Below are 72,089 nucleotides of genomic sequence, written 5' to 3'. Positions count from 1 at the left end.
GTCTGACTGGGAATTCAAAGAGTATATTGGGAATACAAATACCCTCATTTCTTGCTACTGCCATATAGTGCCAGTGTCTGACTGGGAATTCAAAGAATATATTGGGGTTACGTGCACCCACAATTTTTACTACTGGTATACAGTGCCATTGTCTGACTGGGAATTCAAAGAGTATATTGGGAATACAAATACCCTCATTTCTTGCTACTGCCATATAGTGCCAGTTTCTGACTGGGAATTCAAAGAATATATTGGGGTTACGTGCACCCACAATTTTTACTACTGGTATACAGTGCCATTGTCTGACTGGGAATTCAAAGAATATATTGGGGTTATAAATACCCTCATTTCTTGCTACTGCCATATAGTGCCAGTTTCTGACTGGTAATTCAAAGAATATATTGGGGTTACGTGCACCCACAATTTTTACTACTGGTATACAGTGCCATTGTCTGACTGGGAATTCAAAGAATATATTGGGAATACAAATACCCTCATTTCTTGCTACTGCCATATAGTGCCAGTGTCTGACTGGGAATTCAAAGAATATATTGGGGTTACGTGCACCCACAATTTTTACTACTGGTATACAGTGCCATTGTCTGACTGGGAATTCAAAGAGTATATTGGGAATACAAATACCCTCATTTCTTGCTACTGCCATATAGTGCCAGTTTCTGACTGGGAATTCAAAGAATATATTGGGGTTACGTGCACCCACAATTTTTACTACTGGTATACAGTGCCAATTTCTAACTAGGAATTCAAAATGCGCAAGGCTCCCGGAAAGGGACGTGGACGAGGCCGTGGGCGAGGTCGGGGGAATGGTTCTGGGGAGCAAGGTAGCAGTGAAGCCACAGGGCGTCCCGTGCCTACTCCTGTGGGGCAGCAAGCATTGCGCCACTCCACAGTGCCAGGGTTGCTTGCCACATTAACTAAACTGCAGGGTACAAACCTTAGTAGGCCCGAGAACCAGGAACAGGTCTTGCAATGGCTGTCAGAGAACGCTTACAGCACATTGTCCAGCAGCCAGTCAGACTCTGCCTCCTCTCCTCCTATTACCCAACAGTCTTGTCTTCCTTCCTCCCAAAATTCCGAAGCTTTACAGAACAATAACCCAAACTGTCCCTGCTCCCCAGAGCTGTTCTCCGCTCCTTTCATTGTCCCTCAACCTGCCTCTCCACGTCACGATTCCACGAACCTAACAGAGGAGCATCTGTATCCAGATGCTCAAACACTAGAGTCTCCTCCATCTCCGTTCGATTTGGTGGTGGATGACCAGCAACCCACCCTCATCGACGATGATGTGACGCAGTTGCCGTCAGGGCATCCAGTTGACCGGCGCATTGTGCGGGAGGAGGAGATGAGACAGGAGTTGGAAGAGGAAGTGGTGGATGATGAGGACACTGACCCGACCTGGACAGGGGGGATGTCAAGCGGGGAAAGTAGTGTGGATGTTGAGGCAGGTGCAGCACCAAAAAGGGTAGCTAGAGGCAGAGGCAGAGGTCAGCAGCTTAGGCGAAGCCAGGCCACACCCGGAATCTCCCAAGATGTTCCAGTTCGTACCCAGCCCCGAAAAACTCCCACCTCGAGGGCACGTTTCTCGAAGGTGTGGAGTTTTTTCAAGGAATGCGCCGAGGACAGATATAGTGTTGTCTGCACAATTTGCCTCTCGAAATTGATTAGGGGCTCTGAGAAGAGCAACCTGTCCACCACTTCAATGCGCCGTCATTTGGAATCCAAGCACTGGAATCAGTGGCAGGCAGCAACGGCAGGACAAAGGCCGACTGCCGTTCACGCCACTGCCACTGCCTCTGCCTCTGCCTCTGCCACTGCCACTGCTGACTGTGCTGGCGATGCACTCCAGAGGACGAGCCAGGACACCACTTCATCTGCCTCCGCCACTTTGTTGACTTCTACCTCATCCTCCCCTGGTCCTGTCTTATCTCCTTCTCCTGCACCATCAAAGGCACCATCAGGCGTTTCTTTACAACAACCCACCATCTCTCAGACATTGGAGCGGCGGCAGAAATACACTGCTAACCACCCACACGCGCAAGCCTTGAACGCCAACATCGCTAAACTGCTGGCCCAGGAGATGTTGGCGTTCCGGCTTGTTGAAACTCCCGCCTTCCTGGACCTGATGGCAACTGCGGCACCTCGCTATGCCGTCCCTAGCCGTCACTACTTCTCCCGGTGTGCCGTCCCCGCCTTGCACCAGCACGTGTCACTCAACATCAGGCGGGCCCTTAGTTCCGCGCTTTGCACAAAGGTCCACTTGACCACCGACGCGTGGACAAGTGCATGCGGACAGGGACGCTACATTTCACTGACGGCACACTGGGTGAATGTAGTTGAGGCTGGGACTGCTTCCCAAACTGGCCCGGTGTACCTCGTCTCCCCGCCTAACATTCCTGGCAGGGACACGAGAAGAACACCCCCCTCCTCCTCCTCCTCCTCTACCGCCTCCTCCTCCGCCACCGCCTCCTCCTCCGCCACCGCCTCCTCCTCCGCTGTTAGATTGACCCCAGCTACGAGTTGGAAACGTTGCAGCACTGGCGTTGGTAGACGTCAGCAGGCTGTGCTGAAGCTGATCAGCTTGGGGGACAGACAGCACACTGCCTCCGAGGTGAGGGATGCCCTCCTCGATGAGACGGCAATATGGTTTGAGCCGCTGCACCTGGGCCCAGGCATGGTCGTTTGTGATAACGGCCGGAACCTGGTAGCAGCTCTGGAGCTTGCCGGACTCCAACATGTTCCATGCCTGGCCCACGTCTTCAACCTAGTGGTGCAACGTTTCCTAAAGAGCTACCCCAATGTTCCAGAGCTACTGGTGAAAGTGCGGCGCATGTGCGCCCACTTTCGCAAGTCGACAGTAGCCGCTGCTAGCTTAAAATCTCTCCAGCAACGCCTGCATGTGCCACAACACCGGCTTTTGTGCGACGTCCCCACACGCTGGAACTCAACGTTTCAGATGTTGAATAGAGTGGTTGAGCAGCAGAGACCTTTGATGGAATACCAGCTACAAAACCCTAGGGTGCCACAAAGTCAGCTGCCTCAGTTTCACATCCATGAGTGGCCATGGATGAGAGACCTTTGTGACATCCTACGGGTCTTTGAGGAGTCCACAAGGAGGGTGAGCTCTGAGGATGCGATGGTGAGCCTTACAATCCCGCTCTTGTGTGTTCTGAGAGAATCCCTGATTGACATCAGGGATAACTCAGATCACACAGAGGAGTTAGGGATAGCATCCGATCCGTCACAGCTGGAGAGTAGGTCCACACATCTGTCCGCTTCACTGCGTTTAATGGAGGAGGAGGAGGAGGAGGAGGAGGAGGAGGAGGAGGAAGAAGAGTTGTCCGATGATGTGATGGTGATACAGGAGGCTTCCGGGCAACTTCGAATCGTCCCATTGTTGCAGCGCGGATGGGTAGACATGGAGGATGAGGAGGAAATGGAGATTGAACTTTCCGGTGGGGCCAGAGGAGTCATGCCAACTAACACTGTGGCAGACATGGCTGAGTTCATGTTGGGGTGCTTTACAACCGACAAGCGTATTGTCAAAATCATGGAGGACAACCAGTACTGGATCTTTGCTATCCTTGACCCCCGGTATAAAAACAACATCTCGTCTTTTATTCCGGTAGAGGGGAGGGCCAATCGCATCAATGCTTGCCACAGGCAATTGGTGCAGAATATGATGGAGATGTTTCCAGCATGTGACGTTGGCGGCAGGGAGGGCAGTTCCTCCAGTAGGCAACCAAGTTCTCACCGGTCCACACAAACGAGGGGCACACTGTCTAAGGTCTGGGACACCTTGATGGCACCCCCTCGCCAAAGTGCCGCCACGGAGGGTCCTAGTGTCACCAGGCGTGAGAAGTATAGGCGCATGTTGCGGGAATACCTTTCCGACCACAGCCCTGTCCTCTCCGACCCCTCTGCGCCCTACACGTATTGGGTGTCGAAGTTGGACCTGTGGCTTGAACTTGCCCTATATGCCTTGGAGGTGCTGTCCTGTCCTGCCGCCAGCGTCCTATCTGAGAGGGTGTTCAGTGCAGCCGGTGGCATCATCACTGACAAGCGCACCCGTCTGTCAGCTGAGAGTGCCGACCGGCTCACTTTGATAAAAATGAACCACCACTGGGTAGAGCCGTCATTTTTGTGCCCACCTGTGTAAAGCACCCCAACATGAAACTCCATGTCTGTACTCAACCTCTCCAATTCCTCCGCATCCTCATACTCATCCACCATAAGCGTTGCACAATTCTGCTAATACTAGGCTCCCTCCACCCTGATTTCCCCCAACTCTGCTGGTTAGAGGCTCCCTCCACCATGAATTTGCCCAAACTGGGCTGTTTAGAGGCTCCCTCCACCATGAATTGGTCCAAACTGGGGTGGTTAGAGGCTCCCTCCACCATGAATTGGTCCAAACTGGGGTGGTTAGAGGCTCCCTCCACCATTAATTGGTCCAAACTGGGCTGGTTAGAGGCTCCCTCCACAATTAATTGGTCCAAACTGGGCTAATTAGAGGCTCCCTCCACCATGAATTGGTCCAAACTGGGTTTTTTAGAGGCTCCCTCCACCATTAATTGGTCCAAACTGGGCTGGTTAGAGGCTCCCTCCACAATTAATTGGTCCAAACTGGGCTAATTAGAGGCTCCCTCCACCATGAATTGGTCCAAACTGGGTTTTTTAGAGGCTCCCTCCACCATTAATTGGTCCAAACTGGGCTGGTTAGAGGCTCCCTCCACAATTAATTGGTCCAAACTGGGCTAATTAGAGGCTCCCTCCACCATGAATTGGTCCAAACTGGGCTGGTTAGAGGCTCCCTCCACAATTAATTGGTCCAAACTGGGCTAATTAGAGGCTCCCTCCACCATTAATTGGTCCAAACTGGGCTGGTTAGAGGCTCCCTCCACCATTAATTGGTCCAAACTGGGCTGGTTAGAGGCTCCCTCCACCATGAATTTGCCCAAACTGGGGTGGTTAGAGGCTCCCTCCACCATTAATTGGTCCAAACTGGGCTGGTTAGAGGCTCCCTCCACAATTAATTGGTCCAAACTGGGCTAATTAGAGGCTCCCTCCACCATGAATTGGTCCAAACTGGGTTTTTTAGAGGCTCCCTCCACCATGAATTTGCCCAAACTGGGCTGTTTAGAGGCTCCCTCCACCATGAATTGGTCCAAACTGGGCTGGTTAGAGGCTCCCTCCACCATGAATTTCCCAAAACTTGGCTGTTTAGAGGCTCCCTCCACCATTAATTGGTCCAAACTGGGCTGGTTAGAGGCTCCCTCCACCATTAATTGGTCCAAACTGGGCTGGTTAGAGGCTCCCTCCACCATTAATTGGTCCAAACTGGGCTGGTTAGAGGCTCCCTCCACCATTAATTGGTCCAAACTGGGCTGTTTAGAGGCTCCCTCCACCATTAATTGGTCCAAACTGGGCTGGTTAGAGGCTCCCTCCACCATGAATTTGCCCAAACTGGGCTGTTTAGAGGCTCCCTCCACCATGAATTGGTCCAAACTGGGCTGGTTAGAGGCTCCCTCCACCATGAATTTCCCAAAACTTGGCTGTTTAGAGGCTCCCTCCACCATTAATTGGTCCAAACTGGGCTGGTTAGAGGCTCCCTCCACCATGAATTGGTCCAAACTGGGGTTTTTAGAGGCTCCCTCCACCATGAATTGGTCCAAACTGGGGTTTTTAGAGTCTCCCTCCACCATGAATTGGTCCAAACTGGGGTTTTTAGAGTCTCCCTCCACCATGAATTGGTCCAAACTGGGGTTTTTAGAGGCTCCCTCCACCATGAATTTGCCCAAACTCTGCTGGTTAGAGGCTCAATCCACCCTGATTTTCAAAACAAATGTTGGTGCCAACCTCAACTTACTACAAGGGCCAAATTCACTGCTGGTGACAAGCTCTCCTCACTGCAAGTGCCAAATACACATGTTTCAAGGTGTTTTCCTACTGTCAGAGAGGTGGTATTGAGTGTGTAAAGTGTGTAGTTGTTAGGCTGTGATGTTGGGGTAATAGAGGGTCTTTGGTGTGTTAGATGCCCCCAGACATGCTTCCCCTGCTGTCCCAGTGTCATTCCAGAGGTGTTGGCATCATTTCCTGGGGTGTCATAGTGGACTTGGTGACCCTCCAGACACGGATTTGGGTTTCCCCCTTAACGAGTATCTGTTCCCCATAGACTATAATGGGGTTCGAAACCCGTTCGAACACACGAACATTGAGCGGCTGTTCGAATCGAATTTCGAACCTCGAACATTTTAGTGTTCGCTCATCTCTAGTGTCTCACTATCTTAAAAAAAATTCAATTCAGGTTCTGATGTTTTCAAATTGCAAAAAATGAACGAAAATTGCTGTGCGAAAACAAGCGATAAAATAAGCCTCAAGATATAGTAGCCTCTCTATGTGAGAAAAGCTTCATAGTGGTCTATAAAATAATCGACTTACCATATTAACAAGTGGATAAAATTAAGACAATTCTGTAGGACACAAACAAATTTGACAATTTTTCTAATTTTTATTATGCTTAGGGTGGTAGATATTTTAGGTAGAAAATTAAAGAGCTTCTTGTCCTTGTCAAAGCTGAATTGAAAGTTAAAGTCTCTGATTGTTCTTGAAGAGAAGAATCTGAGCTTTCTCCTTTGGTTACGGCCTACACTATTACAATAGAGAATAGAGGTGGATATGCTTTATAGCTTTGTTTGTTATACATCGCTTGGGACACAGTTGCATTGTAGTTGCTTTATAGTCACCGCATATGCTGCTAACAGCAAGAAAAGGCTTGAGACGTCCCAGGGACTCCAAACGTCTCAAGCATTCACCAACATGTGGATACCTGCACTGATCTTATTGTTGACAAACAGACTTGTTTCCCAATCTCTGCTCATCAAGGTTACACCCAGACTTATTAAATGATTGGAAACATGGAAATATGCCAAGAGTAGAGATGGTAATAGAGTTATTTTTATGCCATTACAGGGGAGCATTTAGTGATTTTATGTCAATATGTAACACCCTACTGTATCCAATTATACTTCATAATGTTCTGCGATTTGGGGTGAGAGGGTCTCTACATTGTATTTGTCTATAATCTATAGGGAAGGGGTAGACATTACATATAATAAAGACATTTAAAAATAAAGACAGAAACTTTAATAAGACATAATAAAAGGCAGACATTTAAGCATCATAAAATATATAATGAAAAACACAAATATATGTTGAAAATAATACTATATGTATATATTAATTAGTTATTTATTTAAAAATAATAGCTATTTATTTATTTAAATACCATAAAATATATTTAAGCCTTTAAAAAACATAAACATAAATACTGCATTGTATAAAATCTAGATACAACAAAGGGAGAGTAAATTTGACTTTTTTGATGAGTTGGGTTAATTCTTTTTAGCTATAGGCCAAGTACAAGTCAAGAAAAGTTTACAAGTTTTAAGCAAACTTTTAAACTTGTGAGTTCTTTACCTAGAGCGATAATACTGGAAAGGTGTGAAGCAGAGAAATAGCAGCCTCTGGTTGAACTCTGGGATAAAGCAGGCGTGGATCTTGTTGTTTTCTACCTTTCTTAAAAACCACCTTTTTTATTAATCCAAACCTTATAGATGACAATCAGTGTTCAAAGCCATAACTAATACCTGGAGGAAAGGTTTTCTGGCTTGCAGCAAAGTATATATTCTTCTAATCCTCTTTTATCCGAGACTGCTGAGCAGAGGTGCTCACAGTACACAAGATTTCTTAGTAGTAGTATAGAAATTGTATGTATTACTTGTAATATTTATGTTAGTATTAGATTTATTAATAATCTATAATTGTTCACATTTTAGTACAATGTCTTCTACTTATCACTCCATGTATTACTATTAGTAGCAGTAGAAGTATAAAGCTGCAGTAGTAATATTATACTGATTTCATATTTTATTTTTTTTATTATAGGATTATTTCTTAATATTCAAACAATTTATTATTATATTTTTATCAGTACATTATTTCTTACAATTTGATGTTGTGATGCTGGTTTTTACCTGTGCAGGCAGGAAAATGTCAGACCAGTGTACAAAGCTCAGGCATAAAACAACTGGCCGAACACAACTGATATATGCAAGCTAAGAGCTTCTAAACCTTATTAGTCTATGATTATTTAGGTAGCGCATTTACTGTTGTCAATTCAGCTTTTCCTTGCAAGTATAATGACAAATTAACTATCCTGTGCACAAAGAATTTCTCAATAAATTACAGGAATTATCTACGCACAGGCAGCCAGCTACACTATTCTTGCATGTATCTTCTGTGAATAATGACTACTTTGTTTTATATTTACTCTTCACCTAATAAAGAAATTAGAATAAATTTGAGCACATTTTTATCCACTGCTAGGACTTATTCACATCATGCAACTAAAATGGGGTTAAAAAGGATCATAGCCAGGGGCGAAAGGGAGTCTGTCAGGGATGTTCCTTGAGTATTGGGTGCTGGAGAAGCTCCATGCCCTTCTGGTTTGGTAAAATACAGAATTTTTGCCTCATATGCAATTTTTCTGCGTTTTTTTTTATCATTATGTATCAAAGTTTTTTTATTTTTTTAATCATCTTTCAATATATATTTTTTTAAAATTGTTTTAAAAAATCAAAGTAGTACTAGTAAGTATACCTAGCATACCCTTATAGTATCCACAAAAATAGGGTGAGTGTCCACCGCCTTTCTCTTTCCTTGTTCATATTCCCTATAGTATTCTCCATTACACTCATCTGAATAATCTGAGTCTGCCGGGTGAAGTTTTATCTCTTATATATTAATTATTATTATAATTATTATTATATCATATATTTTATTTTTACACACGTTAAAATAATAGAAAATATGGAGAAATATTATTTTGAAAATTAGGCCCCAAGCAACCAATTACAGAGATCTGAAAATCTGGCATCTCTCCACAGCAATTTTTTTAATTTTGCAAGGTTGTTTAAATAATATACTTCTAATGGCTGCAATATTTCCATCACTGTTAATAAGGTTCATTTTTATTTTGGCTTTTTACTGACAGCCAGGTGCTACAACTTATCAAATGTTATGTCACCTGAGTAACTGTATGTAAACTTCAAGCAAAACACAGGAGCGGGCCTGCAGGATGGGTTACATTCCTCACTACAGAGAGATATAAAGCAGAATTATGTCTGCCCGCGGGACTTACGTGATATATTCATGTTATTTTCATGCCAATGATTCTTACAGACCTGTGTGTAAAAATATGTATATATTAAAATTTATAAATAACAATAAAGAAGAAATATTTATCTCTTCCTATTCCCACACTCTAGGCCCAGACGTCAGGGCCAACCATGCCTCACAATGTAATGTAGATTAAACTAGATGTGTAACCATGTTTCATTGTATTGCTCCTTATTATTGGCCATTTCAGTCAGGTTAGGTGCACTGCAGTGTTCTTCAAAGAGATTGATCTTCTACTTCCCACTATTCTAGTTTACTGGTATTTTATACCTCATATTTGTCCACATATATGGACAAGTACCAGTCATGAAAAGACCTTCTGGGGACTTTCGTGAACCCCAACCTATCCGTTGCAAGTGAGAAGACCAGAATTAGCCTTTGGTCATTTGGCCCTCACTATTTTGGAACCTTCTACACATTTACACAGTTTGGGCCTGAACCCATTATTTCAATGGTCACTTAGCAATATTATCTGTACAACCTCAAATCCCAAGAAAAATCAAGTTTTCAATTTTGGGATTTCTGTCTTGAAATTCTGTTCTTCCTGCTAGATATAAACTTGAGGACAATCATGTGACGCTGCCCACCACAGTGGTAGAAAAGTAGTAGAATATCAGCCTTTGCCTGTATCACAGCTGTCTGTAGGTAAATCTGGTATATTGTGGCCACCTACTATGTACTTCAGGTTGATTTACATATCCATATACAGATTATATCTGCATTGCCTGATTATTATTAGTAAAAGGTATGTTTCCACTGGTATTGAAGGCCCCGGCACTATTATTGGTTTGGGTCTAACAGACCCTTTAACACAACCCTCTATAATCTAAGTAAGATCAGTTTTTGTAGTATTTGGTTGACTAGGGCAAAAGCGCACAAAGTGAAATGCATCTAAAAAAGGCTGCGGGAAAAAAATAAAATTTGCTACATTTTTATCCAATCTTTTTTATTATTTTGAGTTTTTGCTGCATTTTTCCTCTAGGTTTTTTCTTTCCCTGTTAAATATATAGGGAAATCCTTGACTACTCTGCACCTTTTTAACGCGTGGATGAGATCAACCATTCACTTTTCTGATACCAATATATAAGCAAAGAATAAACGCTGCATCTATGCAACGGGGGGCCTTAGTCCGAATGTCCATAATTCGTCCTGTAAAGGGGCTTAAATTTTATTAAGAAATGGGCAGCATAAAAACCTAGCTGATATTATAATATAGGCGCTTTGTAGGCTTCTTTAGATTCAAATCTGATCTTAGTAAGGATCTTGATGCAATAGTTAAATCAAGTATACTGTATGTATATATTGTAGATGGTCAATATATTATGTAAGGTTAAATTTTTAACTTTGAAATAAATTCAACTGCAGTCCAAAAAACTCCTGAAATTAGTAAATAAAAAAATTGAATAGGAATAACATCTGAGTGGAATAATATTTACTGCTCAGCAGTGAAAGTGAGGTAAATGTAAGAGAATACTGTAATTACTAATAGAATAGGTTTTACATAAAGTGAGGAATTTTCGAAGCTACTGATATATTTGGCAGCACAGCTCCAGGCAAGGTTTATCCAGTGATCTGTAAAGCAGCGTTATTAATGTTATCTAATCTACCCCACCCACAGCTACCATTAAGACACCCAGACAAACTTCTCAACTTTGTCCCTTCACAGCGAGAACATCATGGCCATAAGATTCTAAGAATCCGCAAATATATATTTAATGACAAGCAAACCTACAATTCTACATTCAGGTTTTAATATATTCAATGAAATATTATGTAGCAATTTTTAAATAAAAGTTTTAAGATTTTTTTTTCTTATAAAATAGCCCTAAGCATAACAAACATTTGTAAATTAGCTCTTTTCATGTCTGTATATGTTGCAAATGTTCTTTTGCTGTAAATTTCATATCTGATCTTTCTTAAAGAATTGCGTCTGTTCTAAATCCAATTTTTTAAAAACTAAATAAACTTACCAAGATTACACAAAAGATTAATATACTGTGTATGAACAAAAATCACAATTTTTGACTAAAATGACCAAAAATGAACATTTTAAACTTATTCTAAAGAAAAGTCTAGAAACGAAAGTCATGACTGACACTTCTGTCTCTAAATGAACAACTCTGAATAAATCCATCCATGACACTGGCCATAGATACAGACTTTGTCAATCAGAAACTTAAAAATATTCTTTCCAATTGTTGTACTATATTGTGCAATGTCTTGACGATAGAAAAATTCCAAGTAAAAGGTGTCACTGGTGACTTTTTGTTTCTATAAGAATAATATTGGGTTAAAACGTCATTGACAATAAGTTATTGATGAAGCCAAGAACAATGAATAATGTTTAAATAAAATTTAGCCTTTGAAGTGGCCGCGCTGTAATTCATGGCTGCAGGCTGCATTCATTTTGTTAAGAACCATTTTTAAAAATAATTCTTTGAAGATTGAAAATATGTAGAAAAAATAATATTAAGAGTGTTGACAGGGATAAAATATAAAGTATAGTCAAGATCTCTGCGTATTATTTTTTTCTATTTTCTGATGTTGATGTTTCTAATTTTGGATAGGGTTCTTGGGGTTATCATGATCTTGAATCATTGGTCATTAACGTGTAGCTTTTTCGTAAAAAAAAATTAAACACAACCATACCAGACCCTAGAGGGTCCATGGAGACATTTTTGTATTTTCTTGATCTGTGCCACATATATAAACACTGTTATGATTTATCCTCACATGGTGCCACCACACAAGACAAGTTGTTACTACAGAACAGACATGGCATATATCTAGATCTGTATCCCCAATGTGCAGTTCTGAATACCTACATGTTAAAATTTTGGTGTGATGTGGTCACCACTAGATGGCGTTACTCTGTTTATGTAAACACTGTGTAGTGGAGACTGGTGGGATATTACATAAGTGGCTGTATGCAGCATAGGTGGTGATTTAGAATTCCATATTGATTCTTTCATAATCCTACATTAAAGAGTAGATGACAGGCACTTTTGTATTTGTTTTTCTGTATTTTTTTTTATTTTTTTATATTTATATACTTGCAGTGCTGATATGCACAGCTTCTGCCTTCTTTGAAAGCAGCATGGTTTTTTTTATAATTGTAGGTTACATTGAGTAGGCGGAGAGAAAACTGAACATAAAATGATAATAATGAGTTATACAAACAAGTTTAAGTGTTACTGTGAAGATAAACACACTGTTTACAATGGAGTGCCCTAGGGCCTACTACTCCACCATCTAAGGTGATGATGGGAGAAGAGCTCAATAGAATGGGTCTTGGAACAGACATAGCACGAGCTGCTCCCAAACAATGGCCACAGTCAACGTTAGCACTTAGTCTATTAGCTGAGCACATATCACTGTCAATAGAGTTAAAGGGGTTGTCTCATCACAAGGATCCTATCTATACTGCTGGTTAATGTGGATGTTAGACTTTTCCTACATACATTGCTTCAGCAAAACTGCTTTGTTTGTCAACTATCTTACTTTATTCAATTCTTTGTGGCCACAGCCCTGACTTAGCTGCTCATGAGTCAAATGATGTATCTGCTGCTCTCAGGGGGAGGGAGGAGGGGCTAAGTGCACAGGAGTGAGCCTGTATATCTAGCTATTCCTGTGTCTACACCACGTGACCTAGCTCCCTGCACTCAGATAGGGGAGAGGAGCTGCTTTCATTTCTTCTGTTCTCCCAGTTATCAGGCTAGCTAATACAATTGTGTTCATTATGGCAGAGACAGGCAGTCTCTGTATGTAACACAGAATGGAGTTGCTGCTGCCTGTACTTCATAGTCCAATATGGGTGGGCGGAGCTACACACAAATTGGTGGTGGAGCTAAACGGCAGGTTGCATGTGAAACCCCGCCCACCAAATGATGCAAGAATCCAGGAAGAAAGAAGATTTTACAGCAGTAAAGACTGATGAGTATGTGAGGTGGAAATACCCCTCTAATGGACTATAGAAATCTATGGTGTCTATATATAATATATATCATTTATTATATTATGTGTGTGTGTAGATATATATGTGTGTGTATATATAGATAAATTGTCTATCACCGTTTGCTGAGCTGGTGAATCTAATCCAAAGGTGCGATACTGTCAGCTGAAGCAGTGTAGTCTAAGCATGTGTTATGGCACTGCCTGCTTCTGTATCTAAGCCTGTTACGTCTTATACTGCCTGATAGACTGGCCAATCATGTGACTCCGGGCAGCTGAGCCACTGTATATAACTACTGATAGATACTAGTATTTAGATACTATCTGCTGATCCACGTATCTAAGCCTATGTAGTGTGGTAACTGTCCGCTAAAACAGTGTTATTGTAATATTGATATGACTCGGTTATTAGGCAAAATTCACTCTTTGGGTTCAGTCATTTTCCAGTGATAGGAAAAGGCCCCACATTGCGGAAACACAGCTTTTTTTGTTGAAGATTTTACTGCGTTTTTTAGTCAAAGCCAGGAGTGGACTGAGGAGAAAGTAGAAGTATAGGATCTTCTTATATATTTCCCATTCCTTTCATAGCCATTCTTGTCTTTAGCCCAAGAAACCCACCAAAATCTGCAACAAAAAAAGCTGCGTTTCTACAACGTGGGGCACACGAGAAAGATTTCACACTTAATGATGGGGCCACACGGTGGCTCAGTGGTCAGCCTTGAAGTGCTGGAGTCCTCGGTTCGAAACCTGCCAAGGGCAAAAAAACATCTGTAAGGAGTTTGTATGTTCTCCCCGTGTTTGCGTGGATTTCCATCCCATACTCCAAAGACATACTGATAGGGAAAAGAAAAAAATAAGTACATTCTAAGTAAGCTCTATGTGGGGCTCACAATCTACATTAAAAAAAAAAAAAAAAAAAAAAAAAGATTTCACACTTAATGTTTTTCATTCCCGTTTAACTGAGGATGAATACTTAGCCCAAACCTGAGTGTAAAAGCCAACACCCGATCATGATGGTCATGGTAGGCCTACATGGAGAGTGAAAAGCGGTTTCAGATAGGAATGTAACTGGTAATCACAAATACATTGCAAATCTTGTAATATTAACACTGAGAACAAAGTCAGTCTGGGCTCCAGTCTCCAGACCTTACAACAGCAGCTGCAGAAGATCTTCTTGGGGTCCTTTGTTTTCTTGGGAATGTCCTAACCCAGATAACCTGGAAGAGTGAGTCAGTCAGTCTGTACCTTGTTGCATAAATCCCTGAGTAATACCTTGTAAGACGGCGGAAGGAATGGTCGCTGCTCAGACGTCTTCTTGAGTCAGTCGCTCCTCGAGACAGTTCCTGTGTCTTGTGTCAATAATTATTCCAGTCATTGGATGAGTCATGCGCAGCCGATAATGGGAACTTATATAGAAATAAATAATGCACATTGAGTTTGTTTGTGTTGCCAGCGATGCACAGAGGTCATTTGGGGGGAAAAAATAATGGAGAAACTGAAAAGCTGCATTCCCCAGAGGTGACACTGCTAGATAAGCAAAGGACCCCATGTATAATAGACTGAATGCTGCCTAATACAATGGAGTTATGCTCCCATCTAGTGGCTAGAACAGGAAGTGCTGTCATTTCATATACAAGGCATCGCAGCTCTCTACAACCCCATAACTTTTTTATTTCTCCGCTCTCAGAGCCACATGAGGTCTTAATGTTTGCAGGACAAATTTTTCTTCATGATGCTATCATTAATTATTCTGTACAATATACTGGAGAGATGGAAAAAATTCAGAATGGGGTGGATTTGAAAAAAAAGTGCATTTGGCGACTTTCTTATGGGCTTTGTTTTTACGGCGTTCACTGTGCAAGCAAAATGACATGTCATCTGTATTTTATGTTTCAGTACGATTCCAACGATACCTAATTTATATGGCTTTATTTACATTTACATTTTAACCACTTAACAAAAATCCAAATCTGTGCCAAAATTTATTTATTTATTTATTTATTTTTTTTGAAAGTCGCCATATTCTGACACCCGTAACTTTTTTATACTTCTGTGTACGGGGATGCACAGGACTCTTTTTTTTGCAGGGCCGGGTGTACTTTTCAGTTCTACCATTTTAGGGAATTGCTATTGCTTTGATCACTTTTTATTCAAATTTTTATCAAAGGTAAAACAGTGAAAAACAACAGTTTTGCACGTTTGACTTTTTTTTCCCATTGCGGCATTTACCGTATAGGGAAAATATTTTTATAGATTTGTAGAGCGGGCATTCTCAGACACAGGGATAATCTAATGTGTAGGTGTTTCACAGTAATTAAGTACTTTTATTTGTGTTTTAGGGAAAGGGAATTTTTAATACTTTTTTTTATATATATATTTTTTCTTTGCATTTATTAGACACCCCCTAAAGGTATTGCATTGTAATCCATTACAAAAAAATCTGGCTTTTCTATTGCAGGCTTTATATAGAGTAGCCTGCAATAGAATGACAGGCTGGAGAGCTTCCACAAGGCTTCTGGTTGTCATAGGAATGGGACGCAAGCCACGAAGCTTGCGCCGGGTGCTCGCGATCACCGGTAAAATGGCAGCACCCAGGTGCCAGTGGTAAAATGGCGCCAGAGGGATTGATGTCCGTGATCAGCATAAAACAGCAGATATCGGGCAGCTATTGTGGCCACCTGACTCCCAAGCGGCCGCCATAGTTAAACATGTGGCATCTGCTGCATTAGTATGGCGGATTTCAAAACGCTCACCAGCCGTGAGCGCCGGTGAGCGTTTTATGCTCTCCGCGACGAAACAATTTTTTTAAAAACCGGACACAGAGTACAGCGTCTCTAGCACTGTACTGTGAGAGCGATGAGGAATGTCCCCCTGCCCTCCTCCTGACAGTACTTGTTCATAGACGAGTACTGGGGGCGCTCCCTGTCACAGTACAGCGATATAGACGCTACTGTGAGGAAGGGCGTTCCTGACTGATGGTCAGAAACAGCCTTCTGACAGTGAAGCGCTACGGTACCGATAGCTCTTCAATCCACTGTCTGCTTTCTAGCGGTGTATTACACCGCATGTGCCCCAGGTGGTGAAAGGTCCTCTTTAAAGACTTTGGATCAAATTGTATTTAGCAAAATCTAAAATCCATAACCTAATAAGAGATGAGTGAATTTTTTTCAAATTTGATTCTGCATCTTTTCATCCGAATTTTCTGATACGATTCAATTTTGCGTTACAAGAGTTCCTTGCCCCATGTGCTAACATGGGCATCAGATATTTTAGGCAAAAATGCAATTCGTTACCACGAAGCGTGAGGAAATCCGGATTTGATGTGAATCGAATATTTCCTGAAATTTGGATCGAATTCCACTTCATGAGTTTCAATTTGCTCGTCTCTACCGATAATATTTCTCGGTTTAAGGAAGGCATACAGGCCATACAGGATGTCTCTTTGTCACTATGACAGGCGAAGGTGTAATGATCATTAGAAAGGTCTCTAGACCATCCCATTATGTCAGAACATGCTGGGAGTTATAGTTATTAGAGGTCTATAGTGTGCCATACATGCTCATGTAGAGGTCTAATCGCAACATCATAGACCAGCGGTCTGTAATATCCCCCCTCCCTTCTCAGGACAGTCAGGACATTGCTGGGAGTTGTAGCTTTACAAAGGCAGGGTGTGCCAGCAGGTCATGACTGCAAGTGCAGGGGAAGGTCCAGATCAGATCAACTGTGAAATACCAGCGCAGTATCTGTGAACCAAATGAGCAGATAGCCTAAAGATTCATTTTTAACATCCATACATATGGTAATAATGGGGCATTATTGGCGAGTGCTGATACATCATGAGATTAACATATAAAAAGTTATCTATTAACTAGTCAATTCTACACTCTTGTATCATCACTAGCACCATCCAAGGCTAGCTATATATATACACTATGTGATCAAAAGTATCCGGACACCTGGCTGAAAATTACTTACAAGTTGGTGGCGCCCTCCATCGGTAATGCTGGAATTCAATATGGTGTTGGCCCACCCTTAGCCTTGATGACAGCTTCCACTCTCACAGGGATATGTTCAATCAGGTGCTGGAAGGTTTCTTGGGGAATGGCAGCCCATTCTTCACGGAGTGCTGCACTGAGGAGAGGTATCGATGTAGGTCGATGAGGCCTGGCACGAAGTCGGCATTCCAAAACATCCCAAAGGTGTTCTATAGAATTCAAGTCAGGACTCTGTGCAGACCAGTCCATTACAGAAATGTTATTGTCGTGTAACCACTCCGCCACAGGCTGTGCAGTATGAACAGGCGCTCGATCGTGTTGTAAGATACAATCGCCATCCCCAAATTGCTCTTCAACAGTGGGAAGCAAGAAGGTGTTTAAAACATCAATGTAGGCCTGTGCTGTGATAGTGCCACGCAAAACAACAAGGGGTGCAAGCCCCCTCCATGAAAAATAGGACCACACCATAACACCACCGTCTCCAAATTTTACTGTTGGCACTACACACACTGGCAGATGACGTTCACGGGGCATACCCACACCCTGCCATCGGATCGCCACATTGTGTACCATGATTCGTCACTCCACACAACGTTTTTCCACTGTTCAATCGTCCAATGTTTACGCTCCTTACACCAAGCGAGGCGTCGTTTGGCATTGACCTGTGTGATGTGTGGCACCCAATCACCTGACCACGTTCAAAGTCCGTGAGTTCCGCGGAGCACCCCATTCTGCTCTCTCACGATGTCTAATGTCTACTGAGGTCACTGATATGGAGTACCTGGCAGTAGGTGGCAGCACAATGCACCTAATATGAAAAACGTATTTTTGGGGGTGTCTGGATACTTTTGTTCACATAGTGTATAAATATACACTCACCGGCCACTTTATTAGGTACACCTGTCCAACTGCTCGTTAACACTTAATTTCTAATCAGCCAATCACATGGCGGCAACTCAGTGCATTTAGGCATGTAGACATGGTCAAGACAATCTCCTGCAGTTCAAACCGAGCATCAGTATGGGGAAGAATGGTGATTTGAGTGCCTTTGAACGTGGCATGGTTGTTGGTGCCAGAAGGGCTGGTCTGAGTATTTCAGAAACTGCTGATCTACTGGGATTTTCACGCACAACCATCTCTAGGGTTTACAGAGAATGGACCGAAAAAGAAAAAACATCCAGTGAGCGGCAGTTCTGTGGGCGGAAATGCGTTGTTGATGCCAGAGGTCAGAGGAGAATGGCCAGACTGGTTCGAGCTGATAGAAAGGCAACAGTGACTCAAATAACCACCCGTTACAACCAAGGTAGCCAGAAGAACATCTCTGAACGCACAGTACGTCGAACTTTGAGGCAGATGGGCTACAGCAGCAGAAGACCACACCGGGTGCCACTCCTTTCAGCTAAGAACAGGAAACTGAGGCTACAATTTGCACAAGCTCATCGAAATTGGACAATTGAAGATTGGAAAAACGTTGCCTGGTCTGATGAGTCTCGATTTCTGCTGCGACATTCGGATGGTAGGGTCAGAATTTGGCGTCAACAACATGAAAGCATGGATCCATCCTGCCTTGTATCAACGGTTCAGGCTGGTGGTGGTGGTGTCATGGTGTGGGGAATATTTTCTTGCCACTCTTTGGGCCCCTTGGTACCAATTGAGCATCGTTGCAACGCCAAAGCCTACCTGAGTATTGTTGCTGACCATGTCCATCCCTTTATGACCACAATGTACCCAACATTTGATGGCTACTTTCAGCAGGATAATGCGCCATGTCATAAAGCTGGAATCATCTCAGACTGGTTTCTTGAACATGACAATGAGTTCACTGTACTCCAATGGCCTCCACAGTCACCAGATCTCAATCCAATAGAGCATCTTTGGGATGTGGTGGAACGGGAGATTCGCATCATGGATGTGCAGCCGACAAATCTGTGGCAACTGTGTGATGCCATCATGTCAATATGGACCAAAATCTCTGAGGAATGCTTCCAGCACCTTGTTGTATCTATGCCACGAAGAATTGAGGCAGTTCTGAAGGCAAAAGGGGGTCCAACCCGTTACTAGCATGGTGTACCTAATAAAGTGGCCGGTGAGTATATATATATATATATATATATATATATATATATATATATATAAATATATATATATATATATATATATATATATATATAAAATATATATATATATATATTTCCTGTGCATCAGTGTACCGCTATGCGATAGTGTTGGCTACAGCTGTGCTGACAGACTAAGATAAGGTAAGGGCTCGGTAAGGGGGTAGCCATTTACGTGCATAGATTATCTAAAGCAGTGATCTCCAGTTATGTATATGTTACTGTGACTGGCAAAGGCTTGAGATTCCCACTGTTCTGTACAGCACATACGTGACTTTTTATAAACCCAATTCTGCCACCTAGTGTCCAAAATGAAACATAAAATATTAACAGACATCTATGTATCTATCTCTCTATCTATATTAAAATATCAGCGTTTCCCAAACTTTTTGAGTAGAGGAGCACTATTCAGGACAGAAGTTCTGTAGGGAGCACTTAACATATTTTACCTAAAACCTACATAGGTGCCAGAGATAACGAGTAGAGATGAGCAAACAGTGACATTTTCGATATTCATTATTTGTTTTGAATAGCCCCTCAATATTCGACTATTCGAACAAATATCGAATCTCATTATAGTCTATGGGGAAAAAACGTTCGTTTCAGGGGAAACCACAATTCGACTCAGGAGGGTCACCAAGTCCACTATGACACCTCAGGAAATGATGCCAACACCTCTGGAATGTAACTGGCACAGCAGGGGAAGCATGTCTGGGGGCATCTAACACACCAAAGTCCCTGTATTACCCCACTATAACAGCCTAACAACTACACACTTTCCACATTCAAAAGAACCTCTATCAAAGTGGGAAAATACCTGGAAACCTTCTTTCCTCCCCAATTGGATGGACAGAAACCCAAATTTTAAGCTAAAGAAACATTAACAAGCACCCCAATCACATTGCCCATGACAACCACAGATGGAATAGGCAATGGGAAATCCAACAGTACCCACCTCTAACTGTCATTGTGTATGTGTGTGTGTGTGTGTGTGTGATGTGGTAAGACCTTCCAAAATTCCCTTTTCTTGCCCTTAACGTGAGCCCTTCCAAATTAAGTTAGAGTCCCTTAAGCTAAGCTACCAGCAGAGATTGAGGCCCTTGAGGTGACTTCAGCCTCTTACCAGCAGAGTTTTAGGCTCTTTAACTTAGTTCAGCCTTGCACCAACAGAGTTTTTTGCCCATTGGGTGAGTAAAGCCTTGCACCAGCAGAGTGTTAGCCCCTTTAAATTTCTTAGCCCCTAAAACGGTGGTTCCAGAACCATCACTCTCGTTGTGTGGGATTGATGCAGTGGATTGGAGTGAGGACCCAGACATTGACCTTGATGTTGATTGGGAAATTGATAACACTTTGGCATTAAGTCCTGGGGGTAACTTTTATTTAGAGGGCTGCAAAGGTGGAGAATTGGCTGCAACCACTACTACCGGTAATGGTCCTCTAATATCGGACTCTACATTACCTCTACAGGGTTCTGATCAGGTGTTAATAGTCCAAACAATATGCTCCAGTACTTTAGATGTAGATCAGAAACCACTTTCCCTTCCGACACCAGATTTAACCAAGCTTCTTCTTCATCATCATCATCATCCTGCTGAGATGGAGCCACTAAAGGAAACCTTGCCTTCCAAGGCATGTTCTGGAGCTGTGACTGAGCCAAAGCTAAACACAGACTCCTTTGGAACTGAACAAAATTCACCAGCAGTGTTTTTGGCCCTTGAGGTTAGTTGAGCCTTGCATCAGCAGTGTTTTTGGCCCTTGGAGTGAGTAGAGCCTTGCACCGATAGTGTTTTTGGCCCACAAGGTTAGTTGAGCCTTGCACCAGCAGTGTTTTTGGCCTTTGGAGTGAGTAGAGTCTTGCACCAGCAGTGGTTTTGGCCCTTGGGGTGACTAGAGCCATGCAGCAGCAGTGTTTTATTTTTTGGCCCTTGGGGTGACTAGAGCCATGCAGCAGCAGTGTTTTATTTTTTGGCCCTTGGGGTGACTAGAGCCATGCAGCAGCAGTGTTTTATTTTTTGGCCCTTGGGGTGACTAGAGCCATGCAGCAGCAGTGTTTTATTTTTTGGCCCTTGGGGTGACTAGAGCCTTGTAGCAGCAGTGTTTTATTTTTTGGCCCTTGGGGCGACAAGAGCCATGCAGCAGCAGTGTTTTATTTGTTGGCCCTTGGGGGTGAGCCCTGAAACATTAATTTTCAGGCCCTTGGGGGAGCACTAAAAAATTATTTTGCAGGCCCTTGGGCTAGAGCCCTAAAAAAAATTGCATTGCAGGCCCTTGGGGGGTATCCATGAAAAATTAATTAAATTTTTTTTAAAAATACAGTTTTTTAAGAATTATATTAGGGTGAAGGGACTGGGCTTGGAGGAGGAGGAGGATGATGATGAGTGAATTGGTTGCTGGCAGCCCCTCTCCAGTACCTGGACTGTAGATTGGATACCCAGCTGGATATCCATGTCCTCGCCCACATCCCCTGCTCATACTGACGAAGGACACTACTGGCAGCCTCTCTCCGGTACTTGGACTGTGGACTGGATATCCACGTCCACGTCCTCTCCCCCTGCTGCTACTGACGATGGGCACTGCTGGCCGCCCCTCTCTAGTACCTGGACTGTGGACTGGATACCCAGCTGGATATCCACGTCCACGTTCCCTGATACTAACCTGCTGCATAATTGGCAGGTTCACTGTATGTTTCTCACACTGAGAACAAGCTCTCCATATCACTCCAAAACAAAAATGAGACGAAGATCGCCGACACTATTCTTATGAATCAGAGGTCACATGTTTTCGGCAGCCAATGGGTTTTTCCAATTTTTTTTCAATGCCTACATTGTCGTAGTTCCTGTCCCACCTTCCCTGCACAGTTATTGGTGCAAAAAAACGCGCCAGGGAAGGTGGGAGGGGATACGAATTTTTACTGTGTTTGCCGTGTGTTATTCAATTGGAATCGAATATATCAAACAGCCTGATATTCGATCGAATACAAATTCGATCGAACACCGTTCGCTCATCTCTAATAACGAGTGATATTAACGATGGGGGGGGGGATTTCTAACAAATTGATATTAGATATTACATTTTCTATTAACTTTATTCACATTTTTTTTTCCTTTTTCATTCACAGTTAAAAAATAAGGAACTTAATTTAACAGTGATTTGTTGTCACTGGTCTCAGCGAGTCCAATTTCCAAGTAGGAATCATAGTATTTCTTTTTTACAGATTTTTTGACTGTGAAACTGATATTCACAGAGGAAGAACTAGTACTGGGCACGTTGAACACTTCTGGCGCATTTGGCTTCACTAACTCTTCCACAAACTCTTCAGCCTGTCAAATTATTTCAGTATCAGTAATTCAACACTGCAATTGAAAAGTTGTATCACCCAAATCTGGTTCTGAATAATCACAACATCCATATTTTAACTTTCTAACATAATATTTGAGCATACCCGTTGGATGTTGAAGCCGCTGCTCCTACTGGAGGGTCTGTGTCAGTCGTATTAACTGCTTTTCTGAAGGATCCAGTCTTCAACCAGCGATCCATTGCTGAACAACCAAATTAGGAATGTTTCTCTATTAACACGTGGTGAATAGCTGCAAATACTGCGCAAACTAAACTGACACAGCAAGGATCGAGTGATCACACAATAGAAGCGTGAATTATGACTAAAGCACTTCTGTCTATAGGTGCAGTTTGTTCAGTGAATATATGAGATCGGCGTATTAATCCAGAAAGGGCGGTCTGAGACCAGTTCGCACTATGAAGCGTTAATCTGCCAGTCTCATATATTCGCCGAACAGACCGTAGTGCTGCGTAGGTAGAATATTAGGAGTGCTTGTGAACCAGTATTTTAATTTCGAAACCCTGCACATTTATTTATTTTTTATTGTTAACCATTTTTTATTGCCATATTGCGGAGCACCTGTAGATGGTTCACGGAACACAATTTGTGAAATGCTGCTTTATATTATTTACTTCTCTCTAGAAGTTTCTGCGGCTGGCAGGTGCTGGGAGGTTGGTAATTTACTGTACTATACATACATGACTTTCACAAGAGAGTACTACCAAAGGAAAGTACACCTCACTCTGCTGTCTACTGTACATACATGACGTCTCATAAACCCTATTGTGCCACCTAGTGTCTGAAATGAAACATAGACTATAAACATTGGAGATAAAAAAAAAAAAAAAATTCTATCTAGCCTACCCATTGATATTTACTTTTAAATTCACTTACTATACATTTAACAACACCTGCTATATGTTTGTTCCAAGACTCAACTACTTTTTCAGAAAAAATATATGCTGAAATTGGTTCTGGTCCCTCTCAAGTCATTTCAGATTGTGTTCACGTCTTATTTTGTTTAGTTTTTAATACATACACTTCCCATGTGTTGGGGCATAGTCTGACCAAGGATGAGAACAATCAGGCTATTCTTCTCCTACCTTTAGATCTCTTCTCCATGCTGCCATTCGGTAGAAATACGGGTTTTCTTCAGTATGCAAATGAGTTCTCTTGCAGCACTAGGGGTGGGCCCCAGCACTCAAACGGCACTGGGGGCGTCCCCAATGCTGCGAGAGAAATTTCCAGTGCCACCTCCGTCTTCTTCTGGAACAGCCTCTCCCTGTGTCTTCTTCCATCCTGGGTTTCAATCTTCTAGGCATGCGCAGTCGGCTCTGCCATTGGGCCTCAGGCAGAGCCAACTGTGCATGCCCCGCAGCCACAAGAAAATGGCCGCTTACACAGCTTACTGAGTAAGCGGCAATTTTCTTGTGGCCTTGGGGCATGCGCAGTCGGCTCTGCCTGAGGTCCGATGATGTTTGAGCGCTGGGTACCGCCCCTAGTGCTGCGAGAGAACTCATTTGCAAACCGAAGAAAACCCGGATTTCTACCGAACGGCAGCGTGGAGAAGACATCTAAAGGTAGGAGAAGAATAACCTTTCTTGTGGCTATTCCTACATGTTAGTCAGAAAAAAAGGGTATCCAATGATAGGATCCCTTTATTGAATTCTCAAGAAAGCTGTGTACAATATCCATCCATGGACATTAGCAAGAGCGTGCATTCTCAGGTGAGGTGGTATTTATATGTGCAGATGTCACTAGGACCCTGAGAGCCAGATACCTGACTTATCTGTAATCATTCATTAGGGTAAGTTCACACTGAGTTTTTTTTAGAATATTTTGACACGGAATCTGCCTCAAAAAACACCTCCCATTCATTTCAATGGGAGCTGCAAGCTTTTTTTTTCTGCTAGCGGAAAAGAGAAGCAAGCTGACCTATCTTCAGGCGGATTCTGCCTGGAAAAACCCATTGAAGTCAATGGGAGGCAGAAAAACGCTTGCGCTTTTGTCCAGGTCCATACACTGTGCTGGAGCAAAGAAAACCAAAAACTAAAAATGCCTCAAAGAATGGTCTAAAAAACGTTCCAAAAACGCCTCATGTAAAAAAAAAAAAAAAAAAAAAAAAAAGTGTCAAAAACCATTTTCAATTCCTGAAGCGGATTTTTTCCTCTCCAAAAAACTCAAAGACGTATTCACAGATGGTCTACAATGTGTTTTGGGTTTTTCCCCCCATTTTATTAACCATTTCAGTACCAGGCCAATTTCTGGTCTAGGGCCATACACATTTTTGGGTCTTTTGTATGTGCGGTTTTGAGGGCTATAACATATTTATAATTTGGGTTATTCACCTATTTTCTGCTTCTTTTTTGGCTTTATTTTTAAGTTGGTTTTATTTTTACATGTTTTATAAAGGGGCTCTATCACTGGGAAAAGTCATTTTTAACTAATCACATCCTTGCATAGCCTTTAGAAAGTCTATTTCACACCTATCTTTAGTATGTAAATTGCCTCAGTGGTTTCTGAATAAGTCCGTTTTTATTCATATGCTAATTAGACTGTTGCACGATACATCGTGCACTCCTCTCCTATTGTTTCCTATGGAGGCTGATGATGATGATGATGATGACTCAGCTTCATGTTTGCACACACACATAGAAGATAATAGCAGAGATGAGTGCTGCTGGGAACTTCCTGTGCTGGCTGGAAGCTCATTAGCATATGAATAAAAACAGACTTATTCAAAAAACACTGAGGCAATCTACATACAAAAGGTAAGTGTGAAATAGACTTTCTAAAGCCTATGCAAGGATGTGATTAGTTAAAACTGACTTTTCACAGTGATAGAGCCCCTTTAATTTTATTTTCCATTAATATACCCATTTGGTGGTTCCTATCACTGTTGATAGTTGAACTGAGGTCTTCCTGTTTAATGATGATATAGCAGGTGCTCAGTGATTGAAGAAAACTCCTGCGATCTGAGGTCCTCATTTGACTGAAGATTTAGGCTAAGGACTCACGTTGCGGAAATGCAGCTTTTTTTGTTGCAGATTTTGTTGCGTTTTTTTTTAGCCAAAGCCTGCAATGGGTGCAAAAGGAATGGAAAATATAAAGGAAGTTCTTATACTTCTGCCTTCTGCTCAATCCACTCCTGGATTTGAAAATACATTCATTGACGGGTAATTTACTCAAACGCTAAGTATATCACAGAAGGAGTAAATCTAAAACATAACTTTTAATGGTGTATACGATAAAAGGAAAAAGAATAAAGCCCCAGTGTAATTAAAACTTGAGAAACAATGTATACACTTTCACAATGATAATATCTGAATGTGTAGATAACCAAATTCTCAATAAACATCTATGGTCACCAAATTAACATTTGGCTCCATTGGGGAAGTGTATTTGGGTGGTACCCCCTAATCTATCATGAGCATTGGGGTAATTATATGTGCATGTAGTAATTGGACAGTTTGAGGTCTCTTATAGAAGTTTTCTTACCTCCCCATACTCAGTATATCACCTAATACCATGTGGTATATGTTAATTTGGTGACCATAGATGTTTATTGAGAATTTGGTTATCTACACATTCGGATACTATCATTCTGAAAGTGTATACATTGTTTCTCAAATTTTAATTACACTGGGGCTTTATTCTTTTTCCTTTTATCGTATACACCATTAAAAGTTATGTTTTACTCCTTCTGTGATATACACTCCTGGATTTGGCTCAGAAAACTGCAAAAAAATCTGCAATCAAAAAAAGCGGCTTTTCCTTAATGTGGGGCCTTGGCCTAAAAGTGCTTTTTTCTGTGCATCCCTGGGGCTGTGAAACAGAAGAAAGATAATTTTTTTTTTATTCTGCTTCACAGTATTTACAGCACTATATAGTAACTAAGTAGCTAGGGGCACTAATAGACTCCCTTTAAGCCATAGATTCCCTTTATAGACTCCCTTTAACCCAAACTTGTTGGAGGACCAACAACTACTGAAAAGGTAGATGCTCAATACGAGTGATAAAAGATTTTTTGTTAAACAAAAACACCATAACATACTGTATGCTTTATCTTAAACCTACACAGATTTCTTCAGAAAAACATGTATCACAAGCAGTTTTCTGATTAAATATGACTCATATCGAACACCAATTGCTTTTTCTCTAGAACAGGGGTAGGCAACCATTTTTGTACGGTATGCCAATTCAAATTAAAATAACAAAGATGAGGTACTTAGAGTGTTGTGTAATAATTGTAAGGCTGTAGACCCCTATACTAAAGTCATATAGCACAAACCACAACATAGGGGTGATGTCATATTGGGCTCCCAACCACATGCGTTTACCGTTATTTGCCTGGGTGCACCTTTACATTCCCATTAGAAGCGATGTAGTAAAGTACATGTGCAACCCGCAATTAGTGTATGTATATGACTGGGAGCAGAGTGAGGTAACACCTGTAGGGGGCGACACACTATGTATCTGGATGCATCTATTACTGCATCCAGTCCCCAGCAGCTGCTACCTTCATTTTTCTGTAAGTCAAACAATGATTAATTTCAGCTGCACTTAGATGGGTTCTCCAGGCAAAAAATGTTTATTTCTAGAAAAGTTGTATTAGTGCTATTAATGGGTTAATAAATACACCCATATACCTTTAGCAGTTTTTTGAGTGATTTCAGGGTGTCTATGGGAGCTCCTGGTATCTCCTGCATTTGTTTAGGTTTTAGCTTCTTGCTATGTAACTTCCACAGTAGACCCTTTCTCTGTTTCTGTAGCTATTCCACCCACTACTAGCCTCTCCATATCTACTCTGCTCAACCCCCGACCCCATTATCATACCTCTCATGTTTCAAAGAACAGAAAGAGGGACAAAATGTGTGGAATGCTATTTTCGCTGCGGCAAATTTAGCTCCACCCACTTCTATGTTGACCCCACATTATAATGTCCCCCTCCAATTGCCCCACAGTATGAAATCCCTCTCCTCGTGCCCCAGTTTAAACTGGGGGCAAATGGGAGGATCATTAAACTGGGGCAGCTGGAGTGGGACATTAAACAGTGAGGGTAGTTTGAGGGGGACAATAAATTAATGGCAGCTGGAAATTAAACTGGGGGCAACTAGAGGAGGATATTAAACCGTAGTGGTAGCTGGAGGGTGACATTAAACTGGGGTCAACGTGTTGACCCCAGTTTAATGTCCCTTTCCAGCTTAATGTTTCCATCCAGTGACCCTCATTGTTTATTGCCCCCCCTTCATCTGTCCCAGTTTAATGTCCCCCTCCATCTCTTCCACCAGTTTCATGTCCCTGCTACATCTGCCTCCAGTTTCATGTCCCCCCCCCATCTGTACCCAGTGTAATGCCCCCCCTTCATCTTCCCTAGTTTCATGTTCCCCTTCAATTTGCACCCAAAGTTTAACACAAAAAACACTGACACTCACCTCTCCTCACTCCCCTGCTGCTCTGCCTGTAGTCCAAGTTACAAAGTGTGCTGTGAGCTGTAGGTGCGATGTGATTGACATCATCACTTTGCGTCTACAGCTCCCAGGGCTGGAGCACACGGGGAGCATAGTGGTGAAGTGGGATCTGTCCGCAGATAACTCCTGCTTCATTCACTATTGTATTCAAGTCATCTGCATCTTCCGGACACAGATTGGTTGAAACCAGGACATACTTCCCACCGACCAGGACCATGGGACATGACCCGGAATCCGGGAGTGTCCCGCAGAATCCAAGAAGGTTTGGAGGTGTGCCATTATATACTTACTTCTCTTCCTTATAGTCTTCCTCCGGCGGAACAGCCCATGGGCATGGGAGCAGTGCTGTAGAGGTGGATTATCGGCTGCAGAGCAGAGAGTAGCACTGGGACTATAGTGTGTACTGGAAGTCAGAAAAGAGGGAGGAGCCTTGCCCAGGAATAAGCCTGGAAGTAAGATAAGTAAGTATGATGGAGTGGATGGGGGGGAAGGAGTAGTAGTGACAATTTGTTTCCGGATAACCAGCAGGACTGTCCCAGGGATATGGGTAAATATACATTTTTGATAAATTGTTATTTAGAAAGTAGGCGAGGGGAGGGTGTTTAGATTAGTGTAGGGAATAGTTTTTGTCCAGGACAACCCTTTAATTCCTGGCGGTGCGGTAACAAAAAACCACAGCCAAGAATGAATGTGTGTCACACTTTCACTTACTCCAACGCACTGGCGCCCAGGGACTGGACGTGGCTATAGCGGCATCTGAATACATAGTGTGTAACTACCCTAAAACACGCACCCATAGGGTAAGTTCACACAGGGTTTTTTTGATCAGAACCTGAGGCGGAGACCGCCTCAGGTTCCGATCCAGAAACCGGGTAGTCGCGACTGAAAGCTGGTTCCCTGCACTGGCATCCAGTGACGCACTCTGCTCCAGATTAGGCCCAATGACTGGGCCTAGTCCGGAGGAGGGAGTGTCTTCAGGACGAATGGCGAGGCGACTCAGCCTGAAGAATTAACATCTCACTTGTTTTTTTATTTCAATGGGAGCCGTCTTTTTGGTCAGGGTTTTGAAGCGGATACGGCCTCAAAACCCTGACCAAAAAAAATCAGTGTGAACTTACCCTTAGGCCTCCTGCACACAAACGGCACAGATGACACAGATTGATATCCATGGTTTTCACAGACCCATACATTAATAATTAATTGACAGGGCCAAAAGTTATAGGACCTGCTTCATATTTTGCGGTTCTTCAATTTGGTCCAGCCTCACATTAATAGCAATTAACCCCATCATGTCCCTCACATTAACCCCTTTGTGGTTCACTTAAGGGTAATTAATAAGTGAGAGATGAGGTAATAATTAAATGGGTTGTCCCATCACAAGGATCCTATCTATACTGCTTGTTAATGTGGATGTAAGACTTTGCCTAAATACACTGCTTCAGCAAAACTGCTTTGTTTGGCCACTATCTTACTTTATTCAATTCTTTGTGGCCACAGCCCTGACCTAGCTGCTCCTGAGTCAAGTGATGTGTCTGCTGCTCTCAGGGGGGAGGGAGGAGGGGCTAAGTGCAGGGAGCAAGCCTGTGTTTCTAGCTATTCCTGTGTCTACACCACGTGACCTAGCTTCCTGTTAGCAGATAGAGGAGAGGAGCTGCTTTCATTTCTTCTGTTCTTCCAGTTATCAGGCTAGCTAATACAATTGTGTTCATTATGGCAGAGACAGGCAGTCTCTGTATGTAACACAGAATGGAGTTGCTGCTGCCTGTACTTCATAGTCCAATATGGGTGGGTGGAGCTACACGTGAATTTGGGGGCGGAGCTAAACTGCAGGTTGCATGTGAAACTCCACCCACCAAATGATGCAAGAATCCAGGAAGAAAGAAGATTTTACAGCAGTAAAGACTGATGAGTATGTGAGGTGGGAATACCCCTTTAAGTATCTTCATCATTGAGGACTTTCATTAGTACCACCATGTCTCACATATTAGTAACCCTTATGTAAAGCAGACAGGTTAATGTGAGGGACATGATGGGGTTAACTGCTAATAATGTGAGGCACATGGAGTTACTGAAACTAAATTAATAACCCCAAATGCCTGACATTAATAGGAATAGTGACCCCAATAAGTACCTGGTGTTGATTCTTTTAGACATACCCTGTAAAGGCAAATTGTCACACTGAGCCATTCATATACTCACTCATACCTCTAAACAGACAACCCATAAGGTACTGGGGAGAAAAAACATGAGAGTCAGTATACTGCCAAAGATGTGCAGAAAGACGGTTCCCCAGAGTGCCAGGCAGAACCACCACTTCCCAGGTCTCAGACTGGTGTTTCGAGGTGTGAGGGAGTATATGACTGGCTCAGTGTGACAATTTGCCTTTACAGGGTATGTCTAAATGCTGAAGTTATTTTGGCTAAAAAGAGCATTTTTTGAACCCCTGATGATTCAGGATAGTGTGTGAATTCTTTCTGATGAAACATGAAATGTCGGGTATTTTGCTCTATGGTTTACTAGTGTCATCAGAACTTCTTTTAGGGTGGCTATATTTAGGGATAGGTTCCAGTCAGGCCTTTCACCATTAGGGGTTTGGTCCTGAGTTAGGCTATCAGGGCTTAACAGTCAATGTCACCCCCCTTGGTGATGGTGTGTGAATTTGTGAATCCTTGGTTTACTTACACCTTGCCACCCCCATCATAGAAATTTCTGATATATTGTACCAGTACGTTGCCATTAGCAACCTCCGTTTTTGTACCATCATCATCACTACACGCAATTTCATCTGACTGAGCTGGCTGGTTTTATTTTCTGGAGGCTTCCATGCCTGTGTGATATTATTACTTGCTGGTACTATTGTCCCTTTCTTGCATATTTCGAGACTTTTAGGGTATTTATTAAAAGTTTTAATAATTTTCTATTCCATTGGTGTATTTTTGAAAGGTTGAATAGAGTAATAATTTATTCAAAGACATTTTGGATTAATGGCAATTGGCAGTACAAACTCTACAGAAGGGAGGATTTTTGGATTTTTAAGTTGGGAACTAGATTCCCGTCTGGCATGAATCTAAAATCAGATCTTTTTTTATTTTTATTAATCTGGCCCCTTTTGATATTTAACCATTATACCGATTTACCCATTCTCCATTTGTTATACATACCTTTGTGTTTATGCATTACTCTGGTTTTCCAGCTTATTCATTCACTTCGGATCCCTTTGTTATGGCTCAAATCCGTTCTCTGATACTATGGGTATAATGTAGTGGGCATGCTGACATCATATAGGATGCTGTACTGGACAAGGGTACCGTTCTTTACATGAAGTGTGGGCAATAACTTATTCCGCATGTGCAGTTTACTAAGAGCGCCATTTTTAATAAGGGCAAAAAATGTCCGAGTAAGTGGAAGTTTTGCCTTTGGTTCATTTACTTACGGCTCCTGGGCAATGAAAACGAATACATCATACTTTTTTCATTTCCCATGTATACTTATGTTTCATCCCGGGTCTTCTTGTTATGTTTCAGTCCCATACTTCTAATACCATTGGTATAGTGCAGTACGCATATGCATATTACATCAGATGCTTTGTTGGATGATAGCACCATTATTTACATGAAGTGTGGGCAAAAACCTACTAGGCATGCGTAGCTCACCAGAAACGCCATCTTTAATAAGGGCAAAGACCGTCCAGGAGAATGGGTCATTTATTCATTTATAGCTCTCGGGGTTTTGAACATAAAATACATCACACTTTTTTGTATTCCTTTTATTCACCCATGTCTGGGTTCTCTTGTTTTGGCTTAGCCCCACACCCTTAACTATGGATATGGTGTAGTACGCATGCATATACTATATTGGATGCCGTAATGGTTAAGAACACCATTTTGTAGATGAAGTGAGGGCAATACCTGTTACGCATGGCCAGCATATCTAAAACACCATTTTTATTTAGGGCACAGAATGTCCGGGGAAGTGGGGTATGTACTTTTGGTTGATTTATGTACTGCTTTTTGAAAAATTATAACAAATACATCACATTTGTTCTGTGCACATATGTAATTTATGCTAAGCATACAATGTATTTGTGCTTTGTTTTACTCATGTATGAATTGCAGTATGACTTTTTCCTTCCTGCCTCACAGATATTATCATTCTCATTATCTTCTCCGTCTGTGTGCAGACGGAAGAGACTGGTCTCTCTCATTTGTCTTTATCTCTATATATAACGCAGAGGTTTTATTGTTTATACAAGCCATGACTAAAGGAGCGTTGTTGCTTGCTCCGAAACGCGTAGGCTTATAATCACTCACCGATGCACTATGGTTTTTTTAAATGAAGCTGTAACTTCATCCTAATAAAGGTTATGTTTTAATCCTCATCTGGACGTGGCACGATTGCTGGGAATCTTATCCTTTTTTGTACAAGATGCATGTTTCTGTCGGGGGAAACTTTCCGTGCACAGTGTGATCCCATCAAGAGAAAACTACGTTCATGGTATTTTGGGCAACATCTCAGATGTAAGTGGATTTGCATTACAACTTTATTTAATTTATGGACTATTTGGGCTGTTTGCTATTTTTGCTTTTCTAAGACTGGATTTAGAGATGTTCCTTTCAGTGCATAAGATCCCTGTTCTTGCAGCATGTTGAAGTCACCCATAACGATAATATCTCCCTTTACTACTACTGGAGAAATTTCAGCAACCATCAGGCTATCACACAATCCTCAGTTTGCCCTGGAGGCCAATTCCATTAATAGTCCTAACTTTATTTTGACACATACTTGACATACTGTAAATCTACCCCATCTGTCTACCCTATCTTTCCAGAGCAGCATGTATCAAAGATTGGCAATTTTACAGTCATCATAATCCTTCAATCAGGTTTCCATTATCACATCCAATAACAGGATCTGTATCTAAGCATAACAGGTGGGGTACCGTCTGCTGAGACTTTGTATCTAAGCTCACCTAGAGTTGCTCACTAATAACAGGTCAATAACTGAAAACAGAACAGGTAAATAATAAGATTACGATTTAATTTTGTCACCTGTAAATAACATAACACATGGACATCACATCTTTATTATAATCTCTTACAAGCTCCACTATCTGCTACCTTGGACTGTCAGAGACATCACTGCAGTTTATGATATGGGACTAGCAGTGAATCATGTAGTAAAGTGGCCACTACGCTCAGTATAACGCTAAACAATCTTGGTCACATTTTCAGTAATTAAAAACCCAAAACTTATCACGTACAATTCTGAATTGATACTACTAGAGATGAGCGAACACTGTTCGGAACAGCACGCTCCCATAGAAATGAATGGAAGCGGCAGGCACGCGGGGGGTTAAGCGACCAGCCGCTGGCAAAGCGTACGTGCCAGGTGCTTCCATTCATTTGTATGGGAGCATGCTGTTCGGATTGGCTGATCCGAACAGTGTTCGCTCATCTCTAGACACTACAAAAAGATGAATCTGTGCTGAAGAGATGTGGGCTTTTTTACAAATCCTTCCCAATTTTAGAAAAGATCTAGAAGAACATATCTTGAAGCTGCTAAGATAAGAAATCTATTAAGTACTTGTGGGTGGATATATAAATATATATGTATGTATGTGTGTGTGTGTATGTAATGCAAGTGCTTCAAAGTTTGCATATGGAGTAGACTGGGATTGCAAAACTGTTGACATACAATGTGTCAATGAGGCCAGAAGCGACCATATTGAAACAAAGAGCCATAAAATATTGGGGTGAATTCACCAACCTCAGATAAAAGATCTAATCCCATAATAAGAAAAACACAATCATGTTAATTTACACTAAAGTCCTTTTAATTTGCAGTCAAGGTGAAGTAGTATCTCTCCCCTTAGAAGTAATACGCCGTGTGCGTGACCCAGTTGGATGACTGATCCTTGGTACGTTTAGCAGAGCTGTGGGAGGTGAAGATAGATTTGTATGCCTCAGATTGGTTGTTCGTAATGGGGAATGACCGTTTAGCGGCAGATGATGAGACTGTCTTCTCTGACAACTTGGGATCTGCAAAAGAAGAAACAAAGCAATGACACCATGACATCATGAAGAACAAGCTGCAGCTGACTATGATATTTTACTTCACTTATTCTGTACTATCTCTGGGTTATACTATGTACTATCCACAGCTGCAATCACTATTGTACTCATGCAGTCACATGACTTATTATGCAGAGTTATATCCTATATTATCCTCCAGAGCTGCATTCACCATTTTGCTGGTGGAATCACTGTGAACTTACGCAATATTACTGATCCTGATTTACATCCTGTATTATATTCCCTATTCTACTAGTGGAGTAACCATGTATATACACTAAACTACTTATGTACTGATCCCGATATACAGCTTGTATTGTACTCCAGAACTGTACTCACTAATATGCTCACAATCCAAAGGGAACTATATATATCAACATCTAATTCCAAAAACAAAAAATGGCGATAAAAACAATTCTTTATTCATACTTTCTAACCCTCTGTTATATACTGTTTAGAGGCTGCCTGTTCTGCTCGTTTGTATGCAACACTTTGAGCTACTATATTAATTATACCTCATAGGTGACACTGACTATTTTGGCTTTACACAATACACTCTTTAGTAGAGGGTTATGGTCCCCTTTATATCTAAAAGACTTGAGTAATAGAGTTCCTTGGTGTATATAGCCAATCTTGAATTCCCTTTTCTGTACATGAAATAGGGCTAGATCAGTCACTGTCTACTGACATAGGGGTATTTTTACATCATATTTATACCCATGGACATATATTTTTAATAAGTATTAATAAAGAATTGTTTTTTTTGTTTTTTTTTAAATGTAGATTGTGAGCCCCACATAGAGCTCACAATGTACATTTTTCCCTATCAGTATGTCTTTGGAATATGGGATGGAAATCCATGCAAACACGGGGAGAACATACAAACTCCTTGCAGATGGTTTTATGCCCTTGGCGGTATTTGAACACCAGGACTCCAGCGCTGCAAGGCTGCAGTGCTAACCACTGAACCACCGTGTGGCCCAATAAAGAATTGTTTTTATCGTCATTTTTTGTTTCTGGAATTAGATCTCATTAATATGCTGGTGGATTCACTGTGAACATATACAACATTACTTATCCTGCTTTACATCCTGAATTATAGTCCAGCATTGTACTTATTAGCTGGAGCAGTCACTGTGTATATACCGTATACACTTGAGCATAAGCCGACCCGAATAAAAGCCGAGGCCCCTAATGTTACCACAAAAAAAAAAACTGGGAAAACTTATTGACTCAAGTATAAGCTAAAGGGGGGAAATGCAGCAGCTACTGGAAAATTTCTAAAATTAAAATAGATACCAATAAAATTACATTAACTCATCACCGATCTTTACATTAAAAATGAATTGATAGGGCTGCAAAAGCAGACACATATAGGACAAGTATAGGACACATATAGGACATGTTCCATAAGTTGCAGCTCTTCAATTTGGCCGGGACACACAGCCGCAAAAGCGACGGGATCTATGTGTACGGGCCCACTGAAAATGTCATAGTCCATAATTTTATTTACCATTGCAGATAAAAAGTCTGGTCATGTGTATTACGGTTTAGTAACTCCATGTGCCTCAGGTTAATAGCAGTTAACTCCATCATGCCCCTCACATTAATCCACTGTGTGCCTCACATAAGGGCTACTGGTATGTCAGAGACATGGAGGTAATGATTAATACATTAAACATTATTAAAGGGGTTCTATCAGCAAAATCATGCTGCTAGAGCCCCACATATGCGTGAATAGCCTTTAAAAAGGCTATTCAGGCACCGTAAATGTTATATTAAACTAACTCCCCCCCCTCCCCCCCGTTTTAAAATGAAACCCTAAAAAAGAATGTGATCTACTTACACATTGTGCACGCTGGGCGGGCATTCAGGGTGCGCCGTCTTCTTCATTCACGCCTCTTCTTCCTCCGACGTCTTCTGGTCCCGTCCTCCTCCGGCGCTCGCGGACTGACACTGATAAAAAAAAAAAAAGGCCCGGGCGCCTGCGCAGTAGCCGTAGTAGAAGCCGCATGCTACTGCGCAAGCGCCCGGGCCATTTTTTTTATATCAGTGTCAGTTCACGAGTGCCGGAGGAGGATGGGACCAGAGGACATCGGAGGAAGAAGAGGCGTGGATGAAGAAGAAGACACACCCTGAATGCCCGCCCACCGTGCACAATCCGTAAGTAGATAACATTCTTTTTTAGGGTTTCATTTTAAAACGGGGGTGGGGGTGTGGGGGGTGTGTGTGTGTGTGTGTGTGTGTGGTGTAGTTTAATATAACATTTACGGTGCCTGAATAGCCTTTTTAAAGGCTATTCACGCATATGTGGGGCTCTAGCAGCATGATTTACAGCCCCTTTAAGACACTTTATTACTACCTCCATATGTCTCACATATTAGTAACCCTTATATGGGGCACACAGGGGTTAATGTGAGGGACATGATGGGGTTAAACTGCTGTAATGGAGTTCCTAAAACTAAATTAATAACCCCAAATGCCTGACATGAATAGGAATTGTAACCGCAGTATGTACCTGCGTTTTACTTTCACTTTGTTACACAGAGCTTCCTCTCCTCGATGCAGACACAGGAGCAGTGACCTGCCGCTTCCTGGGCTTTCATCTCTCTTGCTAGTGAAGGGGGGAGTGTCCTATATCATTACTGTAGCAACCACTAAAGGACACTCCCCCTTCACTTAATTTATGCAGGTCCTTGCAGCTCTGTGCTGCCTGACTTGAGTATAAGCCAGGGGGACTTTTTCAGCATAAAAACTGTGCTGAAAACGTCGGCTTATACTCAAGTATATACGGTACATTACATTTTATCATCTGTACAGTTGGGTTTTCCAGAAGCAGTCATAGTGAAACCACCGACTATAGAGCCTGGTGTAAAGATGACACTTCCCATAATACTAACTGAAATCGAAACAAGCCCTGCAGTGATGTCCAATAAATCATCTAGTCTGGTTAAGTATTGGATCAAACTTTTTACCCCACTAAGCAGGGGCCAGCAAGATTTCTGCTCTGACACACATATTTGCAAAAACTTATATATTTAATAGAATCTGAAAATATGAAAAGGTTAAAAAAAAACCCCATCAACTTGCTATTCTCAACCTTACCAGTGGATTCAGTGCTGGACACAAAACTGATTTTGTCCCTTGGGTTGGTTTTGCTTCCATTTGTTATTCCAGACGGTCCTGCAGTTACTGGAAAAAAACAACATAAGAACAGGATAACCCTTGAAGTGCTGCATTTAGCTAGCACAGCAGCTGAGGTATTTACACATATTGGTGCTAATGTCAGTAATGTTGTAACTGGCTGCAACCAACTTGCATTGAGGTTGTACTGATGTAACCTACATGAAGTAAATAGCTCATTGATCTCACTGTGACATTGGCCTTTGGCATTGGTAAAACTAAAAAGCAATAAATACAGTAGAAGTTCATTCATTTAGAAATGCTGATAATCTGGCAGTAAGTAATAGGAATATATCTCACAGTAATAATCCAATAATAGTTTGCTCTCCAATCATGGCATGCCACTCTTAATATCAGTATTTTGGGGATCTTAGGACCACCTAGATAGTGAGGACAGCAGTACATCTGATGCTCTGGACCAGGGGTACTCAATAACTTTTAGTAAAGGTCCATTGCCTGGGGTCCAACATTAGGTAAAGGTCCAAGCAGAACAGCAGTTGAACATGTCCAGTATTTTTCAGGCAAAAAGATACATTTGGCTTCAAGACACACAAGAAAAATTAGGAAAAAATATTTTCCAATGTGGCATTATACAGTGGGTGGGGGGCACTAAGGAGCATTATATGATTGGGTGGCATTAGAAAGCATCATACTGTGGGTGGAGCATTAAGGCGGATTATTTATACTGTGGAGGGGCACTAATGGGACATTACTGTCCCCACACAGTATAATGTCACATTATTGTGCCTCCTTAGTATGTTCCTTAGTAACTCCCCCACACAAACACAGTATAATTTCCCATTTGTACCCCCACACATAATTAACATTATTAGCGGGCAGGAGAAACCTTAATCCCCAAACCTTGATCTTTGCGGCAGCTCGGATTGTTAATCATCCCTGTTGTCTGCACAATACATGATTACCAGTTTGTGATGCTACCAGTGCTAGGGTTAAGGGCTTGGAGACAGCAGGCAGGAGATGAAGGTCCCCCCCATCATAATGAATGTACCAGGACAAAAGGGATCCGGACAGTTGTCCGCCAGTTGAATACCCTTTGTTTAGAATTTCCCATTTTTAGAATTTTAGAAGTGGATACAGTCTTACCTTCCTCAGTGTGACTACTGGCAGTGACAATCTCAGCTGGTTTTGTCTTCTTGGATTTCTAGAAGCACAATGAATTTTAGCATTATAATATATTCAATTTCTGTTAGAAGAATTGCTTCTTTTACCAGTAGATGTGACATAGAGCAGGTCTCAGCAGGCCTTTTTTTTCATGACAACCCATCTATATCTGATTGTTGGGGGGCTAACGCCTCTCGTTAACTTTTTATTGCAGCTCACCTTCTCCATCTTTGCTCTCAGTCTTCTTTCTTCCATCTTCTTCCTCAGTTCTTCAACTTCAGCTTTGTCTCCATTCAACAGAATAACATCATCACCCTTGAAGTTTGCTCCACACTAGAGGTAAGAGGAAGAGATAGAGGAAATAAATCAATATTCACATTCTGTTGACAAAGCATAACTACTTCTGCAAAATGCTACATATCCAGACCTACTAAATTGAGAAGTTAGTCAGAGAAACTGGCTGGAGATTTATGGAGGGGCTAATTGTCAGACTCTATATTGACATGAATGGAGTAGACATTGAATATCCAAGTAAGTGACTAGTAGAGAGGCAATATAGGAAAGAGGTGGGTTAACTGTGCAGCAAGATGAGGATGGACTGAAGGCATGTATAGTGGCATGTGGTTGTGAGGGTTTTAATGTGTGTTCTAAAAGGAGATGGAGTAGGATGAGAGGGTATTCACTACCAGCACACTACAGGAAGGGTGAGGTGACTGCTAGTGCAGGTGGGTGTGTACTCAATTACATGTATAACGAGATGTACTATGAGATTATTTACACATGCAGATGAAGATACGTGCAGAAAAGCTACCACCGGCAGGCCCCTGATACCTTCTCTCTAGCCTGAGCATTACTCAGGTACAGAGAAAGCCATTCGTAGAAGGGATTGTGTTTTTCGGTGTTGGGATAGCACTTTACATAGATTGTTTTTATAAACGTCATGTGTAGAGATGAGCGAACACCAAAATGTTCGAGGTTCGAAATTCGATTCGAACAGCCACTCACTGTTCGAGTGTTCGAACGGGTTTCGAACCCCATTATAGTCTATGGGGAACATATACTCGTTAAGGGGGAAACCCAAATCTGTGTCTGGAGGGTCACCAAGTCCACTATGACACCCCAGGAAATGATACCAACACCCTGGAATGACACTGGGACAGCAGGGGAAGCATGTCTGGGGGCATAAAAGTCACTTTATTTCATGGAAATTCCTGTCAGCTTGCGATTTTCGCAAGCTAACTTTTCCCCATAGGAATGCATTGGCCAGTGCTGATTGGCCAGAGTACGGAATTCGACCAATCAGCGCTGGCTCTGCTGGAGGAGGCGGAGTCTAAGATCGCTCCACACCAGTCTCCATTCAGGTCCGACCTTAGACTCCGCCTCCACCGGCAGAGCCAGTGCTGATTGGCCGAAGGCTGGCCAATGCATTCCTATGGGAATGCAGAGACTTAGCAGTGCTGAGCCAGTTCTGCTCAACTACACCGTGTGCCGGTTAGCCCATCTGATATAGCAGAGCAGAGTGCGCACTCGGCTCTGCTGTATCAGATGGGCTGACCGGCACACTCGGCTCTGCTACATCAGATGTAGCAGAGCTGAGTGTGCCGGTCAGCCCATCTGATATAGCAGAGACGAGTGTGCACACTCGGCTCTGCTATATCAGATGGGCTGACCGGCACATCTGATGTAGCAGAGCCGAGTGTGGCTATAGGAATCCATAGGAATGCATTGGCCAGCGCTGATTGGCCAGAGTACGGAATTCGACCAATCAGCGCTGGCTCTGCTGGAGGAGGCGGAGTCTAAGATCGCTCCACACCAGTCTCCATTCAGGTCCGACCTTAGACTCCGCCTCCTCCGGCAGAGCCAGCGCTGATTGGCCGAAGGCTGGCCAATGCATTCCTATGGGAATGCAGAGACTTAGCAGTGCTGAGCCAGTTCTGCTCAACTACACCGTGTGCCGGTCAGCCCATCTGATATAGCAGAGCCGAGTGTGCACATCTGATGTAGCAGAGCCGAGTGTGCACACTTGGCTCTGCTACATCTGATGTGCCGGTCAGCCCATCTGATATAGCAGAGCCGAGTGTGCCGGTCAGCCCATCTGATATAGCAGAGCCGAGTGTGCCGGTCAGCCCATCTGATATAGTAGAGCCGAGTGTGCACATCAGATGTAGCAGAGCCGAGTGTGCCGGTCAGCCCATCTGATATAGTAGAGCCGAGTGTGCACATCTGATGTAGCAGAGCCGAGTGTGCACACTCGGCTCTGCTACATCAGATGTAGCAGAGCTGAGTGTGCCGGTCAGCTCATCTGATATAGCAGAGCCGAGTGTGCACACTCGGCTCTGCTACATCTGATGTAGCAGAGCCGAGTGTGCCGGTCAGCCCATCTGATATAGTAGAGCCGAGTGTGCACACTCGGCTCTGCTACATCAGATGTAGCAGAGCCGAGTGTGGATATAGGAATCCATAGGAATGCATTGGCCAGCGCTGATTGGCCAGAGTACGGAATTCGACCAATCAGCGCTGGCTCTGCTGGAGGAGGCGGAGTCTAAGATCGCTCCACACCAGTCTCCATTCAGGTCCGACCTTAGACTCCGCCTCCTCCAGCAGAGCCAGCGCTGATTGGTCGAATTCCGTACTCTGGCCAATCAGCGCTGTCCAATGCATTCCTATGGGAAAGAGTTTATGTCACAAAAATCACAATTACACACCCGATAGAGCCCCAAAAAGTTATTTTTAATAACATTCCTACCTAAATAAAGGTTATCCCTAGCTATCCCTGCCTGTACAGCTATCCCTGTCTCTTAGTCACAAAGTTCACATTCTCATATGACCCGGATTTGAAATCCACTATTCGTCTAAAATGGAGGTCACCTGATTTCGGCAGCCAATGACTTTTTCCGATTTTTTTCGATGCCTCCGGTGTCGTAGTTCCTGTCCCACCTCCCCTGCGCTGTTATTGGTGCAAAAAAAGCGCCAGGGAAGGTGGGAGGGGAATCGAATTTTTTTGGAGTTTCCACGTGATGTTCGATTCTAATCGAACACATCGAACAGCCTGATATCCGATCGAACATGTGTTCGATAGAACACTGTTCGCTCATCTCTAGTCATGTGGTCTAGGAGTTACATCCTTACTAGCAGACATAAAGTTGGTCCTGTGATGTATCCTTTCTGTAATTTATTTAACTTTTTTATATATAGTTTTGTTGTTTATTTAGAGAAGATTTAGTTTATTCACTATAATAACTCTCCCCTAACCCAAGTCTTGTATGATGTGCTGCACAAGCAGTAAGCGGGACTCGTCCAGATTTCACATTTATGACGCTGGTCAGTTTTGCATAAGTAAAATACTCTGTATGCAAACTTTTTTTTTTTTTTTTTTAAAGCTATATCCATTTCCTGAAAACCTGGACCGCAAAGCAGATGCATATCAAAGGCACAGAGGACAAGGCTGAAAGAGCAGAAAGAACAGGAAACACATACGGGGTGAGAGAATGACATCAAACCACTACCATGTAGCCACAAATGAATTTAACATGCAAACAAAAAAAAAATCCATATTTCCCATACGCATAAAGCTTTCAACTATTCTAATCTGTCAATTTTGAGCTACGTATACCTCCTATGGGGCAAAAACCAATAGTGCCAACCATTACCAACCATGCTTGGTATAGAAAATTGTTTTGTTGAGTGGTTACATGCCTCTTGCTCCTTCTCTCCTAAAGCTATAGTAACATAGTTTGGTTGGAAAACATCAAGTGTCTGCCTTTACTGTAATACTGGCTGCAAGATGAATCAAGAGCTCATAGGGTAAGTACATTTACATCTATAACAGAAGCAAAGACGTAAGGTGAACCTCAGCTGTAAGTGTTGTACATGAGGGTGAGGAGAGTCACTTCAAATGGCTAGATCTCAGGCATTATAAAAGGGGGAAAGTTGCAATATATAAATCACACAGGTAGAACTGCATTCTCAGTATCATATGAAGGATGAGACTGCAGTGGAGTTCTAGATGTGTGACCATGGTTGTCAGCCATTTATGAATGTGGGAGTTGGAGCAAGAGTCTGAGTCATTCTGTGAAAAATCAGAAGAGTATGAGGTGTGAATACTGACTCCACAGCCCTATGGAACTACTGACTACTAGAATACAGATTTACATGCAGGATATTGCTTGTTAAAGTGAAGCAGCTTCTATAGAATAATGACACTGTGTGCACAGGGCACACACAGCCATCACTGCTTTCATTACCCTTAACAAAACCCAAAAGGACGCCAAAGAGTGGTCCCAGGGGCCCTAAGGAGCAGTCAGATAGGATACAAAGCTTGCTTGGAAACGCAAGCTCTGCTCCTATTACCTGACACTGCAACAACAATACCACATCTGATGAGAGCGGTCTACAGCACAGAAGCTTCTGGATGGGACGTGAAGAAAGCTTAGCAGGTAAGTGCATAATCTGAATGATGAGGAGGACAGCAGCAGTCCAGGTGTTATATCAAGGGAGGAAGTGAGATAGCCAATTTAAAATTTAAAAAAAAAATCTATTTATCATCTATCTATTTCTATATACACACACATATACAAACAAACAGCAATGAAACCCTTTGGAATTACTAGTTTACTATTAAAACGTGATCTGAATGTAGTCTCCATAACACTTATAAAATTTTCCAGCCACTCATGTGTGCCTCTATGTCTTTTGTTGAGCTTATTGAGTAAACATTCACACTATAGGGCAAGATAATCCTTGAATTTAATAACCTATTGGTCCGCCTGTAGTTACCTCCACAAAAAGTTTTCTGTAGCTGCAAGATTTGCACAATGTTGAGGAAAATTCCCCATAAAAATGTTCTCTCTGTGAATCTTTGTGTGTGCACGGCTTGCTACAGGTCATGCTGCAGCATTTCAGTAGGGTTAGGCTGATCACAGATTCAGGCTCTGCAACTACAACACATGCTCAGCTTCTGGGCAGGCACCATTTTTAAGTATCCAGTATATATTAAATTTCAGTTTTAGATCAGTGGGGGTCTGATTTTTGAGGTCCCAGCAGATCAGCTGTTTCCCTGGGCGCACACATGCTCACTTGCCATGTTTTTGATGGTGGCAGTTGTGGGCACTGAAACGTTATGTCACTGTGACTTGACTCGGACACTGCTGCAGTACCTGTAACCACCGCTATCAAGCATATGGTACATGAGCTTGTATAGTATTGCCAGAGATGCATGCCCAGAAAACCTAGAATTTAGTCAATCTAATATTGATGGCCTGTCTTGCATCCAAAAGATAGGCCATCATTTTTGACATTGTGGATAGCAACCCCTTTAATGTATTTATTTATTGGTTTTTTGTTTTGTTTTTTTTGTTTTTTTAAACACAGAATCACAAAAGTAAAAACTCAATAATGCTCAAGACAAGATCATAACAGCAGAAAATGAGCCTCCTCGGATGCACAAAGTCAGGGTTCATGTTATGTGTCGGCCTGTCTATCATCCTTTTGGCAATTAACAACATGAACCAACTTGACAACAGTCTCAATGTTGAAGAGGAGATTAAGGAATGTGGCTTCTATCCTGGAGAACTGTGCAAAGCCTTATTTGAGGGGAAGCCTGCCGCCCTGGTGGTAGGAAATATATGTCAAGAAGCCCTACCTCCATCCAGAGAACAAGGAGCAGTTATCCTGCAGTCAAACTGCTCAACCCTGATAAGTGACCTGCACTTTATAACAAAACCGCTATCACAGGAGGAGGTAGAATACCCCTTGGCATATATCATGACCATACACAAACAGCTGGACATGTTCATCAAGTTGATTTCTGCCATTTACACCCCACATAATGTGTATTGCATTCACATTGACCAAAAGTCTTCCAAGACGTATAGTCAAGCAGTACAGAGGCTTACTAGCTGCTTTCAGAACGTGTTTATAGCATCCCAGCAAGAGACCGTGGTCTATGCAGGGTTTTCACGTCTACGTGCAGATATCAACTGCATGGAGGACCTTGTCCTCTCTGACATTCCATGGAAACACGTCGTGAACTTATGTGGCCAAGACTTCCCTATCAAAACCAACAGGGAGATCGTACAGTATCTTAAGGGCAAATGGAACGGGAGAAACCTAACACCAGGTGTGATCCAACCTCCTCACATGAAATACCGGACACAAGTCAGTTATAAGGAGTTTGTCCATATGGGGAAGTCCTACGTCTATCCCACAAAAGAGGAGAAAGCAAGTCCCCCACATAACATAACATTGTACTTTGGGACTGCCTACTATGCCCTGACAAGGAACTTTGTAGAGTTTGTGCTGACTGATCAAAGGGCGAAGGATCTTCTGGAGTGGTCAAAGGACACCTATAGTCCAGATGAGCATTACTGGGTCACCCTCAATAGAATAAAAGGTGAGAGATCTTCAGACGAAACCTAATTCAGTTTCCTTACCCATCCCCAAAACCCTCTATTACTGGGATCAATTGCTGTCAATGTACTATATGGATTAGCCATTTATGAATAAGTCTTGATTGAGAAAAGATTATAAACTTTTAATAGAATATCTCCATCCGTGCATTCACATTCTGACTGGTGCAAGAAGCTGAAGTTCTGCCCAACTACTAGACCAGTAATGGCAGGAACGCTACTGTAGCAGCCAGAGAGTTTGTAGGACTCGATTATGCCCCAAATCAAAATCACAATTAAAGTTTTTACTATAATTACAATTAAGGAACGATTATTTTAGAACACTCCCCTTTTTGCATATCACACCATGCTACTGAATTTTGGTTTCGGTTGTTCATGTTTCAGAAATCCTAATTGAATTGAGTACAGTTAGTCACACTGCCCTTTTGGATAAAAAAAAAAAATGCTCATTTAAAAAAAATCTTACAAGAATTTTACATGGTGAACTTTTTGCCGATTAGCTTCATTCACTGTGTGGCCACCTACTGCGATGTCCGTGGTGATCCAAGTGATACAGTCCAGAGTCAGATACATTATCAATGGCACAGACATTCTAATATACTGTATATAATGGTGTACTTGGATATACTTGGTTGCTATGTAATAAGCCCCTAGAAGGGTAAAGAGGTTGTTCCATTACAGGCACTTATCCCCTATCAGACTTCTTTGTCTACCAGTTTCAATTAAAAGGAAAGGACAACCAACAGACTATTCTAGAAAGTGGGGGTCCATTGGGCTGTTTGTGGCTGCTGTTATAGCGTTCCGTTTGTCCATTGTTCTGGTCCTCTGACAGACCAAAAACAACAGACAACCCAAAGCTAATGTGAACCTACCTTAAAATGTATCAGTCTAGACCCCAGGCTGTTTAGCTAAGACTAGTTTCACACTACTGTCATTTCATATACAATCCCTGACAGCAAGCCAAGAGTTTGACAGTCCTGTAGTAAAGAAAAAAATGCAAAGCAGGATGGGAGCTGGAAAACCTCTGAACATCTCACTATAATATCCAAGTACCCAAGAGAAGCGAAATGCTGCTGGTCCACAGCTAAAGCATTAACAGTCACTAGTCCACCATTATAACCTTTACATGTACACCGTTTTTCACAGATTTTCCTGGATCAACACCTGACGCTGGCTGGGAGGGGAACATCCGAGCTGTAAAATGGAGGGATCAGGAGGGCACCTCACACTCTGGCTGCAGCGGTAACCTTTACACTCTATATCTGCCTTTATAATTCTTTTTTTTATTTTTTTTATTTTGTAGATTGTGAGCACCACATAGAGCTCACAATGTACATTTTTCCCTATCAGTATGTCTTTTGTAGAATGGGATGGAAATCCATGCAAACACGGGGAGAACATACAAACTCCTTGCAGATGGTTTTCTGCCCTTGGCGGGATTTGAACACCAGGACTCCAGCGCTGCAAGGCTGCAGTGCTAACCACTGAGCCACTGTGTGGCCCATCTGCCTTTATAATTCTATGGGGTATAAAGTAAAATTTGGTATCTCGACTGAGCTAAACTATCACAGAATGCTTCTGGCCAGAGGTTTCTAAATGTTTGATGCCACTATTGTGCAATTCCAGTTATATTCTGATACATTGTTCCCATACTCTCTGAAGGTGGGCCCACAAGAATTTTACTGGGGACCCCCCGCTCCTTCCCCCATCATACTTGGCCGCATTTAAAAAAAATAAGTGTCCCTACCTGTATCATGTCTCTTATTCTGCCATCACACAGTATAATGGTACACAGTGGCCCCACACAGTATAGCTTTGCAGTTGTTAGAACTTTTCATTAGTAGAGCTGGGCGAACTCCACGAGATTCACTTCGACAAATATTTGTATAGGGGAGGCAAATAAAATAAACTCTTATACTCACTTTGTCTCACTTCTCCTGGGCATCCTTGGAGTGTCCGTTAGTCATCTCGCGTCTTCTTTAAGGCTCTTGTGATGTCATGCGCACATGGGCTCACAGACTTCAGCAGTAACAAGGGGCGGGCTGACACCATGACGCAATGATCCTGTGTTATGACATTAGCTTGCCCCATATGATCCCAGAGGACTTGATGTCCCAAGAGGCCTGAAAAGGCCCGAAGACAACGCTGGGACTTCACCGCAAGCCCAGGAGAGGCAAGAATAAATGTTTGGTTTTCTTTACTCTCCTCCACCTGGCCCACCACTGAAGCCTGTGTATTTCTCTGCTACCAATATAGCAGTTGATCTTTATTAGCCACCTGCAGGACTGCACAGCCTAATTACTACAGTTGGCTCGCGAATCCCCTAAACACCCCCACCCCAATCTTCACATGATCCCCCAGAGGATCATGGCCCACAAGTTTGGGAAACACAGCTCTAATAGATGTGAATGGGGAAAACTGAAAGTCACAAGCACATTGGAATTCTTATGACAGCAATGGTACAGGTGTCTTACAAATGTAAGCTGTCCAGTCGATATGGGACACTAATCCACCCAGAGGCCTTATATAGACTTGTAGCAAAGTCATCCATGCCCAAATTAAAGAAAACAAACCTTTACACTTAGCTAGATGAGTCAGATGAATCGTATTGGGCTCATCTCTGGGGCTTCCAGCGTCACAGTTCTGTTATTATTTGTTTAATATAATTATTATTTTTTGTTTAAATGAATACAGAAAAGTATATACACATCTTTACAGATTAATTACAAGTCAAATAAAGCAAAGATGTATCCATATATGTACACATGTTGGTTTACAGTACGGAGACAGAGAGACAAAAAAAAAGTCAATAACATCTCTAAAGGGGCGTTCACACTACCGTCTGTGTCCGACAGGTAGTGTCCGCTCAAAATCTGGCACGGACATTAGGAGCAGACACCAGCTTTGTCCGTGACACCTGTCATTTATTTAAATGGGCATCGGGTGCGTTCATTTGCACTCCGTGCCCGTCCTTCACTGTCCGCATGTAAAGATGTCCGACTTCTCAAGCAGACAGAAAAACCCGACATGTAGGGTCGGACACCGACGGTAGTGTGAACGCCCCCTAACTCTCTATATTCCTGGTATGATGGTCTATGACGTGTGCACTGGTTGATACCTCACTGAGTCCTAAAGAGCAATCACCCATAAGGTTTCCAGGGAATCTCGCAGGTCTTCAAGTATGTACCAAGATGTACATCTGGAGGAAAGCATTAGGAATCTGAGTTCAATAGTAGTGAGGCGTGTACATATAAAAGATACCCAGATATAGTCACTGGTCCTTCTTAGGTAAGGCACAGTTCAGACAAAGAGTTGATCAGTTTGGCATATTTGGATGTGGAAGAAAGTGGAATGCATATATTGCAGAGTGTCAGGACTTATTAACTTTCCATATTATTAATAGCTTCCTTATGGGATTTGCACAATCTGTGTTGGTAAAAGCTCTTTAATAATACTGTGACAAGTGAGTTGGAGGTATTCCATATCTGTCTTGTAATTCCTGAATGGTTAACAATCTCCTATCCCCAGAGTGAAGTAAGTGCACAGATGTTGTGACCCCGCCTGTAGCCAACTGAGGAACAATTTATAAGAAGGGCCCTGTGAGAAGCCCAGATGTCCGCACAAAAGGGCATATATTTGAAAATAGGTGTACTCCCCCAGCTTGAAGGCGATTCGGGACACTAAACTATGTGATTGGTTTAGTGTTCAAAGTCACCCAAATAGGTTCTCCCTTTAAAGGGTTTTCCCACAAACAATCATATTTAAATTTCTAGTTTAAATAGTAATTACAATGTTAAAGAGTTTTAAAGATTTCCTCTAACCTTAGTGGTAAGAGTCTTTATCGACTACCAATGGATTTGACTATGAACGTAAGAACTTTCTATAGTCTGGGACAGTAAAACCAACCGTGATTTTCTTATTGTTGCCACGTTATCTTCACACATGTAGTGTTCCTGCCTGGTAACCCATCCACAATCCATCATGGCTGGTTTTCTGACAAGTACCAGACAGAAAGTATCTGCAGTCATAATTGTAAATCCTTATGAGGGGGCATTCACACTATGTATACTGAAGCTTATTCTGAACATAAAACACGTTCAGAATAAGCGGCGTATAAAGCAGCTCCATTCACTTCTATGGGAGCCAGCATACGAGCGCTCCCCATAGAAATGAATGGGCTGCTTCTTTCACTGCGAGCAGTCCCATTGAAGTGAATGGGAAGTGCCGGCGTGTACAGCTCGGCATGAGCAGAGCTTGCCGTATACGCCGGCACTTCCGATTCACTTCAATGGGACTGCTCGCAGTGACAGAAGCAGCCCATTCATTTCTATGGGGAGCGCTCGCATGCCGGCAAGCAGCAAAACTAGATTTACAAAAATGGTTAAATCTTGTCTACAAAATGTAAATATAGTTACATTATCAGAAACAACCCCCTTTAAGGTAATAGCTTGGAAGTACTGACACAGTGTGCAATGCCTGATACAGACCTCCAGAGAGACAATCCCTGTGTCACTCCACACCAAGCTAAAACAGTAGGACGTTTCCTTCTCCAATGTAATACATGGACGACATAACCTTAGGCTAGCCATACACATGAGAACGCTCATTCACCTGCTTTACACTCTCCACTTCTCCATAAACACACATGCATGCCAAATATACATATATTCTGAAAAGTACAAGGGGAAAAAAAACACTGCCAGACACCTCTGGTGGCTGTTTCATCTCCCCAAGAACAAAGGATTGGGCATATTGAATTTCAACTGCCTATCCTTACCTTCCCTGACATGTGCTGAATCGGGAGGCCTCCCAAGCACATTAGCTGGTTAACCATTTCTACCAAAATCAGTGGTTTTGGCTGACCTACCTGTAATATGTATGATCAGCTTTAGACAAGACATTTTGAAAATGTACCAAAATAGTCACACGCTGGTTGGTTTATTTTTGACCAACTATCCAAGCACTTTGTTGCATTTTAAGCCATGCAAATTCCTTCAAGGCCATGCCCTATTATCCATCATGGAACGCAATAAACATGGCTCAACGCAAATGCATAGATTTTTTGACACAAATTGTCACATATTGACGCATTTAGCAAGTTCTGTGCCACTCCATGTCATGTGCATCAAATGGCACAAAAACTGACAGAATGCCTTACTATGGATTGAATAGTAACTGTCAAGCTTAGTAGTCCTAAGGGGCACATCATACACCACCTAAGTGTTAGTCATTCTGATGAGAAGAATAACGCTACGTGTAGTGCAATATGGGCTCTACAACTGAAGTTACTTAGCTGGTAAATTGTTGAAGATTCTCCTATTAAAAGACTAAATTCTGTCCCGTTTCTCTCTCAGGGCATTATGTCCGGGACATTTGCGTGTACGGCCTTGGAGATTTGCGCTGGTTGATTGAGTCTCCACATTTATTCGCAAACAAGTTTGACCCAAGTCTCTACAGCCTGGTCACCGACTGCCTGGAAAGACATTATAGACTCCGGGTCCTGCAGGGAGCAGAGGTCCCAGTGGAGCAGAGTTGGTATTTCCAAGATGAGTATTCATCAAAAACCTATCGGTGATGGGAAGCAGCGCACCCTCAGTTGAAATACAATATGTCATATGAATACATGCAGAACAGCATGCAAATCTACTGCAGAACGTCCATTTGCATGGGAGACTATGGAGGATGTAACCTGATTAACCCTGGTAATTGAAGACACACAATGGGCAAACATTACATGGAGTTATCAAATGGAGCATGGATGGGTCTGCCATAGCAAAATGGAGGCAGGTAACACAACAGACAACAGAACTCTTATCCTATCCAGTGCCCGGAGAACCGGACAGTAAACCCAGACTCAAAATTGTAGATGAGCTATGCTCAGTTACTGACTTAAGCAAGCGCCCTTAGGTCTAGGAGTCCGGCCTCAGTGAACCAGTTTACAGATTCTTTCTGGTATTTGTTTTTTTTAAATTCTTTTATTTCCATTTTTATTTTCTGTATTGTACTGTTTTACCTGTATTTGTTTGGCACTCCTCTGATGTGTACTCTGTATATGTTAGTGGCAAGTACAAACCCACTCGGGTTAATAAATATTTAAAATTTCTAAAGTTTGCTTCATATTATCCTATAAACTCTACCTTTACGGGGCGTGAGTGGGAGGTAAGAAGGGTGATCACAGATGTGCCAAGCGGCTTGGCAAAGTGAGATCCTTCACACTCGCCCATCTTCTCATACTTCCCTAATCTGACGTGTTCAGGTGCCACATAGTCACCACCTAGGAGGACCTCGCACATGTGAGTGGGGTTACCAGCATTCTGGCCATCAATGCGGCAAGTGGGGACTGGGTGACTGGCAAGGTGCTCCGTTGCAGAGTGCTGTACTGGCAGAAGGTTGCAACTGGTGTGGTGTACACAATGAAGACCACCCCCCACCGCACCCCACCCCCGCACGCGAAAGAAAATAAAAAATAAAAACTACGTAAGACAGAAAGACATGAATCGGGTCTTGTCTGCCTCCTACATACACAAGGTTAAAACTGACCAAACACAGTCTGTGAGATGGTATACCCTCAAAGGCAGAGGCAGCAGCTTGTGATACTCATAATGTCAGCATGGATCTATACCCATGGTGTTGTGTCCCCCAGTGAAATAAGTGGAAAGAACACTTTACAGAATGCAAATTAAAGGGGTTGTCCAGGTATAATTTTTTTTTATAGCCCATTCTCAGGATAGGGCATAAATACCTGATCAATAAGGGGCTGACACCTGGCCCCCAGACCGATCATCTGTACTGTACCACTTTTAATGTATGTCCTACACAATACAGGGCTGGAAGCAGAAAGTGCAGCTCTGTAAAGTTGAATGGTCATGGTGTTGGCCCCCTATCAATCAGGATAGGTCATAGAAAATTAAGCCTGGACAACTATTTTAAAGCACACTCTGTGCAGACAGCGAATAAGCAGGGAATGTTTGCAGAATTGTGAATGCAGCTCTGGTGTATAACATAGGTTATAACTGAGGATCAGGACAGGATAAATATAGTATACAGTAACTACACTGTTTATGGAGATTAAATGGGAAGATTAGTATCAGTCAACACTACCTATATGGTCATTCTATTACTATGTGTCAAGTGTATTTTAATCATAACATTTACCCCCATTTATATATCTAATCGGCTTCAGTATAAAAGTTAATTGGGCATTAACAGGCGCCAGGCAGCATTCCAGTGCCATGTCCATGGCCCTTAAGGGCATCCATGTAATAATATAGCACAATCCTATAAGAGTGCCTCAGCTACTGGAATAGTGACAGCACAGAACAATGATGCCTCCATTGTCAGGGAGCAATCCCAGAAGAGAAGCCACTAATGATCTTACAGAACATAAATAAAGGATTAGTAACTAGAAACCTTAGTGATGGCCCCAGGGGGAAATCAAACCATTTACACAGCAGCTAAACCACTTTGTGTTACCATAATGATTGCACCTAAGTACGAAGTGATAGGAACAATACAGGAAGGATATACAAGCAGCACTGGACCAGTGAAACCACCACATTGTGCAGGAGGGATTGTCACTGCCTCCTAGATCAGAACATTCTCACCGGAAATACTCTGTGCTGCTGGAATTCCCAGTCACAAAAACTTTACAATAAGGCATTCCACATGTAAAGGGCTCTTTAAATATACCTACCTTATGACATATGTCCGTCTTGATCTCCTTTAGTGCTCTCTCAGAAAACACACAGCCGCACTGTCTCAGCACACAGAAACTGGGAAAAACAAAGGTATATTACAGGAGATAACATCACTTATAGTTTTTTTAGAATAATTGTTACAGTAATTACATGAAGTCATCATACACACACACATATATATGTATGTATATATATATATATATATATATATATATATATATATATATATATATACAGTCCTATGAAAAAGTTTGGGCACCCCTATTAATCTTAATCATTTTTAGTTCTAAATATTTTGGTGTTTATAACAGCCATTTCAGTTTGATATATCTAATAACTGATGGACACAGTAATATTTCAGGATTGAAATGAGGTTTATTGTACTAACAGAAAATGTGCAATATGCATTAAACCAAAATTTGACCGGTGCAAAAGTATGGGCACCTCAATAGAAAAGTGACATTAATATTTAGTAGATCCTCCTTTTGCAAAGATAACAGCCTCTAGTCGCTTCCTGTAGCTTTTAATCAGTTCCTGGATCCTGGATAAAGGTATTTTGGACAAACAATTCAAGTTCAGTTAAGTTAGATGGTCGCCGAGCATGGACAGCCCGCTTCAAATCATCCCACAGATGTTCAATGATATTCAGGTCTGGGGACTGGGATGGCCATTCCAGAACATTGTAATTGTTCCTCTGCATGAATGCCTGAGGATTTGGAGCGGTGTTTTGGATCATTGTCTTGCTGAAATATCCATCCCCGGCGTAACTTCAACTTCGTCACTGATTCTTGAACATTATTCTCAAGAATCTGCTGATACTGAGTGGAATCCATGCGACTCTCAACTTTAACAAGATTCCCGATGCCGGCATTGGCCACACAGCCCCAAAGCATGATGGAACCTCCACCAAATTTTACAGTGGGTAGCATGTGTTTTTCTTGGAATGCTGTTTCTTTTTGGACGCCATGCATAACGCCTTTTTTTATAACCAAACAACTCAATTTTTGTTTCCAAAATGAAGCTGCCTTGTCCAAATGTGCTTTCTCATACCTCAGGCAACTCTATTTGTGGCGTACGTGCAGAAACGGCTTCTTTCTCATCACTCTCCCATACAGCTTCTATTTGTGCAAAGTGCGCTGTATAGTTGACCGATGCACAGTGACACCATCTGCAGCAAGATGATGCTGCAGCTCTTTGGAGGTGGTCTGTGGATTGTCCTTGACTGTTCTCACCATTTTTCTTCTCTGCCTTTCTGATATTTTTCTTGGCCTGCCACTTCTGGGCTTAACAAGAACTGTCCCTGTGGTCTTCCATTTCCTTACTATGTTCCTCACAGTGGAAACTGACAGGTTAAATCTCTGAGAAAACTTTTTGTATCCTTCCCCTGAACAACTATGTTGAACAATCTTTGTTTTCAGATCATTTGAGAGTTGTTTTGAGTAGCCCATGATGCCACTCTTCAGAGGAGATTCAAATAGGAGATCAACTTGCAATTGGCCACCTTAAATACCTTTTCTTATGATTGGATACACCTGGCTATGAAGTTCAAAGCTCACTGAGGTTACAAAACCAATTTTGTGCTTCAGTAAGTCAGTAAAAAGTAGTTAGGGGAATTCAAATCAATAAAATGATAAGGGTGCCCATACTTTTGCACCGGTCAAATTTTGGTTTAATGCATATTGCACATTTTCTGTTAGTACAATAAACCTCATTTCAATCCTGAAATATTACTGTGTCCATCAGTTATTAGATATATCAAACTGAAATGGCTGTTGCAAACACCAAAATATTTAGAACAAAAAATGATTAAGATTAATAGGGGTACCCAAACTTTTCCATAGGACTGTATATATATATATATATATATATATATATATATATATATATATATATATATATACCGTATTTTTCGGACTATAAGACGCACTGGACTATAAGACTAAGGTTTTAGAGGAGGAAAATAGGGAAAAAAAATTTTGAAGCAAAAACTGGTAAAATATTTAATGTATGGGAGTTGTAGTTTTGCAACAGCTGCAAGGCCACATTGACAGGTGACCCTGCAGCTGTACGGGGACGCATAGAGTGTTTTTTTTTGCGGGTCCAGAAGTACTTTTTAGTTATACCATTTTGGGGAATATCTATTGCTTAGATCACCTTTTATTGAAAAAAAAACCCGGTGGTTTATGATATATGATTTTCTACTTTTATATATATATATTCTAGGGACAGGAGGTGATTTAGAACTTTTATTTATTTCATATTTTTAAAGCTTTTTTTTTTTTACTATTTTATAAACCCATGAAGCCAGCGGCGGGGGGACGGAGGAGCGGAATAGCATCACTCCTCCCGCTGCTGGCTTCATGCAGGGCAGAGGAGCGCAGCGATGTCGCAGGCCCCGGCACCTGTAATGGCGTCTATCACTTGCCGGCTTCCGCCTCTCTATTACAGCGGATGCCAGGCGCCACATTCGGCCTATAAGACGCACCCTTCTTTTCCCCCCAAATTTGGGGGAAAAAAAGTGCGTCTTATAGTCCGAAAAATACAGTATATATATATATATATATATATATATATATATATATATATATATATATATGTATGGTGTGGAGGAACAAAATTGAAGGAAAGATAGCACTCCTTATGTGCAATACAAATATGCAAATACACCCTTGATTTTCCTCTAAACCTTGGCAATATTCACCGAGCCCATATAGGGTTGGACGGTCGTACTTTGCACAAAAAAGACTTGTGTTTTTAATAAGTGTATTTGTTTTTAATATTATTTAATTTTTATGCCAGTTTCACTATTATATTGTTATCATTGTGTTTTATTAGATCTGAAGGAGTTATGTTTTTATAACGTTAAATACTCAGAAACGCGTTATTTGTTCTTAATACAACCAAGATTATTCGTATTCCAAGGCGCCTCTTTCGTTTTCTTCAAGAGGAGCGCATTATACTTATGCTCAACTTTTGAGTGTGTATACGTATGTACATACAATATATATATATATATATATATATATATATATATATATATATATATATATATAATATGTGTGTGTGTGTATATTTCTATAGTAGTGCTACCAAAATTCATGTAATAAATATATATTGCCAGTAATGGTAAAAAACGTATAATCAATAAATAAATATATTACACAAAAAATAGCAAAATACGGTTTTTCAGATGAGCAGAATTCTATTTACAGAGAATCTGTGTTGTTTTTTACATTCCCTTTGTGTTTTATGTCCATAAGTAACTCAGACTACTGTCAGTACATGGTCATGATGTTCTATACTGGACATATTGTAACAAACCCTCAAATGTGAGAGGTATTAGACCAGAAATAGTTTTTAGCCTCTTGAGGTAAATAGAAATATGGTCATTCTCTGACATCAAGAAGGTATTCTATCAATGGTGAGAAATTGGAATACAAATGTTTTACTGTCCACATACCGGTGTTTGCCATTCATTTCCAGGCCCACAACAGGACAGATGAACTGCGTTCGCTGCTCGTCATATTTGTCACCTTTTGTATTTCCTTTATCTCCTGTCCAAGCCGGATTGTCAGTGAGATTCAGCTCAATTACATTCTGCAAGGAAATATACGATGAGATGGATTAAACATTAAAATAGTTTTTCAGACTTTCTGATAGTTTACTCACAAAACAACATATGTAAACGATGGGAAAAGTGCATTTAAAGGGAATCTAGTGCGGAGTCTGAAGCCCAAGTATGCTAAGGCACACCCCAAAACACTTTTACTACTTTTCATATTATTAGAACAGCGATTTGGAAACTGTAGATATAAGGTACTGCTGACAGAATCCCTTTAAGAAACATCCCAAATGCATCCTTTTTGGCAGTGCCCTAGTCCCCTTCTTAATAGCCATACCTAGCCCTCCCCCCCAATCATATCATATTAGCACAATTTCTGACTCTTAATAGGTAGGTACAGCCTTCCATATAATAGCTGGACACAGCCTCCCCTCCCCTCTTCATATATAGTTCAGTCAACCACCAAAATAGCCAGCACAGCCAAACCACTATAGACAATAGACACCCTCAGTGAGTGAGTTTACATTTCCCCCATCACCACCACAGTGTCAGAGACAACTTTGTGCGCCCCATCTGCTCTAAACTGTAGTTATAGCCTACTTACAATTCACTTATGCGGCACCAGTGACCTTATCTAGCACACAGGATGTCTGCATTTCTATTTTGCTCCTAGATCCCAATAGTACTATAGAGATGGAGTTGAGGTTTCCGGGAGCAGTATAGAAGTATAACAGTATACATCCAATGTCCTAGAAAAGATCTCAGTGCCACATAAGTGAATTGTAATAAGGTTCTAACTATAGTTCAGTAACATAGTAACAGTATGGGGTGAAGAGGACTATTGCTTGTGGGGGCAATATTATCAAATGTGGGGCTAATGAATGGGACTAATCAGTGGCTAATCAGGGTTAATGCTGTAGTGGGAAAAGATCAAAATAGCTGAATCGCTGTATTTGCCTACTTTTTGCCTCCCATAAACTGAAATTCCCTACAAGAAAAAAATGCCTCATATAGCTTGTACACAAATATTTTACAGGTGTCAGAATATGGTAACAGATTTTTCTCAACTATCATTAAATGATACCATTATGAAGTACAATTTGCCCTGCAACAAATGGAAAGGATGAATGGAAGCAAAAAACTCCTGGCTTTTGGAAGGGAAGGAGGAGGGTTAAAAAAATGGTAATGCAAAATGTCATAATATAGGGGCAACACTGATCTCAGGCATATACAGAGTTGCAGCCACAATGCTGCTTACAACCTGTTGCTCTCATGCTGTAAGATGTACCATTTCACTACTGCTGTCTCTGCAGGCCTAATGTCAGTATTGCAGGAGTACTGTTTATACCAGGTACTATAAGATAGTCTTCCAAGTCATATACTTTAGATAACTGTTTGTAGAGCACTTGTCCAGTATACTTGGTTCTCATGCATTACATTGTACTCCAGTAAAATGCATTATGGCTACTCAATATGACATGTAGATTTGAAATAAAGCCCTTTGTATGCCATTGACTCTATTCATATAGAGACACTCTATTGTGTGTGCCATCTCTTCAAAATTCAGCTGTTTTTGCTCCAGACTTCTACCTTCCATTTCTATTTCAACAACATAGAGGAGTCCCGATTTACCTTGATGCTCTTGATATGAGCAGCAGAGTCCGCATGCGGTTTGTCTGGGGATTTATCCAGTAGGAATTCAATGACAGCATCTTTATTGTACAACCTGTGGGAAGACAAGAAGATATAATGACAATAGTTTCCATCTCTCGATCAGTCTGCTGAAAATTGACAGAGGAAAAATTCCCGCACAAACGACTTTATCCTCCATTGGTTTCAGTTTAAAAAGAATAACACCCTATGTAAACGCCAACAATCAATGGGGTTCGCCGGGCTCCATATGTAACCGCAGGTTTAGCCAACTCTCCGTTGTTCGGGCTATACTAGCATGAATCTAGCTTAAAATGTCCAGACTGTTTACCTTACTAAGACGTAAAAAAGTGTCTAAGCTGGATACAACTGTAACAAGCCCTCAGAGTTTATTCCAGATGGGTTTATAAGCCTCCGAAAATAAATTATATTTAAATAAGAATTTCACCATTCTCAGACAGCAAGCAGAGGTAGTAAAAAAACTCAGAAAATAACACTAAAAATTCCTTAATTCAAGTATTTAAAGTGTCACAAAAACTCTAGATGAAACTATTCCTAGTGCATTATAAGGGACATGATAAACACCTCAACACTTCCTGACACCATTAAATCAAGAACATCCACCGAATCTGCTAATTCCTCACCCCTGAAACTACTAAGACGCTCATCCATGCCCTCATTATCTCCTGCTTGGATTACTGTAACACCCTTCTATATGGCCTCCCAGGTAACACTGTCGCCCTCCTCCAGTCCACCTTAAACTGTTCTGCTCACTTAATCCACCTCACTCCTCGTTCTTCATCGGCCTCTCCCCTCTGCCAATCCCTTCACTGGCTACCTATAGCCCAGCGAATTTTCAATCTACTAATGTCAACATACAAAGCCATCCACAACCTGTCCCCTCCATATATCTCCAACCTAATCTCCCGCTACCTTCCCACATGTAACCTCAGATCCTCCAATGACCTCCTACTCCACTCTCATCCACTCCTCACATAACCGTCTCAAAGATTTCTCTTGTGCATCCCCCATACTCTCTACACATAAGACTGACCCCCACAATCACAGGCTTCAAGAAGGCTCTGAAGACTCACCTATTCAGGAAGGCCTACAATCCCCAATAACACTATCACCACACCACCATCTGAATAGTCTCCTCCCTCTCCTTCTGTTTCTACCCCTCTATCCTCATAGACTGTAAGCCCTCGCGGGCAGGGCCCTCTACCCCACTGTGCCAGTTATTGTTAGTATTATATTTGTTTGTATATTTTGTGTACCATATGTAAACCCTCAAATATAAAGCACCATGGAATTAATGGTGCTATATAAACAATAATAATAATAATAGATTTAAATAGTCCTATAGAAGCCAAAATTTGTTGAGAAAGCACTTTCTTAAAATATACAAGTAAGGCTCAAGTGCAAAGAGGTGTGGCAGAGCCTCAAAGTGCCCAAGGCGGGAATTTTAGAAGTAGCATCATAACTTTAGGTTAGAAAGAGGCTATCATTCATTGGCCACAACCTTTGAGATTGACAAAAACATATGTTGTCACAAAGTTTGCTGCATAAATGTTTTTAGCTCCTTTACTTGGATGATTTATTTCAATGAAAGTGCTGTAAATAGCTGAAGTACAGAACTTCTCCAACATTTCCATCAAAGTGAGGAGTGCATCTGAGTTCATCACAGGTAAATACGCAACAGGGGTAAACCCCCCTCCCTTCCCCCAGTGGTGGTCTCAGCAGTCAGACCTCCATAAATCAGCAATTTAACCTCTATTTTTCGTGGAATAACCATAATCCTCATTTAAATAATAAAAAAAATAACTAAGAAATTTCAAATGGCCCCCCTTTCCATTAAATGCAATTAGAAATAAACACATTAGACATACCACATCCAAAAATGCCCAAACTAAAAAAATACTTATCCCATTCTGATGTTCAAAAATCAGAAGTTCCCCAAAATGTTATGAATTAAACCTACATATTGGGTCATAAAAAGAGACATCTTACACAGCTCTGTACAATGTCAGAAACATTTAAGTTAGGAGTGTCGGAATTTGGTGACTGAAAATGAGATTCAAATAAAAATGGGCCATAGATTTGACCACAAAAACCCCCCAGATTTTATTTTTTAACAAAAGTGCCCAGCTCTATGGCTAAGTATCCTTCATCGCCACCACGACTCGTACAAACTTGCCCCCCGCCCTATTTTTATTCCAAGCATTTCCCTGCACACTGCATAATTATAATAGTGATTGATAATAATTCTGACACCGTATGTCTTTTTTTAAAGAAAAAAAAAAAAGGGGAAATCACTAAAGGTACTAAAATGGTGGCCTGGTCAGTGATCTAGACAAGAACTGCCTCAGTCAACTTTTTTTTTTTTCTTTGCCACCAACAAGTTAGTAAAAACTATATTTAAACACTCAGTAGACAGATGAAAATGCTCTCTTGCACAACAGACATATTTGATTATCGGTAATTAAAGGGTTAACCGTCCTGTTTGTTTGTATTAGGGTAAGTTCACACAGAGATTTTTGGTCAGGATTTTGAGGCCGTATCAGCCTCAAAATCCTGACCAAAAAGACAGCTCCCATTTCAATCAATGGGAGCCGCTCAGGAGTTTTTTTTTCCGGGAGTCGGCTTGTTCCAGCTCCCGGAAAAAGAAGCGAGGTGCTCATTCTTCAGGCCGTTTCGCCTCGTGATTCAGCCTGAAGACACACCCTCTTCCAGACTAGGCCCATTCATTGGGCCTAATCCGGAGTGGAGTGCGCGGCTGGATGCTGGTGCAGTGCACCGGCTTTCAGTCGCGGCTACCTGTCTTTTGGACTGGAACCTAAGGCGGCCTCCGCTTCAGGTTCTGGTCCAAAAAACCCCATCTGAACTTACCCTTACTGTTGCAGTCAGGCTCATACAGCACAGATTAAACCCAGCTGATGACAAATATGTTCACCCATTTCAATTTATCACAAAATTGCTCCCAGATTGTTGGGAATAGTTGCTTTTGGATTAGGTTTAAATTCTTTATTCATAGCAGTGTTCTTAGGTGCTTCAGACTTAAGACAGAGCCCTTGCACACATCCTATGGACATAAAGAGGGTCTTTCCTGTCCTTTTCAATGAGCAATATTCTATACCACTAGAAAGCAGACAGTGTGCACTGTCAGCTTTTCCAGTATGTGCCCTGTTCCTGGAGATATGTACTCTAACATAGGATAGTACTGTCAGAGGGACGTTCCTCACACCCCAGCAATGATGATAGGCCATAAGGTCCGGCCTTCTAACAGTGGCAGTGCCGACACCGATATCTCCAGCACTGGAGCACATACTGCAAAAGCTGACAGTGAGGCTTTCTAGCGGTATACAATACTGCAAATCAATGAGGACATGAAAAAACCTTTTTAATCCTGGTTTGCAATTTTTCTTTTTTTTTTTTTTTTTTTTAAGAAATGGTTTATTAAATTATATGATGGTGCTCAGCATAAAGTTCCCTACAATGCACTGTGATTGGTATGATATTGAGTTTCCCAGTAACAGACTCCCTTTAAACATTGAAGGTCAGTACCTTCCCAGCTCACAAGTCACGATCGGCCTCTTCAGCTTCTCCTGGCTCAGGGTGCAGTAATACCAGCGGGCAACCAACTCTGCATTCTTATCAATCTGCAAGAAGCAAAAAGTGCAAGACGTTTGATCTGTTCTCCTGAAGACTGGTTGCTTCTCTAACACTATGTTACAGAATGCAGCTGTGGTTCTTGGCTCAAATAAGGGTAGGAAAAAAAAAAACATTCTCCCTTATACACAGATAGATAGATAGATAGATGGATAGATAGGAGATAGATAGATAGATAGATAGATAGATAGATAGATAGGAGATAGATATAGAGAGAGACACACACACACACACGACATCACAAGGGGAATAGACGCAGAACATCACAAGAGGAAAGCTCAGTGGTAGCAAACATCACAGGGGCAGTAATAGTAATACTCAATAAACCATACACAAACATATGACTAGACATCCTATGTCAGCCACTCCAACTCTCCAGGCTGTAGCATGCTGGGACTTTTAGTACCACCGCAACCTATGAGCCACACATTTGATCCCGTCTTCCCTAGCCCCCATTTTCCTCACCTTCTCCACCTTTTTGGGCCCTTTCACCAGCTCATGGCGCTTTGGGATCGTTCCTCCGTCACAACCCATCTCACAAACTCAACTCTCTGGGATCACAACAGTAAACAGAACTACTTCCGCTTCCGGCACCAGATGACTAATACAACGCCACTTCCTGTTCACGCTACTGCTCTTCAGGCAGCCATCTTGGTACACCCACGGCAGACAGCTCTGTGGCGTTCACAAGGTGACAATTCTGGGATGTTCTATGGTTGTGTCACTAAAATAACACATTTCAGGCTGAAGGCGGACACATGATAGCGTTGTTGTATCAGAGCGGCCAGCGTCCCTCCCGCCCAGTGTGAACTACAAGTCCCAACATGCCTTGCGTATTTCTCTGCCTTGTATACGCTGAGCGAGTATCGCAAGGCAGATTGGGAGCTGTAGTTTCTTTCTGCTCTTCCGGGCCACTTGTGTCTGACAGTACCTGATAGTATTTACTTACATTACCTTCTCTATTAATGGCGAATGAGATTTCTGGCCTTTGTATAATTTATGGAAAAAGTAGTAATGAATTTTTTTCTGTAAGATAGTTAAGTCAGTGTAATATAGAAGTCTATGCAGTATTTCTGAATGGAACAGTGGAGTTCTTCCAGTGAATTGCATTGCATGCCGTACTCTGTCCTTATCTTTTTTACATCATTGCTGCGCACACTCACTATTTAATTTGAATCAATGGAGGGAATATAATAAGGCATGGGTCATAATTATGAGATTGGTGGATTCGATGTCCCACAAGCAGTGAGGGCCTCATAATTCCTATCCGCCTCAGCTAATTTTACGTTTTTTAACTCCCCACCTTCCAAAACACAGTTTTTTTATTGTTATGTTCATAGAGCCATATGATAACTAATTTTTGTGAGTGAAATTGTACCTATTAATGGTACCATGTAATGGAAAGGGAAGCTGCAAAACAATTCAGAATGGCGTGACTTGAGAGAGAAACCGTTTTGCCTGACTGTCTTGTGGGCTTTGCTTTTATAGCCAAAAATGACGTTACCTGAATTCTGTAGGTTGGCGCAATTACAACAATACCAAATTAAGGCCAAGGCCCCATGGGACGTCCCGCAACTAAAATGTGCTGCAGGAAAAACCATGGCAGCAACACTTTGAACAGAGTTTTCAGAGGTACTTTCTGTTTCAAGTATACCTACAGGGAAACCTCCTATGTTCCCATAGGTATAATTGACGTTGTGATTTCCAAAACCATGCCAGTTTTGAAAATCGTGGTGTGTCTGTACTGCGGTTTTTACCGCAAAATGGGCATGGGATTCGCTAGAATACTCTAGCAATGTCCGTTACACGCTAAAATAACAGTAATAACGATTATCACTAGAGATGAACGTATAGATTGCTAAAATTTTTATAGGGGGATGGAAAATAACATTTTTATGTAAAGTCCTATTTAATTTGCATGCACAAAATGGGATGGCGCATTTCTGCGATTTTGCGATTCTTTAACACCCGCCCCTGTAAATATATACATGTGTGGTATGTATGAACTCCTCACATATTGCAGTTTTATGGACAGTACATTATGTTTGCAGAAAGGGATTTCTTGAGCCGCATTTTAGTGGCAAATTTGAATTTTTGTGCAATTTTTACTTGAAATCTCTATTTGCCGCAACGTTGCATGAAGGTGGTTGTATATATAAACTATTAAATTGTGTTTTTATATACGGTATGCTGTGCAATCTGGAAAAAGTTAGATTTTGGTATCACAGTCAGTTTGCTAGGTGCAGTATAGCTTTATAACATATTAGTAAATTAGTAATTAACAGCAAAATCCTGCTTGTCTTCTGTATTCGTGTTTTTGGGAGTCCGAGCTCTTGTTGTAGTTGATGTTTGCGGTACATATAGTATATATACACATTGTATACACCATAAGCTATTATTTTAAATGTGTTTTGTATATGAATGTGAGATTGAACATGAGTTTTAGGTGCAAATATGTGTGTTAGCGTATTTTTTTCAAAAAATTATTTGTGTTGGTCGCAAAGTTGCATGAAGGTGGATGTGGCTATCGATGACCCATTAAGACATTTGTAATCTTCAGGTTGTCTACTTTCAAAAAATATATAGGGTTTAGGGGTTCACTTACTTTTCATGGTGTGTAATCCCTACATTTTATAGGATGATACTTTTTTAACATTTCCAGCTTCAAAGCAGATTTTTGTTCCTTCCGATTCTGGTGATTTTCTGAAGACACGTGCATGTGGGTGTAGGCCTTAGTGATATGAATGAACTCTGCACAGGTTGAACTCTTATTTTTAGGAGGTTTGGTGCATTTAATTTTTTGTTTGGTTTCCACTTTTAGCAACTAATATACATTTATTTGCATTTTTTCATAAAACATTCACTTTAAATCAAAATTGCATGAAAGTGTCTGTTCATATACAGTACCAAGTGGCATTGAGACAATGCTGCAGGTGTCTACTTTAAGAAAATATATAGGTATGGGGGGATTGGATGCTTTTTTAATGTTGCAATTTAGGTTTGATTTGTTCATCTCAAAACTGTGAAAATTGCTCTGGCTACTGGAGGTGCAAAATTTCCAGAGACCCTTGGCAGTGAAAGGGTTAAGGAACATAAAGGTGATATGGCCACACCCACGAATGTAGCTATAGGGGGTGGAGTTGCTACAGGACCCTGAGGGGACTCCAAAGATCCCTCTGAACATAAAATATACCATTATTCTAAAAGTAGGTAATAGATTTTGCACTGGGGCCCACAAGCATTGTCCCTGGCCACACCCATAGGGGAATGGCCTTGCTAGACACTCATATCCAAATGTTGTTAAGTATGGTTAAAAGGAGCCTGTCACCAGAATAGTCAATATTGGACTATAAGATGACTCTATTGTTAAGATATTAGCTTTTTTCTGATATGCTAATGAGCTATTTGCATACCTCCCAACTTTTGAAGAGCTGAAAGAGGGACAAAATATGCGGCGCGCCGTGGGAAACTTAGCTCCCCCCATTTTTAAGTTGACTCCGCCGCCTGCAAAACACTAAAATAGAGAAATCGCCCGGTCCAGATGGAATACACCCCCGAGTTCTGAGGGAATTAAAGGGGCTCTATCAGCAAAATTATGCTAATAGAGCCCCACATATGCGTGAATAGCCTTTAAAAAGGCTATTCAGGCACCGTAAATGTTACATTTAATCCCGGTCCCGTTTTTAAATAAAAGTATTAAAACATATATGTAAAACTTACCTGAACGTGCACCATGGGCGGGGATAAAGGATGCGACGTCAGCTTCGGGCACGCCTGCCTCTTCTGTCTTCTTGAAACGACACCCTCTGGTTCCGTGTCTTCTGGCTTCTTCTCTTTAAATCCCGCGCCTGCGTAGTAGCGCTTCCTTCCGAAGCGCTGCTGTGCAGGCTCACTCGCGAACTGCAATTAAGTAAAATGGCGAGTGAGCCTGCGCAGTAGCGCTTTGGGGGAAGCGCTACTACGCAGGCGCAGGATTTAAAGAGAAGAAGCCAGAAGACTCGGAACCAGAGGGCGTCGCTCCAAGAAGACAGAAGAGGCAGGCGTGCCCGAAGCTGACGTCACATCCTTTATCCCCGCCCATGGTGCACGTTCAGGTAAGTTTTACATATATGTTTTAATACTTTTATTTAAAAACGGGACCGGTATTAAATGTAACATTTACGGTGCCTGAATAGCCTTTTTAAAGGCTATTCACGCATATGTGGGGCTCTATTAGCATAATTTTGCTGATAGAGCCCCTTTAAGCATGGTCATAGATAAACCCTTGTATCTAATATTTAAGGATTCAGTAATGACTGGGTCTGTTCCACAGGATTGGCGAATAGCAAATGTGGTGCCAATTTTCAAAAAGGGGTGTAAAAGTGAACCTGGAAACTATAGGTCAGTAAGTTTAACTTCTGTGGTGGGAAAGATATTTGAGGGCTTTCTAAGAGATGCTATCCTGGAGTATCTCAATGTAGTAAATAATCTTCTCACACCCAATCAGCATGGGTATATGAGGAATCGGTCCTGTCAGACTAATCTGATCAGCGTCTATGAGGAGGTCAGTTCTAGACTGGATATGGGTAATGCACTAGACGTGGTGTACCTGGACTTTTCAAAGGCTTTTGATACTGTACCACATAAACGGTTGGTATGCAAAATAAGAATGTTGGGACTGGGGGAAAACTTATGCATTTGGGTTAGCAACTGGCTCACTGATAGGAAACACAGGGTACTTGTTAATGGTAAATATTCAGACTGGGTCACAGTCACCAGTGGGGTGCCGCAAGGGTCAGTATTAGGCCCTCTCTTGTTTAATATCTTTATTAATGACCTAGTAGAGGGTTTACAAAGCAGGGTGTCCATATTTGCAGGTGATACTAAACTTTGTAGGGTAATCAATAATGAGGAGGATAGTAGAATATTACAAGGGGATCTAAGGAAACTGGAAGCATGGGCGGAGACTTGGCAAATGAAGTTTAATGCTGACAAATGTAAGGTAATGCACTTTGGTCAACGTAATAAAATGTATGACTATGTACTTAAAAGGGTATTCCCACCTCACATACTCATCAGTCTTTACTACTGTAAAATCTTCTTTCTTCCTGGTTTCTTACATCATTTGGTGGGCGGGGTTTCACATGCAACCTGCTGTTTAGCTCCGCCCCCAAATTCCAGTGTAGCTCCGCCCACCCATATTGGACTATGAAGTACAGGCAGCAGCAACTCCATTCTGTGTTACATACAGAGACTGCCTGTCTCTGCCATAATGAACACAACTGGATTAGCTAGCCTGATAACTGGGAGAACAGAAGAAATGAAAGCAGCTCCTCTATCTGAGTGCAGGACCTAGGTCACTTGGTGTACACAGGCTCGCTCCCTGCACTTAGCCCCTCCTCCCTCCCCCCTGAGAGCAGCAGATACATCACTTGACTCATGAGCAGCTAAGTCAGGGCTGTGGCCACAAAGAATTGAATAAAGTAAGATAGTGGACAAACAAAGCAGTTTTGCTGAAGCAATGTATGTAGGAAAAGTCTTACATCCACATTAACAAGCAGTATAGATAGGATCCTTGTGATGGGACAACCCCTTTAATAGTAAATTACTGGGTAAGACTGCCAATGAAAAAGACTTAGGGAGTTTGGTGGACAGCAAGCTTACCTTTAGTGACCAGTGCCAGGCAGCTGCTTCCAAGGCGAATAAAATTATGGGATGCATCAAAAGAGGTCTAGATTCTCATGACAAGGACATAGTTATGCCTCTATACAAATCACTGGTACAGCCACACTTAGAATATTGTGCGCAATTTTGGGCCCCGATATACAAGAAAGACATAAGTGAACTTGAAAAAGTGCAAAGACGGGCAACCAAAATGATTAGGGGAATGGGTGGATTGGAGTAAAACGATAGATTAACAAACTTGGGGTTATTCAGTGTAGAGAAAAGACGTTTACGGGGAGATCTAATAACAATGTACAAATACATGAAGGGACAATACAAAGAACTTTCTAAGGATCTTTTTACTCCTAGGCCAGTGACAGTGACAAGAGGACATCCTCTACGTCTGGAGGAGAGAAGGTTTCACCAGCAACATAGACAGGGATTCTTCACAGTAAGAACAGCGAGGCTCTGGAACTTTCTGCCCCGGGAAGTGGTGATGGCGGATTCATTAAACAAGTTCAAAGAGGGCCTGGATGCCTTTCTTGAAGAGAAAAATATAACAGGTTATGGACTCTAGATTTTAAGGACACGTTGATCCAGGGTTTTTATACTGACTGCCAGATTTGGAGTCGGGAAGGAATTTTTTCCCCTGAAATAGGGCAATTGGCATGAGCCTCATGGGGTTTTTTGCCTTCCCCTGGATCAACACTGTAGGGTTATAGGTTGGACTTGATGGACTCATGTCTTTATCCAACCTCATCAACTATGTAACTACATGTAACATTCTCATTCATTTTTCATGTGCCCCCCCACAGTATAATCTTGCTACAGTCACCTATAAATTATATTCCCCCTCCATCTCTCCCAGTTTCATATAACCCCTTTATCTGTCCCCAGTTTCATGTCCCCCCTCCATCTCTGCCCCCACTTTCATGTCCCCCTCCATCTCTGCCCCCAGATTCATGTCCCCCCATCTCTGCCCCCAAATTCATGTCCCCCCCATCTCTGCCCCCAGATTTATGTCCCCCATCTCTGCCCCCAGATTCAAGTCTCCCCCCTTCATCTGCCCCAGTGTCATGCCTTTCTCTCCCCCTTCATCTTCCCCAGTGCCATGCCATGCCTTTCTCCCCCCCTTCATCTGCCCCAGAGTCATGCCGTTCTCCCCCCTTCATCTGCCCCATTGTCATTCCGTTCTCCCCCCTCTTTATCTGCCCCAGTGCCATGCCGTTCTCCCCCCTTCATCTGCCCCAGTGCCATGCCGTTCCTCCCCCCCTTCATCTGCCCTAGTGCCATGCCGTTCTCCCCCCCCTTCATCTGCCCTAGTGTCATGCCGTTCTCCCCCCCCCCCCCCATCTGCCCCAAGTTTCATAGGCCCCCTACAATCGGGACGATTATGTATTTGGCACAATGAGAGGTCACCATTGCACTCATTACACTAAAGAGCTTCCTCCATCCTATAATTGACAGGGCCAGGGAGTGAACAAGTCAGTCGTAGCAGCGAGAGATGGTGGGACAGGGCACTGGAAATCTTAGCTCTTTGGCACCAAACAGCTCATTAGCATATTCACAGAAGGCAATGGAGGCACCAATCGAAAAGTGCAAAAAACCCCATTTCATTCACATGAACTCTTTCTGGCTGTGCTTATAGTTCAATAGATACTGTCCTGATTACTTCAGTGCACCAGATTTCAGGTATATCTCCCACCAGTTTTCTGAAATAAGTTATAGTAGATATGTAGGGCTTATGAGTCCTCCATTTTTTCACCTGCTTCTCAAAAGGATACCTGTATTTTAAAGGGGCTCTATCATTAGATTTTCATAATTTGAGATTAACATATGCCTGAATAGCCTTTAAAAAGGCTATTGAGGTGCTGCTAATCGTTTTAAAAAAAGACACCCCCCCATTTTTATTAATTACTGTTAAAATGGATATGCTAATGAGTCCCTGCTTGCAACCCCCAGCGTGATACCTTCTTCACGCCCACCTCTCTTGCTTGTGATCGATAAGTCCTCCTCCTCCCTGCGATTCACCACCTCCATCGTCTGTATTCCCGGCGGTTTCAATTGAAATCTCGCGCATGCGCAGTAGCGCTCCTTCCGGAGCGCTACTGTGCACAACCCCTTGCCATTTTCATGTAGAGAACTGCGCAACCGTACTGCACATGCGCAGCTGAACATAAAACCTGGCTGAGCATCCCGGAAACGCAATGTTTTTGGTTTTTTTTGTATGGACACAAAGTCGGATATGTAGGACCTTGGATCTTTCTAAAAAAAACGATTTCCCCGTAGAGAGGCAGCAAACGGACACTGGCGGAATCCTTTTTAAAACTGACCGCCGGCAAGCCATCCCCTATACAGTTTTCCCGGGAAAACATCCCAGTTTAACATCCCCCCCTTCATCTGTCCCCAGTTTCATGTGCCCCCTCAATTTGCCCCATAGTTTAACATAAAAAAACACTGATACTCACCTCTACTCGCTTCCCTGCTGATCAGTCACAAATCATTCTGGGAGCTGCAGGCGCGATGTGAGTTACGTCATCACAGCTCCTGGGACCAGAGTACAGCTCCTGCTTCATTCACCATTGTATTCAACAGTTGAAATCGGAACATACCTCCCGCTGACTGGGACGATGGGTCAGGTCTTGGAATCTGGGACTTTCCTGCTGAATCCGGGACAGTTGGGAGGTATGCATGTGTATGGAGTTTGTATGTTCTTCCCATGTTTGTGTGGGTTTCCTCCCACATTTTATAGACATAGTGAAAGGGAATTTAGGTTGTGAGTCCTGCTTGGGACAGTGAGGGATGACAATATCTCTGAAGCGCTACAGAATAGCTTGGTGCTATATAAGCAAGCAAATTAAATAGGTTGTCTTGAATTTTCAGTCACAATCCTGTCAAAGTTGGCCTATCCCAGCTTGAAAAGGTGTGGGGAAAAATTGGGTTTTCTCATCACATGCCCCAGTTTTTACCAAAAAGTGTCAATGTGTACATACATAACATTACTTATTCTGCTCTGACCCACATTTACATCCTGCATTATACTCCAGGCTGTTATTAGAAGCAGTCAGGAAGCTTGTACATAGGCACACTCCTGACAGCTTATTGGAGCCCCTATACCAGAGATCAGTGACCCTCAGCACTCCAGCTGCTGTGAAAGCACAACTTCCAGCATGCACACATACTCAGCTGTTCACAGAATTCCCACAGAAGTGAATGAAACACACTGCAAGTTGTAGTCAGTAGGTTGCTGACCCGTCTTACACTGCAGCAGTGTAAGGCAGGGGTCAGCATGAGATAGGTAGGTATAAAGGTATAGGTATAAACCACAGACAACATAGTGAAACTTATTTATATCAATAAGACATGTTTAAAAAGCTTTACAGGGGAGATTTGAACTCTGAATAAACTTATTTAATTCTATGCTGAAGAGGCTTACGCTAGGTTCATACTAGCGTTCGGGTCTTCGTTCTCAGCTTTCCGTCTTCTGCATGAAGAAGACGGAAAGCTGTCAGAGCGGGTCCGGCCATGAGCACCGGTGAGCGTTTTATGCTCTCAGCCGCAAAACCGTTTTTTTTAAAACCGGACACAGAGTACTGCATGTCCAACTCTGTGTCCAATTTAAAAAAAAACGGTTTCGCGGCGGAGAGCATAAAACGCTCACCGGCGCTCACGGCTGGACATCTTTCAAACCCATTCAAATGAATGGGTTTGAAAGAGTCCTGCAGGTTTCCGTCTCCTGCCTCTGTTTTGTGCAGGAAACGGAAACCTGCAGAACGGAGACCGGGCGCAGATGTGAACGAGCCCTTAGACTGGCACACAGGGGAACAGATGAATCTACTGTTGGGGCCTTTGAGCAGGGTAGGCCCCCCTGCATAAGCAGTGCATGATTATCTGTACACACACTGATTTACATATAGATAGGCTTCTTCCCTCTCTGGCTCCATCTTGTCAACGTTTCTGCAGGAGCTCCAAAATCTTAATGCTGCCTGAGGCCTCCTAGTACTATACCACGACATTAGCTGCCATTCTTATTTCACAATCAAACAGTGCTGTGTTGCCCTGCTACTCATTCAATAATGTATGTGATTGGAGTCACATTGCAACCTCAAGAGTGATGTGACTGGAGGCTTCTAGTTGCAAAAAAATCAAGCAGTGCTGGATTTTTTTTTTTTTTTTGAGACTAGAAGTTGCAGTCGCAGTTCCCTCAGGGTCCCATTGTGAGCCTATTCATTTACATTAGTGAATGAGTCACAGGGTGACATGCAATCTTTAGTTTTGCAATGGTCCGAGGTTGCACTACATTTTTCCCCAGAAGAGTAAAAAAAACTCTTATCATTTTTGAGGAGTATTTTTAGCCTTGGAGGAATAATTTTAGCCACAAAGGAGTATGACGTTTGCAAACATATCATATATGGGCATAATAATGCTTAGAAGTTGCTATTTAACTGTGGTGGAACTACTGTAGTCTCTATGGTGGGCCCCCTGCAGCTTTTTTTTTTTTTTATTAGGCCTCTATTTACTTACCAATCCCCACTTCTTCCATGGCTGGCTCAGCTTCCCATTCAGCCCTCCAAGGATCCTGTGCATCATCCCACATCACATCACTGAAAATATTCAATGCTGCCCTGAAGAGATTGCTGTGGGTAGGAGCTGGGATTGTTAACTAGGGTCTGTGGCTTTTAGAGTAATTGTACGGCAAACCTAATGAAATTAATCTTGCAAGGTTCGTCAGTGGTTTTGTTTAGACCGAACATGTCTGAAACGAAGACTGCTAATTATTATAGTCTATCGGAGGCCCACATGAGGTGAGCAAATATGACAGTGTTACTCACCTCTCTTGGGCTCCTATGCTTGTCTTTGGGCTTCTTCTATGACGTCACATATGTATGATATATACATATATGTAATTAAATAAATCGTAGGATGTTATTGGGTAAGTATATCTCAAACCAAAATAAAATA

At 42.1% G+C, this 72,089-nt stretch overlaps 2 protein-coding genes across 2 annotated transcripts; one reads left to right on the top strand and one right to left on the bottom strand.

Moving 5' to 3' along the window:
- Positions 1-33,139: 33,139 nt before the first annotated feature.
- On the bottom strand, positions 33,140-62,077 carry RTF2 (replication termination factor 2). Its single transcript, XM_075276876.1, has 9 exons — positions 61,950-62,077; positions 61,380-61,474; positions 57,798-57,891; positions 56,064-56,200; positions 52,600-52,678; positions 38,719-38,832; positions 38,482-38,539; positions 37,300-37,386; positions 33,140-34,161 (listed from the first exon to the last, which is right to left on the bottom strand). Exons 1-9 carry the CDS (start codon positions 62,016-62,018, stop codon positions 33,992-33,994), a joined length of 903 nt encoding a protein of 300 aa, XP_075132977.1. The 5' UTR covers positions 62,019-62,077; the 3' UTR covers positions 33,140-33,991.
- On the top strand, positions 43,873-50,699 carry LOC142208403 (putative beta-1,3-galactosyl-O-glycosyl-glycoprotein beta-1,6-N-acetylglucosaminyltransferase 7). The gene is made up of 3 exons (XM_075276884.1): positions 43,873-44,890; positions 46,053-46,148; positions 50,261-50,699. The coding sequence occupies exons 1-3, from the start codon at positions 43,924-43,926 to the stop codon at positions 50,479-50,481; spliced, it is 1,284 nt and encodes a 427-aa protein (XP_075132985.1). The 5' UTR covers positions 43,873-43,923; the 3' UTR covers positions 50,482-50,699.
- Positions 62,078-72,089: the final 10,012 nt, after the last annotated feature.

The sequence above is a fragment of the Leptodactylus fuscus genome, chromosome 6 (genome assembly GCF_031893055.1).
Source record: "Leptodactylus fuscus isolate aLepFus1 chromosome 6, aLepFus1.hap2, whole genome shotgun sequence".
NCBI lineage: Eukaryota > Metazoa > Chordata > Amphibia > Anura > Leptodactylidae > Leptodactylus > Leptodactylus fuscus.
This window is presented reverse-complemented; position numbering and strand designations above follow the sequence as displayed.

Bases quoted from the DNA above. Each gene is read 5' to 3' on its own strand.
- LOC142208403 (XM_075276884.1), top strand. From the start codon at position 43,924: ATGAGCCTCCTCGGATGCACAAAGTCAGGGTTCATGTTATGTGTCGGC. The intron at 44,891-46,052 runs GTGAGAGATCTT...CGTTTTTCACAG, and splicing joins CACCCTCAATAGAATAAAAG to ATTTTCCTGGATCAACACCT. The intron at 46,149-50,260 runs GTAACCTTTACA...TTTCTCTCTCAG, and splicing joins CTCACACTCTGGCTGCAGCG to GGCATTATGTCCGGGACATT.
- RTF2 (XM_075276876.1), bottom strand. From the start codon at position 62,018: ATGGGTTGTGACGGAGGAACGATCCCAAAGCGCCATGAGCTGGTGAAA. The intron at 56,201-57,797 runs GTAAATCGGGAC...ATTTCCTTGCAG, and splicing joins CTCATATCAAGAGCATCAAG to AATGTAATTGAGCTGAATCT. The intron at 38,540-38,718 runs GTGAGCTGCAAT...TTGTGCTTCTAG, and splicing joins TGAGAGCAAAGATGGAGAAG to AAATCCAAGAAGACAAAACC.